The sequence below is a fragment of the Anopheles ziemanni genome, chromosome X, assembly GCF_943734765.1.
Source record: "Anopheles ziemanni chromosome X, idAnoZiCoDA_A2_x.2, whole genome shotgun sequence".
Taxonomy (NCBI): domain Eukaryota; kingdom Metazoa; phylum Arthropoda; class Insecta; order Diptera; family Culicidae; genus Anopheles; species Anopheles ziemanni.
Genome location: NC_080707.1, coordinates 16,505,453 through 16,575,653, shown reverse-complemented (window position 1 = coordinate 16,575,653; position 70,201 = coordinate 16,505,453). Strand labels below are relative to the sequence as shown.

The 70,201-nt window shown below is 45.8% G+C and overlaps 6 protein-coding genes across 7 annotated transcripts; 2 read left to right on the top strand and 4 right to left on the bottom strand.

Annotated features, from left to right (window-relative positions):
- Positions 1-22,572: 22,572 nt before the first annotated feature.
- Positions 22,573-23,424, top strand: LOC131291463 (U6 snRNA phosphodiesterase 1). The gene is made up of 2 exons (XM_058320678.1): positions 22,573-22,804; positions 22,866-23,424. The coding sequence occupies exons 1-2, from the start codon at positions 22,636-22,638 to the stop codon at positions 23,402-23,404; spliced, it is 708 nt and encodes a 235-aa protein (XP_058176661.1). The 5' UTR covers positions 22,573-22,635; the 3' UTR covers positions 23,405-23,424.
- Positions 23,362-25,101, bottom strand: LOC131291461 (protein Notchless). The gene is made up of 3 exons (XM_058320677.1): positions 24,892-25,101; positions 23,527-24,812; positions 23,362-23,446 (listed from the first exon to the last, which is right to left on the bottom strand). Exons 1-3 carry the CDS (start codon positions 25,048-25,050, stop codon positions 23,434-23,436), a joined length of 1,458 nt encoding a protein of 485 aa, XP_058176660.1. The 5' UTR covers positions 25,051-25,101; the 3' UTR covers positions 23,362-23,433.
- Positions 25,102-25,609: 508 nt separating this feature from the next.
- LOC131290651 (uncharacterized) lies at positions 25,610-28,301 on the top strand. Its single transcript, XM_058319814.1, has 5 exons — positions 25,610-26,026; positions 26,093-26,307; positions 26,367-26,810; positions 26,884-27,106; positions 27,195-28,301. The coding sequence occupies exons 1-5, from the start codon at positions 25,871-25,873 to the stop codon at positions 27,345-27,347; spliced, it is 1,191 nt and encodes a 396-aa protein (XP_058175797.1). The 5' UTR covers positions 25,610-25,870; the 3' UTR covers positions 27,348-28,301.
- Positions 28,302-28,993: 692 nt separating this feature from the next.
- On the bottom strand, positions 28,994-32,305 carry LOC131290383 (probable nuclear transport factor 2). Of its 2 annotated transcripts, none has more exons than XM_058319535.1 (4): positions 32,001-32,293; positions 31,725-31,796; positions 31,561-31,659; positions 28,994-29,328 (listed from the first exon to the last, which is right to left on the bottom strand). In XM_058319535.1, the coding sequence occupies exons 1-4, from the start codon at positions 32,106-32,108 to the stop codon at positions 29,215-29,217; spliced, it is 393 nt and encodes a 130-aa protein (XP_058175518.1). In that variant the 5' UTR covers positions 32,109-32,293; the 3' UTR covers positions 28,994-29,214. The 2 variants fall into 2 exon arrangements, with proteins under 2 accessions (XP_058175518.1, XP_058175519.1); XM_058319536.1 differs by lacking the exon at positions 28,994-29,328 and adding an exon at positions 30,744-30,872 and having other exon boundaries at positions 32,001-32,305.
- Positions 32,306-34,129: 1,824 nt separating this feature from the next.
- LOC131291192 (geminin) lies at positions 34,130-34,788 on the bottom strand. The gene is made up of 3 exons (XM_058320382.1): positions 34,732-34,788; positions 34,562-34,668; positions 34,130-34,484 (listed from the first exon to the last, which is right to left on the bottom strand). Exons 1-3 carry the CDS (start codon positions 34,786-34,788, stop codon positions 34,130-34,132), a joined length of 519 nt encoding a protein of 172 aa, XP_058176365.1.
- Positions 34,789-35,870: 1,082 nt separating this feature from the next.
- LOC131291191 (uncharacterized) lies at positions 35,871-68,882 on the bottom strand. The gene is made up of 8 exons (XM_058320381.1): positions 68,730-68,882; positions 55,890-55,938; positions 54,455-54,624; positions 54,077-54,376; positions 45,128-45,424; positions 44,454-45,012; positions 42,923-44,348; positions 35,871-37,133 (listed from the first exon to the last, which is right to left on the bottom strand). The coding sequence occupies exons 1-8, from the start codon at positions 68,880-68,882 to the stop codon at positions 36,002-36,004; spliced, it is 4,086 nt and encodes a 1,361-aa protein (XP_058176364.1). The 3' UTR covers positions 35,871-36,001.
- Positions 68,883-70,201: the final 1,319 nt, after the last annotated feature.

Genomic DNA, 70,201 nt, shown 5'->3' with positions numbered 1-70,201 from the left:
ACTTGGGCTGATTGTCAACGCGCGGGCGCTTTTTTTCTTCGTCGGTCTTTCAATCAAACAAACAAATGTTAAGATGTTGAACCCCCTCCCGTTGGCACGCGAGCGAATTGATTTTTGGTGACGCGGAGAAGTCATCGCAAACGCTCAGTGTAACCCAAATGGCAGCGCCGTCAAACCACAAAAGGGCATCCGGAGATCCTAAAACAAAAACTTAGTTTCATATGAAAACAATAGATGAAGAAGGTGCGGAAAACGAAAGGTTGATCAACGATGTACTATCGTCTTTTACAAGTAAGGTTTGCCATCCCTGCACCCATGGTATGTCCTTTAGGAGCTGTTTCTGAAAAAGGAAACACCATTCTTTCCCCTAATGAACTCAGGTTCATTTTAGCAATCTCCTTCGGTTTCCCAGGAGCCCCTCCAACACAGCAAACACTCTTCCCTACCAGAGCCATCGAAACTATGGCCAACTTTAATGATGCGTTATCTAACGCACAACTCCAACGGCGAGCGCCTCGCAGACGATTCTTTAAAACTGTCCAGAATTCACCCCCAATACAGTTGGCAGTCCGAAGCTGGAATGGCGAACGAGACACGATAGCGAATTTAATTAAAATACCGATCTTACAAATCGCCCATCGTTTGGCGGCCCAACGTCGACTTCATTGCAAGGATCTTGACAGAATGGTTGTGCCGTTTGCAGCCACAGCTCTCTCCACTGTCGTTTTTTCTACCGATCGACCACACTTCATAACCTTCTAACTAACATTCAATACTTACGGGTGTTTTTTGATATTCTAGTCGAAGCTCACAACGCCCTATCAAAACTTTACACATTTTCACAACACAGAACTAAAAAACCATTGATCCCATGGTTTTATAACGGCATCAATTTACTAGATAAACGCGTTAACTTTTCTTTCCTGTGTAGGAACACTATCGCCATGTTTTCAAATGTAAACAAACGCGAATCACATGAAAACTTCGAACCACTGTGCCTGACATTTGCGAAATATTCTACAAACCCTAGTGTTTGTTTCGTTTGTTGATCACTTATCACCTCTGTTAATCACTTATCCTGGTAAAATTTGTAACTTTCCACGCAACTCCATCGCACCGAACATAAACAAACTAATCCCAGTCAGCTACTAAAACCAAAACAAATGCGCAAGCGGTGTGACAGCGTAGCGGATTGAAGCATAACACATCGTGCAATAATTATAAAACCATTCGGTAATTAGTAAACTATCACTATGTTGTAAATTGAAAGTCATAAAATCATGACAAAATGTTGTAAATTGAATTGAAACCTTTATTAGATATAAAATGTTATGTTATGTTCCTTAAAGTTAAAGTTTGATTTAAACATTGTTTTGTTTATAATCAATCAATTCTTACGTTATCATCAAACACCATAAGTTACTGTATCGTACTAGGCAAGGTAAATCGAAGTAGCTCATGATGCCTACCAATAATACAATCGTCCACAACCGGCGATTATCCAGTTGCTATCGATTTCCCTTTCGAAACGCAAAGATACGGTCAAAGTCCGGGACGGCGATCCAAAATCGATCCCAGTTTCGCTGCTTTTCCCATGGGCAAAAGTCCCTTTGCTCAAGTACCACCGATGGGCCTTTCCGCCCCTCCCTGACCAGGTGACTTCGAGCTCCAATTCGACAAAGTTTCAATTGGACGCCACTATCCAAACCCCTCTTTGGCCGGAGTGGCGTGAGTTAGATCTCGGTGCAAAGGTGAAACTTTCACCAAGAGACCACAGTTTACCACCATCGATCGAGCAGCCGCTGCCGGCTGCTTCCGTCGGTTTACACGCTGGCACAATTGTGGCCGGCTGCAGCCCGACTCGCATCCCTCGATGCTCCCGAAGTTTAGCCCGAGCAGGCAGAGGCACCGGGTGAAGGTCCAATAAGATGGGGAACCGGCTTCCGAGCGTTTCGGTGCGGGACAGACAAGCATCGGCGGACTTCAATGCCTACAGGCTTCTGGCGCATTCCAAGCAGTCCCGTACAGTGCCCGGCCTGAGGTTGACCGGTCTAACGGGAATGAAACAATGTACCGAACGACTGTTTGGCAGCATATTAAAATTCGTTTGTCCTAGTCGCCGGGACATTGCATAGCCTATTCCCTCGTGCCCTTTTTGGAACCGGGCGAGAGCGTTAGCGATTGCCGCAAAACCAGCCCAGAACACACCTGCCAAAGATGACCAAACTCACTAGCACTGCTACCATAACACGTTGACTGCCATGTCACCCAAAAGTGGGTGACAGTTCTAAAAAGTTCTAAAAAGTTTTTTATCCATAAACAAATGAAAATGCAACATAAAAATTATAGTAATATTTTTTTCCAATTCTTTGAGCAGCAAAAATTTTGCTTAGTCTTCAAAAATCGTTGGTTTAATAAATATTTTAAGCAAATTTTATTAAAAAAGATTGTTCTAAAAATGTGTGCTAAGTGGGTTTTAAGCACATTTTTTTAGTACAATCTTTTTTAATAAATCTAGTTTATTACATTTTTTAAACCAACGATTTTTGAAGGTTAAGCAATAACGCTTCCAAAAGAATTGATATTAAATATTACTATAATTTTCATGTTGCATTTTCATTTATTTATGGGTCAACAACTTTTTAGAACTGCACTCTGCTGTCACCCACTTTTGGGTGACATGGCAGTCAACGTGTTAAAGGTAAGCAGTCCTTCGCCAACCGATTGAAAATTGTTCTATTCCAGTGTAGACGGAAACGCTCCTAATAACTGTCAGCAAACTTTCTTCTTCACTTGCATATAAAAATGATTGTTTTTAAATATTGATTTAAGGACCCTTGTGACTTGTGGACTTGTACTCATTGAAAAATCCTGAGAATCCGTATCTTGTTTTATTGCAACTGTTTTAAAACGAACCTGGGTGTAAGTAAATTTATTAATTTAATTTAGCTATAAAAATGTCAAGTTGAAACACTACCTACTCGGCTTGAGAAACACTGTATCACCTGCACCTAAGGGATGCCTGCCCTGGGAGCGTGCAGAAATGCAGCTCGCTCGAAGCTGAACTGAATGCATTGACTCTAGGTCAACCGGATGACTCCATTGTTTCGGGTCGGAGGGATTAATGGCAGTTCCCAGGTTTCGCCCGGAAAACCCGGTACGCGCAACCGGAACAAAAGTGAATTTCATTTCGTTTAGTTGACCATGTACGTTCCGTTGTACACCCCGCACGTCCGCCTCCAGCCCTATTCTGCGCGTCCCTGCGCCCCACGACTTCAGGGAACTAATTGTTAACTGACTTTGCTTTTACGCCTTCCTATTGCAAATCCAAACCCGCGCTATTTCTGAGAAGTACATCCGACGGTGTTTATTGGTTTCATCCAACCCGTTGTCAGCGCACAGTTTCCACGCAAGGTAAGATTTGCACGACGGGCACGTAAACGCTTCAAACGCTTGCTCCCTCGGTGACAGTCCGCCAGCATTTCATTGGAAAAAGGTCGGGGAAAATCGTTCATCTCGTTCACCACCAGGCAACGAAAAGTGATGCAACTGCTGTTTGCTTTTGTTTCACCCCATCTGTTCTCTGTTTTGTTCTTCTGTTTCAATTTGTCTATTTGTCATGTTTGTAACTCAAGTACTAGATTTTTAATTCCATTAAATAAGCAACAATCGAGCATCTAATATGTAGTTTCTAATGCCTTCTTCAGCAATAGAAAGGCTATTTTTGAATATTCAAGCTCTTCTCTTTCATTGGTACTCCAAATGTTTTCCATTTGATAATAAATTAGGAAAAGCAAAAAGGGGGACCACTACCAACGCCTTTCTTTTGATTTTGACAGCTTTTTAATTACTGGTTTCCCAATGAGGCGTCATCAATTCTGACAATTTCCACATCATTAGGTAGAAAAGGGTTTACGTTGAATGATGTTCAATGAAACTGAAGGGATAATTGTGTCTTGTATGATGTAAATACTGTCGGGTAGTGAAAATTCCTGAACAAATACAATGAAATTCTTTAATTTGCAACCGATTTCCTATGGCGTGTTATTTAAAACTGTTTGCCGACAGCATCAACCAAAACCAACAGCCCCAAATCAAGCAACAATAAGATGCAATAACCTGTGTGTGCCACAATCTGTGCTCAAAATATGAAAAATCCATTAAGCGGCTACCAACCTGCACGCCGCCGAAACCGTAGAACCGTGCATGAACCGCACGCAATCCCGCGGACGCACGAATAGGAAAATTGGAAAACAGAAAAAAAAATTAATCGAACACATACGCACACAAGCACGCGGGGGCGCTTCAAAGCCTGGACCCGTGAAAACCAAACTGCTGCCCAACACAATATGCAATGATGGTAGGTGCGTCATGGGACCCCATTTTCAATCCCCCCCCACCCTATTTAAGCCCAACGTCCGGTGCAATGTATTCACGCTGGCAAGTTTGACGACAGTTCTCTCGTGAAACGGGAAACCCCACGGGAAACGCGAGGAAGGGAAGAGCGGTGGAGTAGTGGTAGGCTTTGGGAAGTCAACTCCTCCACCATGCGCGCGGCCGGTCAAGCGGAAGAAGGGCGCACTTTTGGGCACGGAGAGACGAGCAGCTTGCGACGCAAAAATAATAAACGTAATCTGATTGATGATGGGCGGGTGGAAAGGGGTGCTGGAGGTGGCAATGAGAGGTCGCGGCACACGGCGCAACCATTTGTTGCTGTGCGGTGGCGTGTAAAAGTGAATATTTATGCAATTCAATCGAAAACAATGGCGATACAATTTGCTGCACCATGGCGCAACACACATCGACATACTCGGGGATGTCCGTTTTAGTGTTTGCACCCTAGGAACCGGCGACGGGAGGGACGGGAGGGCAGGCCGGAGTTGGGCAAAAAAGATAAAAGGATAAATGGCAGGCTGCACCTAACCGACCGAACAGTAGTGGTTCGTTAGTACCGGGAATATGTAGGTATCATAACCTCACAAAAAAAAAAAATACGGAGCAGCTCAACATATTGCACCCAAAAATTGGCAACCGAAATGGCGCTTAGTTCCCAACCGAGCCTATTGTTGTCGGACGGGCCTCGTAGGAATGCTGGCAAATGCGCGGCGATAAGCTCCAATGGGAATGGTGGCCTCGTCTCTAGTGAAAGCTTCTTGCACGGCTTCAGTGAGAAGCCTGTAAACATCAACATCATAAAACGCTAAACTAAATCCCCGACCTAGCCTGAGGGCATATCACATACTGCGTTGTGCCTAATCCAGCAGTCTAACGATACCTTTGAACGAGATTTGCCCAATCAATGTACATCGCGACAAATTTTCCAAATGATTAAATTATTAACAAAAGGAAATGGCACCAAAAGTCTGAGGTAAACCAATTCCAACTCTGGTCCGTATTTTTCTAAAATTTGTTGACATCTATGACATTGTATAGACTCTAAAAAAACTTCCAAGTGAGTTGTAGCCAAATCACCAGCTACATATAGCCTGCTTTTGTCTTCTTCCAAAAATATAAGTAGATTCCAAAAAAACAGAAATGAAGGAAAGGTCACGGATTAGTTCTATAGCGAGCTCTGAGGGAATTAGATCTAAGCGTTCCAGACTATGTTTCCTAAATCCAATGTATCCTTAGATGTGCGATTTAAACATACATCGCCTTATTGTTGGTCACAAAGTTTTTTACATCAATGCTCAAAAGCTAATGCCTGGTGTTTCATCAGGGATCTGATGACATCTATGACTTTAAGAGGGTTTCAACTTGTCTATGCCATTAATATCGTAGAGAAAAACAAGGGATTTAGCTGTATTTAATACTAAGCGAGTTCCAGTCAAGTCACCAGTCACATATAGACAGCCTCCAAAAATATGAATGTTCTAATACAACATCGCTTAATCCCAGTAGAATTCGTATACCAACGATTAAAAATTTACAATCAGACATGGATTATAAAGTAAATTCTATAGTCAGGTCTAAGGGATTTCCTGAATAGAAAGTGATCTAAACACTGTGGTGTAGGCTTTCTAATTACTAAGTTTTTCGGGACCCGACGCATCATCATCATCATCATGGGTTATCGACTAGGTAACCCCCTTTGATCACGTGGGCGAAAGTGTGCTTCAAATGGATTATCCCTGAAACTCGACTCTTCCCTGCAACCGGGATTCGGTTGCGTGAAAGTCAGTCATGCTCCAGGTAGGAGGGTACAGGACGGGGAGATAGTTTGACCAGTATTACGGGGTGAGAGGAAGGATGGTGATTTTCCGGGTGGGAGCAGCGGCTAGCAGTAATCAATTAGCAAACAACGACGCCGAATACCTGACCAACTCCGGTGATTGGGGATTGGGGAGAGGGAGATACAATGCGCACCCACACACACACACATACGTACACGTACCCAGAAACAATTCGCAAGCAAGGCAATGTAGTCAACTGCGCGCACTGTTTTGGGCGGGGGAGGGGGGGGAGAATGCGGTAAGGGTCGAAATCGAAAATCGAAAACCTCGGAGTTCTCGCGCGGACTCGCTATAGGCGAACGTCAATATTAGCCACGGTGTCCAGTGGCGAGTGGCGGAGGCGGGAGAAATGTAGCGGATGGAGGAGGAGAGTGAGTCCCTGGGTAGCAGTGTTGGAGCGCTTGAAAGCCGAACCGCGACCACGCATCAATCCCGAGTGACTAAAACCCGAGAATTGCGGTACGGAAGCCCATTAATGGCGGTACAAACAAACATTCGCCTCAGCTTGAACCATCCCTAATTCAAACATAAATAAATATATCGGTGCTATCATTCTTCCGTTTGCAACCGCACCCCCGTCTATAGGAAGGATGCGGGGGGGGGGGGGGAGGTTCGAATGCGTGACGGATCGGAGTAAGGGCGCCGAAATGTGAAAACGGTAGAAATGAAATCGACAATATATACGATACACACATGCGGTGAGAAGGGGGAAAAGGGGATAGAGATCAGCCCACCATTCGGTACACACACACACAGACACACACACACACACACACACACACACACACACACATACACATGGGCAGAAATCCACCTGGTACACTAGTTTGTGGATTATGGGGCAAATGCTGTTGCTCCACGGTTGCTACCTCTTCCTGCAGGTACCTCCCAGCAGAGCATATGACACGCCACAGCTGAGGTCCCAACGTTGCAGCTGTTAGGTAAGGCTACAGACTGGAGACCCCAAACAACAGCAATGCCAAGGGGTAACCGGGGTGGGCGACGCCAGGAAATACCAGCGTTCCGCCTCGAACGACGCTGGTTATTGATGAACCCCTTTTCTGCCAGGGTGCCAGCGTATTTATGACGTCGGGCAATGATTTATGTGGCCAATTTTTTCTACTTCTTGTTCATCGAGCATTTTCCAATCAACCTCCAAAGAGAGGAACATCACCAGCTACTCTCCAGTAGGTAGTAGGAGTGAGGGGAACAAGTACAACCTCGTGAGGACACAGCCTTCCAGGAGACAATCGAGCTGCGTTCTTTTTTCACCAGGAAATCACCAACACTCCGAGCGAATGTAAACTGATTCAACCGGAATTATTGATGGTTAAGAATTGAACGCCTTAAGGAGAATGACTTCCTGGGTTGCCAATACCGTCATCAGCAAGAAATACTTGGAAACAGCATTACTTCTGCAGCCTGTTTCGAAGCGCCACAACAAAAACTTTGCGAAAAGATGCAAAACAAAACGAACAGAATAAAGCCAGTTTTCTGTCGGTATCCATCGGTGTACCAGCAGAGGTGAAGTCTAGGCCCACGCAAGCTCAAGGAAAATTCTTGAACCGTATCCTACCTCCACGTACTGAAGCGCTTCGACTCCAACATGAGCTACCGGAGAGCTTAATGTCAGGAATAAAGAGCGGGGAAAGCAGGTCGTGGTGTAACGGACAACTTTTTTCGCTGTATCACCACGTGCCGAGTCCATGCAGGGATGTTCAACAGCGGCTCCAAAGAAGTCGACAAAAGCTCGTTCCGCGCGATAGTCGGGATGTGATGGTCGGGGTCGAGGTCCTAGGGGTGGGGCGATTGTTGCACGCACACTCTACCAGCACCCGCCTCCCTGGTGAGATATTGGAGAGACCTCCCCAAGCGTCCGGACCTTCATCTCCCAACCCGCTGTTCCCTCCAATGCACCGACGTTTCTTCTGGAGGTTGCCATTTTGGACCCTTATGTTCCACGCCGCAGCCATTACGGTTATTGTTTTCCGTCCCGTTTTTGCGTCTCCTTTTGTTTCCTTGCATTGGATTGGAAGTGCATCCTTCCGAGGGTTGAACGGGACGCGTTCGCAAGCCTATATTTCGTGCAGCCTCGCGGTTGTCTCGGGTGTCGTAGAGCGCGTTGACTATTTTGTCCGACCGTCGTGAACCACACACGCGAAAGCCTTGAAGTCAGCTGTAGCAGCAAGACGGTCAGTGTACAGCATGTCAATCGTGTGCTGGCATCCATTTCGGATGTCCTGGAATGAACGAAGAGATCACATCACACACGTACGCCTCCCGGACTTGGAGCTGCTCCATTCCTGGTGTGGTTTGCGAACCAAAAACTATGCGACACACACCGACACATTCACAAACCAATTAATGCTATAAGCCGTTGGTACGTTCGAGACCGGCACCTGATGCAGCCGAGAAGATTTATATCACTAAGCGTCCTCTGGCGCTTTTTTGGGGAGACGACCGTGAGGTCAGCAGGAGTTTGCCTAAATCCGTCGCCGGCTCTAGATCGCGATCTGGCCATTTTCCCGACATCCCCCCCGAGGTGTACGGCGCAACATGGGATAGAGCGCTGCCCGAAATTGTCTGCGGAGTTTGACAAATCGGTACTCATATTTCAACGACTCCCAACGGTGTACGGTCTCCGGCGAGCAAGCGCAGCTCACACGCTGTTCGAACGCTCCCCGGCTCAAGGGTGCTAACATGTTGAACGTTTTAGTCCGTGTGCGATCTTAGCAGCGGATGGGGGAATCCAAAATCTTTTGGACTGACGCCACGCAGCATTCGCCCACTGTGCCGCGAAATACTGAGGCTGGGACTAGGCAGCTTCCGAGCGACTTTGGAACCACCACCGGTGCGAGCCCAACCACGGATTTGCCGGCACAGAGTGTTGCTTCCAGCACTCCCGGCGCGTATGTTTGTGTGTGTGTGTGTATGTGTTTGCCACAGTCCCTTTTGCATTCCCGCATCCGGGTCTTCCGAGGGTAAGCGTCGACGTCCCTAGGCAAACGAATCTCGTCCCCGACTCCCCCGCCTTCAAACCGGGCCCCGGGACTTGCAGGAGATAATAAAGTGCCGACAGTATATTACTACACCGCACTTCAACGTCGATGGCTCTCCGGGAAAACCCCTTTGGAGCTCACCGCTCCGGGGTACTTGGCGGGCATCGAGCGCGTCGCCTCGCCGTGGCACATGTGCCGGAAAACCTTTGGCGAGGGTATTACACCTCCAACCCAATAACCGAACCTTCACCTCCGCCACCATCTGACAGACCAAGCGGGGATCGCACGTATGCAATAGGAGCTCGAACCGCCTGCCCACCTCCCTCTGGTGCTTCCTTGGAATAAAGAAGCGTACGTTCAAATTTAATATGTGTATTTTCACTAAATAGAAAATTAACACGAAATTCATTAGTTAAGCCTGAAGCACCCAACACCCAAGCATGTTGGAGTGGTACAGCGGTATAGGGGAGCTCAACTGAAGCACACCTTACAGCCGCGACGGGAGCACCAGCCGGGCGTGACCGAGCCGGGATCATTTGCAATCGAAACTTTAGCCGGTAGCAGATACCACCCTGCTGGAGCCACAGATTGTTGCAGTTTATCGAGCAGGTGAAGGAGCAGGTTCGCTCGAGATTGAGTTACATAATTTTTCTCGCCATCCAATTTGTAAGGTATGCTTCGGAGGGTGTTCTCTCACGCACCCGGTTCTAACAATTGCTTGTACTTGTTGTTTTATTTCTTTAAAATTGCCACCCTCCTTAACCCTAGAACTAGTCTTATAGTTTTAAATGCTTTTTACAACATGTTACCAGTACAGTTATTATCTCAGAGTACTTAGAGTTCTAAAACGACTTTTTTATGCAATTTAAGTTCATTCTGTCGCGAAAATGTACAAGTATACTATAAGAGGTCAACGCCTAGTTGTATTACGTTGGATGAGCCCGCAAGAATGCAATTGTCCATCGTTAACACTTTGACTAAAAATAGCACAAAGTAAAGTAGCAAATCACTTTGCACAAAGTAAGGTAACAACTAATGTTACTGTTGTAATGTAATTTATAAAATTTCATTCAAAATTAAACCAAGCACAGCATTAAAGTTTAGATGTTACTACAATTTACCTCAATGTTGTTTCATATACATGTTTTTATTTCGTTTTTTATTTATTTCGAATCCATTATATCATTTTCTATGAAGAATGTTTACAAGTAATCATTTTTTTACCTTTAATAAAACAATGTTTCTGTCGTTTCAAAACTGAAAAAGCATTGTTTTACAAAATGTTTGGAATAAGTTAAAACAATTTGAATCATTATTTCTACGTTTTGAAATGTGCTGGACATAACTTTTGCTTATCAATTTATGTCCACTATACTCAAACTATTATGAGAATTTTCCACTTGTTTATGAAATCTTTAAACTGATCACTAACATATACGTTAGTGTGCGATTCTCACCTTTTCATATTATATTTTTTACTTTCATTCAGAAGTAAATCCACAAACTCGCCACGTTTGTGATGAGATAATCAGCTATTTGGCACAATAGTTCTAACATTAAAATTTGAAGAAAAAAATTGGCCAAAAATATTGTTTACCTTATGATCCGCTTCAGTGTACAGTTACTAAAAATGAAACTCTTAAATCACTCAGACATTTTAGTATTTTATCATACATTATTTTTCCTCTTCCTTTGTCAGAAAACATGATTTTATTTTATTTACCTTAAATTGTGAGAGTTAACAATTGTAGATTTCGGAGATGAGAATCATAACCAGGTTGTAGTGTTCAGTGTCTGTACGACGTATATTCCTCGACTGGTGTCATGATAGACAAGTCGCAGAAAACTAATCATTGGTCGTTTCATATCGAAGTGGATGTATTTTAAACATTCCATTTACCTTCGTTTTTCCTAATAGTGAAAAAAGGAAACCATTAAATATAGGTAAGAAAAATGACGCTATCGTCCCGGGACGGGTCTGCTACTACTACTCGCTTGATCCCAAGGCGCCCACCTGCAAATCGATGCAAATAGTAATAAAAATAAACCGAACCACACATGAAGGTTTGGCCGGCTACCGAACGCTACCTTTCGCTTGCGAAAAACCCTTCAATATCCATTAATGGACCGCATTAAGCGATGGTACACCGAAACTGAAAGGAACAGGCCCAAGGTGAACCATACCTTTTCGGGGGAGGGGGAGATTTTCCGACCGCTGCAACCTCCCACGGAAGCGCGCAGCAACCGTCTCCTGGCCCGATTCTTTTGGTGGTGAAAAGAGGCGGCCGGATGGGAAGGGGAAAGTTTAAAATCCTCATTTTCTAGAAAGGATTCGTAGATTAGAAAGGACCTCTTTGCATCTTTTTAATTAGGAAGATTGATCTCGTCCCGCCCACCGTTGCCGGGTCCGGGATTTTCCCCTAACGACGCTCTGTTCACACGACCACACGTGTTGTGTGTGAGTGTGTGTTGCCGCATCCTGGAGCCGGATGCCTCCGGGTGACGAGATGCTATCGATCAAACCCTGCAAGCACTCGGGTTGTTTGGTGTGAAAACTCGGGAAAATTCGTCCAACAGCATTCACAGCAGCTTCGAAAATTTCCATTCAAATGATCGCACCGAAACATGAAGGGTTTAGGTCGGGAAATCAATCAACCCCCAGCACAAAAGGTGCTGCAAACACTGCCCCCGCTGGTCAGCGCCTCAGGAGCGCCAAAACTAATCCCTCGAGTGCACGGGGGTGATGATTTGAGCACAGTTTTACGTCTAGCGTCGGACGTGTAGTCCGGGAAAATTACTGAAGACACCGGCAATCGAACATCCGACCGGGAGTAGGGTCAAAACCCATTGTGCCTGAATGAATCGCTGTGCGTAAAAGCCACCTGTGCTAGTTTTCCACTCAGAACACTCTCCGACGACTATGAGAAACCTCCGGCGAAGATTTTCCTGCACTTTTTTGGCCATGCACTAACTAGAGCAGGGGTCGGCAAACTCCGAGCTGCCAACTAACGTTATCCGGCTCGTAAGAAAGGTGTTTTTATTGTTTAGTAGTTGTAGTATGTTTTCTTCCCAATTTTGGTTTGTTTTCTTCCCAATGCTGAAGATTAACATTATTGATCGAAGTGTTCAATACCAGATGACTTCCTCTTAAACTTTTTGCTAGACATTTTCTATCCTACTTGCATTTTTGATTGTTCTACAATTTCCTAGCCTCGCGAGATTCAACAGAAATCGGGCAAAAATAACTTATTTACTTTGCATGCGCAATAGCTACATTTAAGGAATACAATTTTCATACCACTTACGAAATAATATATGAGAACACACCAGTAAATCCAAAGTACTTGAAAATAATGTGACGATAAGATTAATTTCAAGTACAATTGAAGAAATTAATGAACAGAACAACAAACAAAATTGATGTGTTTGAAAACATCAAAATTAAACGAAAATAAGTATGAAAATGTTTAAAAAAGTTAAACGATACAATTCCAAATATTTTTTTTATGAAATTTCACTATTTAGAAAGTTAATCCTCCATTCAAAATGGACATTAAGTCATCGTTGAAGGTATCCGGCAAACACTTTAATGCCGACCCCTGAGCTAGAGCGTGGGCACCTGAAAACCCGCTAAAAAATGGGTGATGGTGGGTTTAACGGTTTCCCGAACTTTCACGATCATAAGAAGTACCATTCTCATCACATTACGCTGTGTTTTAATCTCCTTACATTTATGAACATCAAATTCATCACCATTCTTTGAAATTTGATGGGTACCCAGTTTGCAAACGTATACTATCATGATGGACATGAAATCTAAACACAAATTGTTTAAGTCTTAAAATAATTTCTTAAATTGAAGAGATTTGATCAGTAACAATGACAATTAGAGAGTCCGACGGTCGTAATGTCAAGAAAAGGAGTAAAATTAGTAACAACCTGGATTTAACTCAAAGGTCAAGCAGTCGTCAAGCCTTGTAGGTAATTTTGCTGTATTCTCTAAAAATTTATGCCAGGAACCAGTCTCTGTAGTCCATAGAACAAGAAATTATGAAAAGATAGTCCCGTATGCAATCAGTATTACAATATCTTTCAAGCTATAAGAAGAATCTATCGAGTAACAGAACAGTCGAGACAAACATACCTCAAATGTAAACAAGGTTTGACTATCCCATCTGTATTTGCGCATCGCGTTTTTGCATAATATGAACTAAACGAATAGAAATAAAGATTTACTATCATAATTATATCTATCAGGGTTTGCCATACTTTTGAAAACAGTTTTCCACGATTTCCACGAAATGATCCACGAACTAGTGTTGTTCGTTTTAAATTGAGTGTCTATATGATTTTTCAAGTATAAAGTAATAAATATTATTCATTTGGTGAACAGGTATTAACAAAGATGAAAATTTTACTTCTCATAAGGTCTTGTACAAGTGTCTTATTGGAAAACGGGGTTTACTCTCTTCTGGTAAAGCTGTCGAAGCTTGTAGGTATTTGTTTTGTCTGACTCTCGTTACTTTTACTTTGAAGCAGACGATGTGGCAGTTGATCAACGTTGTTTTTTAATTGGATCGAGGAAAAATTATTCCGAAAAGCATTTAAAACTTGTACACAAGTGCACAGTGGGACAATCTGCGACCTTTGTGTAACCTCTGGTTATTATAAATAATTTTTAGATAATTAAACATAGAGCATGGATATTCATTCTTGAGTGTTTAGTTTCTTTACATTTTTGCTTTCTTCTTTGCCACATTTCCCAACCATAAATGTTGCGTGATGACAAACCGCGGTGAACTGCCACGAATATCATAATTTCCAATCATCAATTGCAACTCACCGCACTTGGCGGATCGCGCTCCGGGTTTCCGCTCGGACGGCGTGGATATTGGAAAAGTTTTTCCACCGCAGTTCACCTCCCACGGCACGGCGGGGCAGCGGAAGGGAACCGATAAAAGCCAGAGATAAAACAAAGCAACCGCTGGCACGCGGGCCATGCGGCGCGAGATGATGCAAAAAGTTGTTTTCAAGATCGTCATTATCATTTGTCGGTTCCGATTTCGATTTCGAGGAACGGAACGAATGGCAATAACGAGAAAGTGATTGGCAGTTGTGGAGACGTAGTGACGGCTAAGAGGTTTGTAACGGGCCAGGTGTTGGCAACTAACTGTGTTCCGGCCGGAACCGTCGCAAACCGAAAGCCAGCGAACCTCAAGTACGCATTTGTGGCGAGCTTGGGAACCTGAAGAGGTTGAGATGATACTTCCCAAGCCAAGCACTGGACACTGGACGCTCGGGAAAAGGTCTGTCGAACCCTGCGTTGCTGTATTAACGTCGAAAAACGGCAACGTTCTCTACAACCACAGTATGCAACGGGACGTGAGCATTAAGCAAACAAATTGACGAAAGAAAAAACTAATCTTCATCACACCCACGGGCTGGTCTTTGCGTTGACAGTCTCCTCTTAGTCACAGGAGACGTCCGGATCCAGCGCGACGCCATTACAACTTCCGCCCGGTTGCTCAGTGGTCGGAATCAAAGCAATAAAAATTATTGTGTGGAAAATTACGGTGTGTTAGCAGGCGAACCATCTGCTGGCGTAACACGGAGGACACCAAAAGGGACTCCAACGACGTTCCCCACGGGAACGAGGAGAGATGAGAAAATTAGCCCCAATGTACCGTTGACAACGACTTGTTCGGTGAAGTGATACACATCGGGCGTTAGTTTTAATTGGATTTCTGTGCAGCGCACAAGATGTGGATGTCGATGTCGACATGACCGGGAGCTCGAAGGCAGAATTGCAATCCCAGCGGGGTATCGGAAGTAAATGTGTCGATAACCATAATTTTGCTGAAAAGAAATAACTTTCTAGCGTTCATAATGTTCATAATGATTTAGTGACACTTGCATGCAACTTGGTTGGTTCTTTTATCAAACGCTCTCGAAGGTTGCCTTTGTTGTAAGTAAGGCAAAGGTTTCACGTTTTCGAGCCAATTGGCAGATGTAAACAGGTGGCGGTAGCACTATCCTGCCCAACCTGCCGATTCCATAAACAAGCGAAGAAGCAAACAGCACTGTATCTGATATTTAAAAATAATTTATTACTCGCCACACAGCGGTGGCGAAGGGAAGATAATAAAATTTTATTACACCAACCGGCGGGCCGATTTATTTGCCCTCCCCTCCTTCCCTTCACCCCCGCGCAGAACATCACCAAGCCGAGCGTTTTGGTCTCCCCATGTTCCCCTCACGGGCTACCACAAATTTGGCAAACAGCGAAAATGCTTACGTGTGCATCCGCTCCGGTCATTAGTCGTCATCAGAAGCGTTCGCACCTGAGCAGAATCCGGCATCGTCCACGCCTAGCATTGTATGCGTGGGCACTGCAAAAAAAAAAGGCAGACAAAAAACAATGCACACAAATAATGCTGCTCGATTTCGGCCTTTTCGGCCAACCAAGCAAGGAGCAGATGAATGTTTTCTGTTGCGAGGTGGAATAAATTTTAATTACAGCGCAACGAACGTTATTAATTATGGGTAGATGTTGTGTATTTTTTTGCTGTTTGCTACGGGACTTTCGATGAATGTACTGAAAACCAAATGAAAGAGAATATGATTTTTAAGGAAACGTTTTGCTTTGGTGTGCTTGTATTAAACGATTTCAACGTTTAGAAATTCAGGAATTGTCCGTAAGTTCACTTCTTCATTTCCTACAGTTTCATTCAAGACGTTCTTATTAAAATTGAACAGAAAATTAAATGTTTCCCTATATACTGTGTGCATCGATTTTATTATTATTTGGTATATTTCTTCAACTTTTTCGAAACATCTATGCTCCGAAATAACCATAAAAACCCTGTATGGCAAGGGGAAGGCTAGCAGCATACCTTTACAGATTCAGCACGCGTCCGACCACCGCGGATGGTCCAGCCTACCGAAAGTCCCGAAATTCGATGTCCAGTGAGGGAGAAAAGCGGACCCATGGACCGGATGCGCAAGCGAAATGGTTCCGTTTTTCATCATTTTTTTGTCCATCGCCAGCGTTCTCCGCCCGGCAGTCTTAATTCACTTAGCACATACACACATTCGGCACTTAATTACTGTCAGCGAAGGAAATCGTTGCCCCCTCCCTAATGCCGGCAACTTTGCTGCCGAAGCGCATTGACCGGGCGGGGACGGGGGCGGGGAGGGGTGTGGTGAAAACGAGCGAAAGGTTTCGCGAAAACGGCGGATGTTAGCCGTGAGTAACGAGGCCAAATAAAGCATTCCATGATCTCGTCGAACCAACCAGTAGGATAACGTGCACACACACACAAACACATACCCATCAGAAAGTCACGGACGGGAGGGAAAATCGCTGATCGGGCACGCGTGGCATACATTTAATTCACTTTCTTCAGCGGTTTACAGGTTCTTCCATTGGACATTGCAAGAAAGGGGAAAGTAACAAACAATCGAACGATATCGAATCGATTATTTGATGTTGCTTTTTTTCTGGAACAGTTTTATTTTATTTCATAACTATTGTACTTGTTTGATACTTAATTTTCCACACGATGGAGGCGCCCAGTAGTTGACGAAATAATATAAACAAACCGCACACATTGCGAAAAACATTCACAACTACTCTTGGCATGTAACTTAGTTTATTGAAAGCCAAATTCAACTAATATAAAAGTGATATGTAACATTTAATGTGATCTAAAAGAATACAGTCTTTAAGGGTTTTTGTCTTTAAAGCAGCAATTTTTAAATAAAGCGAGCCATTTCTGTCTTGAAAGTATCTCTTTTGCATATACCGCTTACATTTATAACGAACTTATATAAATCAATCTGGGAGATGCCATTACAAAAGTATACTAACACATTTGTTGCAAATAGTTCAATGTAAAAAATTTTGTAGATTTTAATATAAGTGATTTCATGCGAAATAAAGGTTGCCCCAGCCGTTTCAATCATTCAAATACTTTTTTTGTTCCAATCAAACAAAACGGCAGCCAAAGTCGAATCTGTTAAAACATTCAACCATCAGTTATAGTTTAAACCGATTTTCCGACTAGGTTCTTGGCTGCTCAATTCAAAATCATCACAATAGTATATTTTCCTATTTTAGTATTCCCGAGTTTACTTTTATTTTGTTAACAATTGTGCCTTTCTTGCTTTTTTATAGATAATTCAAACATAAATCTTAATGTAAACAAACATGTTTAAGATCATGCGAAATAAAAGAGTTTTTTAAAAGGCACAAAAAAGAACTCTGATACTAATATAGACAGCCACAAGGGATAAATTTATGGGGTAAAGACAAATCTGGTTACCTTAGAGACATGATGCTTTACGTCAAAAATGGAAGCTTTAAGGATAGAATTAAAGGTGTTTTTTCAATAATGGGGCAAAAATTAGCTCTATATCTGCGCGAAAGACAAGAAAAGCATTGTTCAAGGTTAAGCTCGGGTTCTAAGAGTAACGTTTTACCATCAAAATAATAAATAATCTGCTATCGTGCGAAAATAGCGAACAACATGCACGCGAAGCTATGAATGTTAAGTGAAACTTTCCAAACACTCCAACCTCAGTCAACTTCCTTGTGAAACCGGTTGACAACATCTACCCGTTCCACGAGGAAAAAAAGGCAAAAAACAACTTGTCTAATTATCGCTTTAAAACTCACACACACGCGCGCCTCGGAAGGTCAAATAATTTCCGCCCCCGGTGGGCGGTTGGGGGGAGGTAAAAGAATCACTTCACCAGCGTTATATAGCGTACGGTGCGCTGCCGTTGGTTTTCCGGCTAGATGAAAAACAAACACGTGCTCGGGGAGACATAAAGGCATTGGAAAACAGCCACCGAGATTTGGCCAAGGGAGGAAAATGAGGTCGAGCTTCCTTTCCCCCTCCCCGGCACGAGCGTTAAATTGTGTTTCACACCTAGCCAAGCCCAACTGATTGCGTGCGCTTCCCGTCCCCTCAGCAGAGAGAGGCCCTCAGACAGAAAGGAAAAAAATACAACCAACCCAGCCGAAACGCTCAAGACAGCAAGGAGAACGCTACGCTGGATTGCGGAGACCAATTCGGACCGGTAAACACGTCAACAGGGCTCTTATCGAGCCCTTGTTCAGGAGATTATGTGCTCGAGATTAAATTAAGCTTATCGTTCATGCCGTCGCCGGGAGGAAAAAGAAAAACACGCACGTCCCTTTCGCTATCCTGCTAAAGCAGAACAAAACGCACAAATATCCACCCAACACCGGGCCAAAGGGAGGTCGGGAGGTATGGGAAACGCACCGACATCGGGAAACGTGCGAAGGAATTTTATAGCCACGTTGAAAGGGACAAGCGTACGGATGCAGAAACGTGCGAAACACGTTTTGTCTAACTTTGCCCGACATATAGCGGTTTTGTACGAAGCCCACATTGTACAACTACATGCTGGCCATGGGAGAAAACCTACTAGTGGCCAAGAAAATATGACGTTTATTTTAGTTATTGAAAGAATTGAAACCCCAAAGTTCAAAAGGAAAACAAAGTGAACAAGGAGCACACACATAAATTAAAACACTTCTAACTTGTTTAACACGTTCACTGCCAAAGACCCTCATGGTGGATGACAGGCAATTCCGAACTCATCACGTAAGTCATATATTATTACACTATTGTAATGGTAGGCTACGGTAAATGTACATATTTATGCTCAAGAATGCTTGGTCTATTTGTTATTTGCTGAAAAACAAGTCTCATTATTTGTTTTATAACCAAATTTCATCAAAAATGATTGTACAAATATTCTAAAAATGCTCGGCAGTGAACGTGTCAACACCCACATAGTGAGTGACAGGCAATTCTGATCTTAACACGAAACCAATATAGTATTGCAAAAATGTAGGCTTATCGAAGCTAAGTCTATTTGTTGTTTGTTAAAAACCAAGTCCCGCAATTTATTTTTTATCAACAAATTTAACAAGCTGACAGCCAATGACCTATATAGTGAGCTACAGGCAATCCGGTACATGCCACGAATATAGTATCGCACTAATATAGTTGTAGGCTGTAGATGTTGAAAAAACTTCCCTTTGTGTAGCTTATTAGTATATAAGCTACATGTTCTTGATTTAAAAACAAGTTTAGATATTTAGTTTATAATCAAATTTCATCAAAAATGACTGTACTAAAAATATGTTCAAATAACGCTTGGCAATCAAATGTTGAAATCTGAAGAGCTCTTTTCCCATTTTCAGAAAATCCTTTTGAGTTAGAAAACAATCACATCCAAGATGATAAACAATTCATTGTGAAAAAAAAACAAGATGACAAATAAATACTAGCGTTTTAAATTTGATTACTTTAAATAAAAGATTCATATTGACTTCAATGCATATTGACAATTTTCATGAACCACTTCGAGTTATAAAACTGTACTATCCAAAGAAGGTAATCAATTTATTTTAGTTATTAAATGGAGGAGAAATATTAAAGCGAGTAAATTTGGCGCATGCAGTTTTCATTTGTTTTGTTTGAAATCATCTTCTTTGTCGTTGCGAAAGTTACGAGCGATTTGGGGAGTTTAGACAAAGTTTACCAAGAATTAATCCACTCCATTCACAAGTTCTTGGTCTATCTGGGAGCCTAAAATCGACAAAGCTAAGCTCAGTTCGTGGTCGACCACGTTCCTGGACATGATTTGTTTCAATGTTTGTCAGCGAGAGGATTGGGTGTTTATTGGCGAGCAGTCAACAGCAGACAGCATGCAGCTGGCAGGAGATAAGAATCGAAACTTAGTCCATCGTCGTCGGTCCTACCTCCGAAATGGTACACACAAGGGCGTCGTCCGTAGGAGTCGTTCGCATCTGAAAGGAACCGGAAACATCGTCGTCAAGAGGTCAGCAGTGTCCAGTGTGCTCTCGGCGCATAGGAAGATAAGCGATCGGAGCTGTATATCTCATCGCATCGTGCGGTACTTGCATTGCTCTTTCCAGCAACGACCTCCAATTGGAAAGGCAAACACAACCCGTGCGGCGCTGGGACTCACATTGTCATGCAAAATTACCTCCCCAAGTGCACTTAATGACGCCACACGGACACGGGGATGGCGCTTCTTGCGCTCGGAGAAAGTTGGACAGTATTCACCAACCGTTACGATGGACAACTGTCACCGGCAGAGGCGGGTTTATGTTCCACTCCTCCGAAGCCCGCGAGCGTCTCGCTGTGAGTTTCGGCGAAGTAGGCCATCCGAGATGTCTACAGGGGTTGGGAGTCATCAACATCATCATTCGTTTATCCACTCGGTAAGGGTTTTCGGGTCCACAAGTCAGTCAGCGTACATCTATCAGGCATATGAATTATCCAACCTACTACAGTTCTAGCACGAAAACCATGTCTATCGTTGTTCTAAAATTAAAGTCCTAGCTATAAAACTTTCGGACTATGTACACTTGAGTTCGCGAAAAGAACTTTAACGGTTTTGAGAAGAAACCATTAGGAGCTTCTCGGTTTTGTGTTTAGTCTTCAAACAGCTTTGTCCGCGTGGAGGAGTCGCCCTTAACAGTTCACCAACAGCCGGGAATCGATGGAATCAAAAAGCAGATGCAACATGGCATTACATGGCACGGTAGGCAAAAGTTAAGCGACGGTGGCCGACTCGATGGAAGCGCACAAGTAAATCAAATCAAGTAATCACATTTTGACCACTTCCCGCACCCCAAAGTCTTCTGGGGAGTTCCAGAGCGGAACTGCTAACTGAACGGCGGCAGCGGCAACTTCTTCTAAACCATGGCAGGAGAAGGGGGGAGGGAAGAGACTGAACACAAAGTTCCTCCTGAGATGGAACATAGATCTTCATCCTCACTTCGGGGCCAGCGAAGCCGGCGGATGAAAGGCAAACCGTAACGTAAGTTAGTTGTACGTCCGGATTGTCACTTTCTTATAGTTGGGGGGTGGTAATTGAAGCAATCTCCCCTCCCCCCAGGACGCATCCCGCTGGACGCTGGCCGGCGCCGGAAGCTCCAGCCCAGTCCCAAGTTATTGTGCATCGTAATTGAATTGAATTATGAAAGCAAACTGGCTGCAACGTGGCAGGGAAAGGCACGCTGGAATGTGCCCACACGAGCTATCGGATGCCCGGGCAATTGTGTACAAATCTGATCAACGTTTTCTGCTCCATAAGTACCATTAGGGAGACCAGTTTACTCCGCCCCCTCATACCCTTCTAAGCGGTGTACTAAATGCGACCACTTTGACTCGCACGGCGAGTTGGGGAGCGGGAGTAGCGTTTAATTGATTCACTCAATTAAACGGCGATCCATCATTTCACGGTAGGTTCTGTTTTAAATTATGTTAAAGCGCCCCCAATCGTATGATTTATCTGCTTTACTTGAGCGCTGCATACTTTGACACACCAAGACACCTTTTAGTTTTCCTTAAAATTTTGCAAACAAATTTTTCCGTCTATTTCGAGATTCCGTCTAACTCTAGAACTGTTGAAGCTGCGATTCTTAACACTAAAATACAAATAGGTGTGATTTTGACCCCAACGCAATTTTCAACTTTAATCTCGAAAACGGCTCTTTCTTAAAATCCAAAGCTACATCTAAAACGGTGTTCTACCAATTCTGAAAAGCAACTTGACTATCCCTAGAATGCTTTTCAGAAGTCATTTTGACACCTATACTTTAAAATGCTATAACTTCACTATTTTTGACGATTTTTCAAATCCGTAAACTGTTACTTTTCAGTATATTTGTTGACTATCTTTTAACGGTTTTGTTCTTTCGATGCATTTCTTCATCTGCTTCATTCATTTTGAAAATAGGGTTCAAAATGACCCCTAAAAAGCATTCTGGCAAAATTCCAAAGCAATGTATTCTAGTGTTAAATAATGCGAAGAAATGAAAGTACAGTAGTACAAGCATAATCATTGGAACATAGTTATGGAAACAGAAGCAATAAAAAATTACCACGGTGAGTCTAAACGTCGATGTCATAACTCGCATTATAAAACTTTTTTAGCACGTGGCTTTGCCAACTGTCAACAAAATGCAAAAACAAGACATGTTGTGAATGAGTAAAAATCGAGTAGAGGAGAGTAAAAGTTTGTGAAGTAATGTAATATGTTACTGTAATGTGTGCTGTGTTTCTCAAACCTCAAAGAAAAATGGATTGCAACGGTCTTTTCGGGTTTCGCGTTTCGTCGGATTGAGCCCTAAGGTTGACAGTTGACTTGGTCGGCGAGTCTACCTCAATTGTTGACTCCGTCTACGCATGCCATAGCAAACGTAAACAAAACACAGCCGGCAAAATCGGAACGGTTTCGTGCAAATACCAACGGTTTCAGAAGCTGGGAGAACGGCGTACATTACCATCTTCTGCTTTTCATCGGAATAGTGGTGTGAAAACGGAGCAAAAATGAATTCAACACCAAAACCTGGCTGTACCGCAAAACTGCCTTCGCCTGCCTTGACGGTGGTAAGCAATACGGACGAAAGCGAGCTGAACGATAGTACAAAGCATGACGGTCGAAAACGGTCGTTCCCGCACGAGCGCGGTATATGGGCAAGCTATGTTTTCGTTGATTGTAAGTACAACATATGCGGAAGCCGCAAATGCAATTGAATTAAAATGTTTTTCAATTTTAGGTAGTCATATTGATGGCCTACGCGGCATACAGCAGGAGTGCAAAACCTTCCTAGATACGGGTACAACTATCGACTTCCGGCTTGTGGACCACCTGCACCTGAGCCTTACCAAAACCTTCACCATCCACCACCATAATATCGCATCGCTGGTCGACAACTTACAGGAGCTGCTGACCGTGCAGAAAAATTTCCGCCTAGAATATGATGGTCTAGAAGTGTACGTGAACGAAGAGCGAACCCGCACGTTCCTTGGCGTGCGCGTTGCCCCTTCCTGCTGTGATACGCTGGAGACACTCGTCACCAGCTTGGACGAGTGCATGGAGCAGTATAAATTGCCTAAATTCTACACGCAACGTTCTTTCCACGTGAGCATTTTGTGGTGCTTGGACGACAGAGAGGAGGAAATTCGTGCACATTTGCCGGCACTGACGGATGTATTCGAACAGGTGTACGAAGAGGAGTACGGTGAAATGAATAAGCCAGTAGGAAAACTTAGTTTCAAGTGTGGCAATAAAACGTTTTATTTCCAGCTTGCTTGAAAAGGAAAGAATGTGTTCGATTGGAGAATTTAATATGCCCAGCTGAAAGAAAGGAAACGAAAATAAGGTTAGACAGTTAGATCACAATAAATCATCAGCGTCATCTGAACGGAATTACTTACAGTTTCAATACTTTATCCTTTCCGCCGGAGGCAACTCGTGATCCATCTGGCGCCCAGTCGACACCGTAAACTTCATCTCCATGACCCGGCAGTTCCTGTGCCAGTTTTCGCTCCTTGACGCTCCACACCTTCAGCGTGGAATCCCTGCTACCGCTGAGCACCAGTCGCGAGTCGGCCGACCAAGCCACGGTGTACACGGCCTGAACGTGCCCACGAAGCGCACATATAAACCGTCCATCTGACGCATTCCACAACCGTATTGACTTGTCGAACGAGGCGGACGCAATCAGCTTCACGTCCGGCGAATATTTCACATCATTCACCACGTTCTGGTGGCCGGTCATGCGTGTGATGAAATTTTTCTGGTCCGCTTTCCACAGGTACAGCGTAAAATCATCCGAGCACGATACCAACGACTCGACGCCATCCGGACACACCTTTTCGTACCGCGCCAGGGCCATCTGTTGGAGTGCGGCTTTGTCTGCGGTGTCAATTCCACCGTACATTTGGCTCTTGTCCATCACCGGATGAAACGGGCCAGTCCGCAGCACGTAGTCGGTGTTGAGCGCCAGATTGTTCACCCAGTGCGCGTGACCGGTGAAGGTTTTACACAGCACACCGTCTTCAGCGCGCCACATTTTGATAGTTCGATCCCGCGACGAGGTGTACAGCAGACCGGCACCACCCCAGCGGACGGCCGTCACTGCAGCGGTATGTCCCGCGATCACCTTCACGCACTGTCCTAGAACCACATCCCAGATGCGTGCATCATTATCGTTGCCGGCGCTGGCCAGAAAGCGGCACTCGGCGTTCCGATGATACGGTTCCCAGGACAGCGAACTGATCCATTTCTTGTGACCCACCAGCGGGCGGCCCAGCTGCTTGCCAGTGTCCGGGCTCCAGATGCGAATTTCGCCCGCTTTGCACGCGGACGCAATCTTCAGTGAATCGGGCGACCAGGCGACACACATCACCCATTGCCGGTGTCCGGTGCAGGTGTAGTGTGGAGTTTCGGTATTCAAATCCCAAAGCCGCAGCGTTTTGTCACCCGAGCCGCTGGCAAGGTGCATACTGTTCGGGCTGAAGGCAAGCGAGATGACGGCCTCTGCGTGGCCCGGCATAGTGCTTGTGCAGCGTGTAACGGGACGTACCCGGAACACAGCTTGCGGTTGGTAGACGATATCGAGCACATCTTCGATGTTTAGCTTCTTCAAATCGATAGTCTTTTCGATGGATTCCTTAATCTCTTTTTCCTCAACGAAAAACAAGTACGGCGTGGGTTCCTCCTGCGATTGTGTGTAGCAAACAACGTGGTAAGTTGAAAAAATTCCTTTTACAAAGCAGAGTTTAAACACCAGTACTTACATTTTTGAACAATGCATTGCAAATCTGTTCCAGCTGGTCCTTCTCCAATTCGATCGGCAATGTTACCGGTGGGCCAGCCTCTTCTCCCGCATCGGACACAAACCGGGCCTGTACGGTTCGCGTAACCGAATTTATTTCGTCTTCCTCCATCGTTTCCATTTTGGCTTCGTTTATTTTAACGCAAAACAACGATCCAATCGCACGTGCTTCGTATTGACAGCGTTGTCTCGCGTTTCATGTAAACATCATACAATATCGAAGGTATAAGAATGTGACAGTTCCTTAAAAATTGTGCTACACACCGAGTTGATCACTTGGAATCAAAAAGATGCTTTTAAGTATTTAATTGATTTTACTTTACACTAGTGTAAATTTATTATAATAATTTATTGCTAAACAAAAAACTGTTCTAAATAGTTTGCAAACATGTTCCGAAATCATGTTTAACCGGAACTGCGATGGGATCGGTATATGGTTCCGAATCAGGGTTTCAGTACATTGCCTCGGATTGTTCTATTGTTCTATCCATGTCGTAAAAAGCGTCCTGACTACACTAGTTTTGATAATTTCTTTTGTTTTCCTTAAATCACACAAAAGTGTAGATTTCATCGGAGAAAAAATAATGCAAAAAATGCATTGAAAGTACGAACAACAAGACTGCCCACCTCTAGTGCGCTGTTATGTGTCAAAATGTCTGACAAATCGTCAAAACAAAAAAAATAGGGAAGAAGACTTCCAGCAAAATTTTCACACAGTTTGATTTACCCACGCAGATCCAAGAAAACATTAGCGATGTGGATTGCTTATCTTGGGTAATATTGTGCCCAGTGTTTGCGTTTCAAAACAATTGTGCGTGATAATAGGAGACCTGCCTGCCTGCCTGCCATGATAAGCTGTCCGACGCAGCGACGTTGTTAAGCATTGCGAAGAATCGGGTTGAAAAACAATATTCAGTGATATACAGCAGAAAGAATCCGTCATGACCGAGAGCAAGGCGAGTGTGTGCTTCAGCTTGCTGTACATTCTATGTATTCAAGTGTTATCCACAAACTCGCGTACCTCCACTCTGTGGAAGCTGAATCCGGACGAGGGCAAAATCGTCAGTGTTGCGTCCGATAGCGACTGTAACCTTCAGGTATCACCTTTCACGGGCAACACGATTTTCGTCGTAGATTTTAAGCTGATTGTCTGATATTTGCAGGGCACAGACTCCCGCGTGGCTAGCAACCGAGTCGCAACCGATGACAACGACTACAGCACAGGCGAGCACAATGGCGAAGAGTACGTGCACCAGTACGTCGATGCGGAAGATGACGGTTCAACATTCTACATAATCACCTCGACGGCAGCTAACTACCGGGAGAACACTTGGAGGCGGCAATCGCGGGACAATGTTATAGTGAACTTACCAAAAGAGTAAGTTTTGTGCGTTGCAGTCTCAAAAAAAACGAACCAAATGCATTCCCATTTTCCAGCTCATCCAGTAGTGGCCCCAATGCCAGCGGACCCAAGAGTGGCACGGAAGCGGAAACGGACGTTCTCGATTGTGGTAAACCGGTCAACTTCACCTACTACGATGATTTGATTGGTGTCGCGCAGCGGTACAGCCATCCAATCGTGCCGGAGCCGGAGGTGGCATATCTGTTTCTGAAAAAGAAAGGTCCCAAGTCGCTGAAAAACTTCGACATCGATGCGCTGGAGCGACGCCTTCGTAAGGCAAAAAGCGAAAAGCCACGCTCGTTGCAGCTCTACAACCAGATTGGCAACTTTTGGCGAATAAAGGGCGATGCGCGCCATTCGATTGAGTGCTTCCGCAAGGCGCTGGCGATTGCTCCCACGAACGCCGAAGTGCTGCTGAACCTGGCGCGGGTTTTGTTCAACCTGCAATACCTAGACGATGCCATTCATCTTACGCGACGGTACGTACGGAGACGGAAGAGGAGGGCTGGGAACTCTACCGTGGCTGATGTTGAACATTTTCTTCTCCGCCAGGTCGCTGGAGGTGCAACCGAGAGATCGTAGTGCCTGGCGGCAGTACTTCACGCTGGGGGAAATCTTTAAGGCGTATGGCCATTTCCAAGAGTCGGTCAATCACTTACGCCAGGCACTGGAGCTCTACCCCCAGTACGAGCCCATCAAGAAGGCCATCGCCGATGTGGAGAACATTTCGGCCTCGTCGCTGCACATCTTCACAATTATCATCATTATATTCTTGGTACGGCGTGCGTGGGGTTAGGTTGTCGTGTTTGCGATTTCTCCCAGCTAACCGGAACCGCATTCGATTGGTCTCTTTTTTTTTGCAGGTTATGTGCGTCCTGTACGTGATTCTCTCTTCCAACGAAGGAAGCCAGAACAACCAAGAAGTCGAGCACAAGGCCACGCGCCACTTCAACCGGGCCATGGCCATGCGGTCGCTGAAAGGCTTTACGCAGCGATCGTTCAAAAACCGCAAGTAAACGCGCCCATCGTCGCAGCATCATCGTGGAAAAGGCACCGTGCGCTTCGGTCGTCGAATGGTGTAGAGTATAAGATGAGATTTGTGAAAATCTTCCGATATGCCACGCGCCCCCCAGGTGTAAGCTAATGCAAAAAAGCAAGTAACAGTAAAACACGCTAGTGGTATCTTAGAAATCGCGCGAACGGCAAACTTTAAAATGCCTTTGTGCACGACGTAACACTTCAGAGGTTTAACTTTAAAACAGAACAGGCAAGACAAACAAAAGCATGACTACTTTAGAAAGGCACTGCTAATATAACTATGAACTATGCTACCATTCTTCGAATTTCGAATCGCCATACTAGTACTCAAGACGTTACTTGTTTTCCCCAAGACGCACTCGTTTTATTTTCCTTTTTTTGCGTTTCTTGCTTAATTTGCGATCTATGTGGTGCAGAGAGACACTTCATTTCGCTAGGCAATTGAAGACAAAATGCCCTCTAACGGTGCACCTCCGAGTTGTGAAGGTTGTGAGGAAAACATATATATATATATATATATTGCAAAACAAACAAACACCGGAAGTTCAATGGTTTACCTTTTCGTTCAAGCGGAATTAAAAAAAATAAGAGCTCGAAAGTAACATGAATTGTTTCCACTCGTTTCGAATTTCAAAACGGATCCAGCTAACTAAATAAGGTAGTCCCGGTAGTCCCAAAATCCTCTGTAAATTGATTGTGATATTGAACTTTTTTTTACAATACGTTTTAGTGCTATTGATGCCTGATATAAAATAAGCTCGACTTTTAATGCCAAGAGTAACTTCTAGTATTAGGTACATTAGTATAGAATTTATTTCTGATGAGTTTGGAGAGCCAGAGTTTTTCGTTTTTGTGCGTAGTTGTATCAGCAGCTACTTATTTTTGTTTGTGAACGCGGTAAATCGCAGTGGTTTGAATTAACATTATTTGTTGCTCGGAAAAAGAACCATTGGCGCTCGGGTTTGCATGCGCTAACATACACACCGATGCCACTTCGTCCTGGGCTGACATACGCACGCTGCTGCGAATGGTTCGTTTTTTTTTTATTCTGATTTTAAATCGAATGTTCGTTCGCATGAACGGCCTGTGTTCCTTTTGATTAAAACCATCGAATTACGGCTACTGGGGGTCGCCGAAAACTGCTGCCAGAATGGCACCGATCACCGACAGCTGTTCTACACTATATAAACAAGCATATAGCAAACAGAATAAATGAACAGTTACTGAAATACGCTGAACCAACCAACCATCCCCTCGAGCTACATGGTAGCGAGATTCGAAAGCCACACACAACACAGCGTACTTAAGCAAGTGAAATCGATTTGGTTTTTCTTTTCAATTTACCGCTCGGTGGATAAATATATTGCCCTGCAAACATTTCTACCCCGGGGAGAGTTCAAGGAAGCTTATTTCTCGACGCGCATGTCGTCGTGCAGCCATGTTTCGAATCTGATCAAAGATTAATCTGATAATCTAACAATGACTTGTTTACCCGTACATAAATAAAGAATAATTTAGTGTAAAACCATACCATGGATCCGGATAGCTTTTCGATACCAGGCTTGTCAGCAAATATCCGAAAGCAAACACGCGCGGATGCGCGACGAATCAGAGTCGTTGAATGCTGGATTATTAATAAAGCATTGTTTATTGTAAAATCATAAGAGCTCCTCACTGCATCGTGGTGTCGTAACCGTCTTCGGCATTCCCTGATATTTATGGGTCCTACTAGACATTTCAATTTCAATTCAATTCATATTAACGTAAATGGGCTTAAAGTTGCAAAATTTTAATTTCCAAACTAATTTAATGATGTGGCAGCTTTAAATCTTCCCCGCCGTTCGTTTATGCCGTGTTGTGAATGTTAAGGCGGAAAATATCGTGCGCACAGAAGAACGAAGTTCCGAGTGGTTTCAACACAAACGTCTGAGAGTACGCGTGTGGCGGATCGTCGTCGCACTGGAAAAGGAAAAACAAACGGGTAAGTTAGTTCACTTCAACCGGTCGTGAGCGCATGGGACAGAGCAGAGTTATATAAACGTTTCCATGCCAAACATAGCATCGCTTGTAATACCAAACGTACGAAACGAATACACGGAAATCTTTATTTTTATAAATCTCAGTTTCAAAGTCCCGTGATGAGATGAGGCAATAAACCCTACATTTTTACAGTGCACGTGAAGCATGCCTTTTTACAATCTGACTCTAAGTGGAAACGGGACTCGAACACGGGTTTACCAAGAGCGAAGCCGTAGTCTTGCCGAGGAACCATAGCACAAGTTAGAAACAGTGAGGAAATAGCGCTACTTGAATGGCAAACGTAGATTTTGAAGAAAATTTTTATTTCGTACTATAAAAGATTTTTCCATTCGGGATTCGAACACCAAACCTCTGAGACAAGGCTCGAGCACCACTACCAGTACACCAGATGTACGAGGGTATAGCGTAGGGAAAATACAGGTATATATGGCTATGTGAATAAATTGAACCACCAAGCTGTTAATTTAATAATGGTTATGATAATTTGAAATCTATGTATCAAAATAGGATCGGATTTGAAAAAGTACATTACATATCTAAAAAAAACCATGAAAAAAAATTTTACAAACGTCAACAAAAAAGTTTTTCCTAGCCTAGATTCAAACTCCGATCCTCCGGAACAACACCCATGCACTTAGCCCCCTAGACTATTGATGAAAGAAAATTTCCGCGCGATATTACAGCTACTAATATGTCTGTAGGCAATCTGAATGTAGCATAGAAAATGAACCAATAATAAAAACTTTAGTCACATTTTTCCTCCCCGAGCTTCGCCGGGGCTTCGAGCTAGTAATTAGTATACATGTTAAGTGACGGAAGCAAATCGGCAAAAAGGAATATTGTAGTCCGTTAACACGACGCAAAGGCAAGCAAAACATGTACGCAACTGTTTGTATCGAAAACGGCAATCGCTGCATGTTTGTCGCATTAGGGTTTAGGATAGAAAATACTGAAGGCAGGGCAGTGTAAATGCAGTCGGTACCAACCTTGAATACTTAAATTGAGTCTCAAATGCATCTACCGTCAACGGAAACTGGTGCCTGCTATCGAATCATTACGAAAAAACTGTGCCGTTCTTGTTAAATATTGTGCGAGACTTGATGCATTAAAATCGCTAGAGTGTTGCAATAAAATTGCTGAAACGTATATGGTCAACCGTCTCTTTATTACTTTAACAACAAAATGTAAAATTTATTTTGATTTCCATATGATCGTTGTGCGACGAACAACACTCTGCGTTGCAGTATTTAAAGTTGCAACATCAATTTGTTGTAGATATTGACATCAAATTAAAACTAGAAACACAAAAGTTCCTCCGAAATAAACTCAAAAGGAAATGAAAGACGTCACTATGCCATATCATGAAGCGCAAGCCGAAAAATATCGTGCTGCACGAAAAAGCTTGTACCGATCGGTTTCAAAACAAAAGTCTGTGTGTAAGCCAGCGGTTGATCTTCATCGGTCTACGATTGTAAGAAAATCAACCCAATCGTCGATGGTTCGGCACAATTTCCATTTGACGGCGTGATGCAAAATGTAGGCAGGATATGCGGTTCACCGAACGCACCCGGCACAACAATGAAAAGAGAAGTTGTGAAGACAAATACAAAAGAAAATAATTAGACATGAAAATCTATAAGAAAATTCATCGCCCTTTTTTATGAATATTGTGTTAGGCCCGTGTAGCAAGGATACGATGCCTGACATTAATTTTAGCTTCATCCAGGTTATCCAGGAATGTTGCGCCTAATTGAAAGAGTATTTATCCTATTGTTTTGGGAAACCGTTTCTATCCGTAAAGGCTGGAATAGCTTTCAAATGGATTCACTTTCCTTTGAGATGAGAATGTCCAATCAATCCAACCACCCACTTAACGAATATTGAGAGCATATTCAATGTCATACATTGTGATAGGAATGGTATGGATTATAAGAACTAACGTTCAGTTCATTATTTGATATGTGTTTGATCGAAGAAATAAGTTGAAAGTAATATTCTATTCGAGTGAGGGGCACCCTGCGGATGAAAAGGTTGCGGCATCAGGGAGATGAGATGCATGTGTGGTGCGTCTTGGCAGACCGGGGGAGACAAGCGTGTATGTGCATCTTGACTATTCTAAAACCATCAGATATCGTTATTTTGCATACTTACTTGCAATCTTCCTAGGACATTGATTAAGATTCCTCCGTCAAACATGGGTTGCGAGTCCACTGCGGTCAGTACACGGCTGATATTTTGGAAGGTAAGGCTCTGTATGGAATAAGAATATTGCAGCGTTGAAGCAGGGATATACGAAAGAAGCGTAGGTTGCTTACCTGAAGTTTTTCCAAAATTTTAGCTGCACCTTGTATTTGTTGCCCTTCGAATGTCATAAAGGAGAGCTCGGCCTACGAGTGGAAGATTGATTGAGAATGAAGTTATCGGAAGCAACTGTTTTAAGCCGAAATAGGAAACACACGCCACTTTGCAACACCGAACTATATGAGGTTATGTACGGGCTGCAATCGTACAACATTCGGCTGAGCATCGATGGCCCCTTGCGAGCCAGACTACAGCAGAAGGATGGACGATACCGATTTTTGAAAACTTACGTTGTATAAATTAACCAATTGCGGTCGACTAGCTGAGTCATCAAATAAGGCATAGTATTGGGTGACGAACCCTTTACCGATTTCTTCGTATTGTGGATTTAAAGCCATGTTTTAAACTCAACAACAACAAACGCTACCCGAAAAACTGTCTTTTTCTACAGACGGATCGACATCAACTGAAATGCACAGCTATTTAGCGATTGGAATCTCTCGCTACTGCCCACTGATGCCGGAAGATGTATGTTTTAGCAGGGAGCTGAAAAATTTGACCATTAAATGTCAGTCAAGCCAAGCTACCTAGCAGTCCGCAGCAAGGTTCAACTATGGCTGAGAAGAAGTCAAGTCAAGATCACTGGAACGAAGTTATATTCCCTTCAAAGTTTTACTTTGCTCTGGGACCCTTGGGCAAAAAGCAGTTTTTCGAATAATTTTTGCACAGTCATTTCATGAAGAAGTATTTAATTGTTCTTGCTTTTTGTAAACGTGAAGGATTTTCTTATGTAAGCGATACCAAAGCCACCAATTCAATATCCTTGCCAAGAAGAGGCTGTGATTCCACCATCTATTTTTATATTCATCTTGAGTTTCCGGCAGTATATATAGTACACAACTGTTTGCTGAATATATCCCCATACAAGTCGGGGTAGGCACATTTGACAATGAAACTATTTAACTAGTTAGAAATGCTTTGTAAAATGGAAAATATTTTTGCTTTTTGTAATCGCTGATAATGAATGAACACTTTGATATGCATGCACTGCCGTCTGGGAAATGTGCACATCGCACATCATGTTTCAAACATGTCCCCGTAAACGACATTGACAGCTGCACTAATAAATGTATTTTTTTTCGAGGCATTTGTTTTCACAAACTTCGAAACGGAGAGAAACAGTAGGCTTTCGATTATGTTAAACAAGCGTAACACAAATATGGTGAAAAGGTAGAGTGATGTGATGAGTTGTTTGATTCTCCATGTCTTACGTGTATGTATTTACGTGCTCCTCTTTCCAGGCAGAGACCAGCAAGATGAATAATGATCAAATTCACAACTTCAATCCATCATCTAAGCAGACCGAGGCCACCGAGCATGATGCAGTGAATAATCGCTTCATCGCGAAGAAAGTACCGGAAATTGCATATTGTTTGTCATGTCGTTCGCAATTCGGCAATTCGCTCCCGAACGATATTATCCAGCATTACATGAATCAACGGCACGAACCTTGCTGCCGTTGTCTCTATTGCAACGGCCCCATGTACCGCTACAAAGATAGTAAAGATGAAGTGCAATATTACCATGATTGCCATCGTTCCAAGCGGTTTCTAGACAATTCTTAACATAACCTATACCATTCATCAGGCTGATGTATCTCTCAATGACAAACACTTATTTATTCCATCAAATAAAGAAATATAGGATCAATTATATCAATAATCCTTGGTATTTAAACATAGAACGCTTTAATACAACTAGTTCGCTTAGAGCCGCGTTGTTCAAAGAACGCTTGATAGAAGTAATGAATTCGTATCCACCCATTTGTTTTCACTCTCATTCATTGGGAGAATAAGAAGGCACTTCCGATCAATTTCACAACTACAACACATCAACAAAGCAGTCCGAGGCCACTCACTGATCGAAAGTGATGTATTGACTAATTCTTTCATAGCGAAGAAAGGTACCGGAAATTGCAAATTACATGTTGCCAGGCTTCCGTACGATACTATCCAGCATCACATGAATAAGTCTCATGCACCATGTAACGCTACAAAGATAATGAACATGAAGTGCATTTTCATGATTGCTATCGTTTCTATCGCTTTATACATAGTACCTAACATAAACAATATCTTCACCAGGCTGATGTATATTTGAAAAACAATCAATTATTTATTATATCAAATCAAGAAATATAGAATGTAGCAATAGAAGTAATGCTCATTTCAATTTGCAAACTTTGCAAAGCAAAGAGCATCAAATATGATTGTTGATGGGAGTTCAAATCCAGACCGCTTTGATATAACTAGTTCGCTAGGAAACGCGCTAACAGCAAAGTTCTTTTGTTTGAATGAAACTGAATATCGTAAGATGATGATGGTAACAAAGTAATTGAGAATGGAAAAATATTAATAAGCTAATGCTCGAAGCATGAATCATTGCCTTGGACAACACCACTATCATCCACTGGATCCGATTCACCTCGTTTAACTTCATCGTCCGTTAGCAACTCCGTGAGCGTGTCAATAGCCTCTTGCAGCTCTCTGTTAAGGGTGTTGGTTTTTTCTAGAACACTTTGCAATCTAGATACAGTGATGTGAAGATCTGCGTTTTCAGCCAACGCTTCTCCTAGTGCTATTCGTCGCTGCTCCGCTACAGACATCCAGTAATTCTCGCTGGGGTTTTCGGCTGTGATGTCCATCTCGGCTTGACTGGCAGTTTGTGTCGATTTGGAGGCCACCATTTTCGACCGTTTAGGTTCTGAAGGTCCCCTGCAATAAAATGGAGTTGTATAGGACACGTTAACGCTACATCACGACAAGACCATGATAAATCTAGAAATACATACTTTAAGATGGACCTTGCGTTAGCAGGAAAACTTCCGTGTTGCATGTTTTCCTTCAGTGTGTTAAAGTCTCGTTCTTTTAGCATCATACGAGATGATTTCTTGATTTCCTAGAAAGAGTGTTAGCATACAGTTAAGAGAGCTGTTTCCTAGCGTTCTTTTAGATTGCCTACCTCTTGTTCCGCCGACGAATCCTCGGGTATTATGATGGCTGTCGATGAAGCACTCATTTTGGTAAATTGTACCGCACAGGACAAGACAAGAACTGCTTGATTTTCCCTCCAAATGTCTCTTCACAATAAACTGACGGCGTCCAATACGGTTGACAACTGATGCACGACTGACAGGCCTGCTGTCTTCCTGCGTAAGATAATTATATCTAAGGTGCTCGTTGACAGATTGTTCGCCATGATGAAAATTAGATTTAATTTCTGTTAAATAAAGCCTGTTATCTTTAGACATCAGCCCGAAAGAATTGAAATAATGTTCAAAGGACTCACAAACAAAGCCTGATGTATTTCGATTTCTTCTAATCTTCTTGCTGGTCTCGAACCAAGGTATGTTTTTGCCTACTAGCTGATTTCATTAAATAAATCTTGGTTCTCCCGACTGTGAACGCACAATGGTGTTATTAATATATATATTAAACTATAGTTTAATGATTTAAAGAGATCCTTACGAGATAAGGATTTTGTCATAAAACAGTATTCAGGTAAGAGATCAGGTCTGAACACTCGCTTTTTGTTCTCACAAAAAGTTACAATATTGTGTAACTACAAAACTTACAGCTTCATGTTCGTATGATGCTCCTGCGGCTTGCTTTATCCTTTTATGTTTGAAAAACTGTGCAATATTTGATTTAAAAGCATACTTCTATTTACTTTTTAACTAATTTTTATTTACAATTTCATGTTTACATTGTTTGCATTTGTAACTTTTTCGGTCACGGAGGAGTCCGATGGAAAGGGCAAGCCAATGCGAAATGCTGCACAAAGATGTTTTAACAAATGTCCTTCTTACCTTATTTGGATATCGTTAAGTAACAGTTCAGTTTGATAGACATTTCATAAACTTATCTTGCACTTCGTAAAGCGTATGTTCGAACGTGGTTAGGTCTGATCTTGTTATTTGTAATATCAGAAGAAAAATAGTTTGTTGGAAGAACAACCATCGGTTGCAAACCTTTTGTCATCAGATTGAGATATGAATAGAGAAACAAATGCGAAGATTATCAGTACTTTAGAGTTGTTATTTTGAGGAAAACGCGTTAAAAGTAATCGATTAAAATTAAAAAAACGTATCGCTTGCGTGGGCAGACCCATACGAATCAATGCAGAGGTGTTAAGAGGGTGTTGAACGGGCATCATCCGCTGTTTGTGGCACAAGGTTTTGCAGAAGAACCGCGATTAGTTGGTTTTTATTCTGAGCGCCAGCATTCCAGACTTAGGAGTTACTGCGCAGCTCGATGACCACGCCGTCGACGGTACCGTTGCCACTGATGTTTGGTCCACAGTGCACATCCTGGTACTTCAGGCCCGAATCTCCTCGGTAGCGACTAGTCGTGGTGGTGTGTACCTCACCCGTCTCGACCACCGGCAGGCCGCGGCCGGGTTTCCGATAGAAGTGTTTCTTTGTGCCGGTAGAAGCGCCGGCAGGCGAAGCACCGTACCCGTCCGGGTAGTCCTCGGTGCTGGAGCTGCCACGGCGCGCGATGCTCGCGGTGTCCTTGTTGAGTGTGGCCGGCGAGCGCGATCCGAGCAGATGCTCCTGTTCGCGTGTGATGTACGTCCCGAGGTACTCCTTCGACGGCGAGGAAGAGCCGTTGCCGGCCTCGACACCGTGCAGCGTTCGGTAGAGCTCCGGGGCACGGTTCTGCAGGTTACGCAGGAATACGTTCTTCTTGTCCAGCGTGTTGCCGGACGGTGATTCCGCGGCGCCACCCGGATAGTATTCGAGCACCCGGTTGCCCGCTAGCCCGTCCTCGTACTGCCCAGCCTGCGTCAGGTCGCGCGTACTCCGGCTGATCAGGTTCACGATGGAGGGGCTCTTTAGCTGCACCGACGCGTCCCTAGGGGCCGGCTGTCCCCCCGAGCCCGGCTCGTGCGGGAAGGAGGGGCGATAAAGCCCGCCCCCACCACCGCCGGAGGTGGGCTGCCCGCGGCCCAGCTTCTCCAGGTAGATCGGACTAGGATCGTTTGTGCCGTTCAGGCCGTGCACGTTAAACGACTTGCTTCGGTTGAGGGCCTTGTAGGTGCGCGCCGGTTTCACCGGGCCGGTGTTCGCCAACGGCGTCGACTTCTGTGCCGGACCCTGGCTGACAGTGTTGACTATCGACACGTTGATCGTGGACGAGTGCAGCGGTCGGGAGCGCTGAAGTCGATGGTGGTCGTTGCGCGGCAGAGTCTGGGAGGTGACGGCGTAGACGTTCGCCGGTTGTCGCTCGCTCGCGTACGACGCTGAACCCGGCTCTTGCTCGTACTGCCCTCCTCCACCTGACGTCGTTGGCAGGCGGTTGGTACTCTTGCTGAACCGGCCCAGCGTGTGGTGGACGTTCTGTGGCGGCTGGCTGAAGGACCTGCAGGCAAAGGAAACCCGATTTTAATAGAGCAGTGTCTCATGAATATTTCGGGGAGATTCAATCGTTAATCCAAGGCAACAATCGATCCTTTTAGATTTGCTCTCTTAAGCCCTAAACGGCGGACCTTCAGGGCCGAATACTTCCGGTAGGTTTCCGTACGATACTATCCAGCATCACATGAATAAGTCTCATGCACCATGTAACGCTACAAAGATAATGAACATGAAGTGCATTTTCATGATTGCTATCGTTTTAAGCGGTTTATCGATAGTTCCTAACATAAACAATGTCTTCACCAGGCTGATGTATCTTTGACTCTTTGTATAACAAACGCTTATTTATTATATAAAAAAAAGAAATATAGCATGTATTGTAGTAATGCTCATTTCAACGTGCATACTTTGCATAGAATAGACAATCATGTATGATTGTTGGTGGGAGTTCAAATCCAGAGCGTTTTGACATAACTAGTTCGATAGGAAACGCGCTGTTATAAATTCTTTTGTTTGAATGAAACTGAATATCGTAAGATGATGGCACCAAAGTAATTGAGAATAGAGAAATATAAATAAGCTAATACTCCATGCATGAATCATTGCCTTGGACAACACCACTATCATCCACCGGATCCCATTCACCACGTGTAGGGTCCATAATATCGTCCCCTAGCAAATCCATGAGCGTGTCATTAACATTCTGCAGTTCTCTTTTAAGGACATTGTTTTTTTCTACTTGACTTTGCAATTCACATGCAGTGATGTGAAGACCTGCGTTTTCAGCCAACGTTTGTTCTAGTGCTATTCGTCGATGTTCCGCTAAAGACAACCAGTAATCCTGGCAGGGGTCTTCCGCCGTGATGTCCACCTCGGCTTGACTGACAGTTTGTGTCGATTTGGACGAAATTTTCAACCACATAGGTTCTAAAAATCCTCTGCAATAAAATGGATTTGTACAGTTCGCGTTAACGCTACATCACGACAAGACCATGATAAATCTAGAAATGCATACTTTAGCGTTGCCCTTGGGTTTGCAGAAAAACTTCCGTATTGCATGTTTTCCTTGAGTGTGTTGTTACCTCATAGTTTTAGCATCATACGAGATGCTTTCTTGATTTCCTAGAAAAAGTGTTAGCATACAATCAAGAAAGCTGTTGCCTAGCGTTCTGTTGGTTCGCTTACCTCTTGTTTCGCCGACCAATCCTCGGGTATTATGACTGCCGCATTTCCGTACGATACTATCCAGCATCACATGAATAAGTCTCATGCACCATGTAACGCTACAAAGATAATGAACATGAAGTGCATTTTCATGATTGATATCGTTTTAAGCGGTTTATCGATAGTTCCTAACATAAACAATGTCTTCACCAGGCTGATGTATCTTTGACTCTTTGTATAACAAACGCTTATTTATTATATAAAAAAAGAAATATAGCATGTATTGTAGTAATGCTCATTTCAACGTGCATACTTTGCATAGAATAGACAATCATGTATGATTGTTGGTGGGAGTTCAAATCCAGAGCGTTTTGACATAACTAGTTCGATAGGAAACGCGCTGTTATAAATTCTTTTGTTTGAATGAAACTGAATATCGTAAGATGATGGCACCAAAGTAATTGGGTATAGAGAAATATAAATAAGCTAATACTCCATGCATGAATCATTGCCTTGGACAACACCACTATCATCCACGGGATCCCATTCACCACGTGTAGGGTCCATAATATCGTCCCCTAGCAAATCCATGAGCGTGTCATTAACATTCTGCAGTTCTCTTTTAAGGACATTGCTTTTGTCTACTTGACTTTGCAATTCACATGCAGTGATGTGAAGACCTGCGTTTTCAGCCAACGTTTCTTCTAGTACCATTCGTCGATGTTCCGCTAAAGACATCCAGTAATCCTGTAAGGGGCCTTCCGCTGTGATGTCCTCCTCGTCTTGACTTTCAGTTTGTGTCGATTTGGACGAAACTTTCTTCCACACAGGTTCGTAAAATCCCCTGCAATAAAATGGAGTTGTATAAGTCGCGTTAACGCTACATCGCGACAAGACCATGATAAATCTAGAAATACATACTTTAGCAATTCCCTTGTGTTTGCAGGAAAACTTCCGTGTTGCATGTTTTCTTTCAGTGTGCTGTTACCTCGTTCTTTAAGATTGCCTTTCTCTTGTTCCGCCGACGAATCCTCGGGTATTATGCTGGTTGTCGATGAAGCACTCATTTTGGTAAATTGTACCGCACAGGACAATACAAGAACTGCGTGCTTTTCCCTCCAAATGTTTCTTCACAATAAACTGTAGGCGTAATAAATGATTGACAACTGATGCTGGATGCTGACAGGAATGCTGCCTTCCTGCGTAAGATAATTATATCTAAGGTGATCGTTGACAGATTGTTCCCCATGATGAAAATTAATTTAAAATTAGATTTAATTTTTGTCAAGTGAAGCCTGTTATCTTTAGACATCCACCCGAGAGAATTGAAATAATGTTCAAAGGACTCACAAACAAAGCCTGATGTATTTCGATTTCTTCTAATCTTCTTGCTGGTCTCGAACCAAGGTTGATGTATTTGCCTACTAGCTGATTTCATTAAATAAATCTTGGTTCTCCCGACTGTGAACGCACAATGGTGTTATTAATATAGCTTAATGATTTAAAGAGATCCTTACGAGATAAGGATTTTGTCATAAAACAGTATTCAGGTAAGAGATCAGGTCTGAACACTCGCTTTTTGTTCTCACAAAAAGTTACAATATTGTGTAACTACAAAACTGGCAGTTTCATGTTCGTATGATGCTCCTGCAGCTTGCTTTATCCTTTTATGTTTGAAAACCTGTGCAGTATTTAATTTAATAGCCTACTTCTCTTTACTTTCTAACTATGTTTTATTTACAATTTCATGTTTACATCGTTTGCATTCGTAACTTTTTCGGTCACGGAGGAGACCGATGGAAAGGGCAAGCCAATGCGAAATGCTGCACAAAGATGTTTTAACAAATGTCCTTCTTACCTTATTTGGATATCGTTAAGTAACAGTTCAGTTTGATAGACATTTCATAAACTTATCTTGCACTTCGTAAAGCGTATGTTCGAACGTGGTTAGGTCTGATCTTGTTATTTGTAATATCAGAAGAAAAATAGTTTGTTGGAAGAACAACCATCGGTTGCAAACCTTTTGTCATCAGATTGAGATATGAATAGAGAAACAAATGCGAAGATTATCAGTACTTTAGAGTTGTTATTTTGAGGAAAACGCGTTAAAAGTAATCGATTAAAATTAAAAAAACGTATCGCTTGCGTGGGCAGACCCATACGAATCAATGCAGAGGTGTTAAGAGGGTGTTGAACGGGCATCATCCGCTGTTTGTGGCACAAGGTTTTGCAGAAGAACCGCGATTAGTTGGTTTTTATTCTGAGCGCCAGCATTCCAGACTTAGGAGTTACTGCGCAGCTCGATGACCACGCCGTCGACGGTACCGTTGCCACTGATGTTTGGTCCACAGTGCACATCCTGGTACTTCAGGCCCGAATCTCCTCGGTAGCGACTAGTCGTGGTGGTGTGTACCTCACCCGTCTCGACCACCGGCAGGCCGCGGCCGGGTTTCCGATAGAAGTGTTTCTTTGTGCCGGTAGAAGCGCCGGCAGGCGAAGCACCGTACCCGTCCGGGTAGTCCTCGGTGCTGGAGCTGCCACGGCGCGCGATGCTCGCGGTGTCCTTGTTGAGTGTGGCCGGCGAGCGCGATCCGAGCAGATGCTCCTGTTCGCGTGTGATGTACGTCCCGAGGTACTCCTTCGACGGCGAGGAAGAGCCGTTGCCGGCCTCGACACCGTGCAGCGTTCGGTAGAGCTCCGGGGCACGGTTCTGCAGGTTACGCAGGAATACGTTCTTCTTGTCCAGCGTGTTGCCGGACGGTGATTCCGCGGCGCCACCCGGATAGTATTCGAGCACCCGGTTGCCCGCTAGCCCGTCCTCGTACTGCCCAGCCTGCGTCAGGTCGCGCGTACTCCGGCTGATCAGGTTCACGATGGAGGGGCTCTTTAGCTGCACCGACGCGTCCCTAGGGGCCGGCTGTCCCCCCGAGCCCGGCTCGTGCGGGAAGGAGGGGCGATAAAGCCCGCCCCCACCACCGCCGGAGGTGGGCTGCCCGCGGCCCAGCTTCTCCAGGTAGATCGGACTAGGATCGTTTGTGCCGTTCAGGCCGTGCACGTTAAACGACTTGCTTCGGTTGAGGGCCTTGTAGGTGCGCGCCGGTTTCACCGGGCCGGTGTTCACCAACGGCGTCGACTTCTGTGCCGGACCCTGGCTGACAGTGTTGACTATCGACACGTTGATCGTGGACGAGTGCAGCGGTCGGGAGCGCTGAAGTCGATGGTGGTCGTTGCGCGGCAGAGTCTGGGAGGTGACGGCGTAGACGTTCGCCGGTTGTCGCTCGCTCGCGTACGACGCCAAACCCGGCTCTTGCTCGTACTGCCCTCCTCCACCCGACGTCGTTGGCAGGCGGTTGGTACTCTTGCTGAACCGGCCCAGCGTGTGGTGGACGATCTGTGGCGGCTGGCTGAAGGACCTGCAGGCAAAGGAAACCCGATTTTAATAGAGCAGTGTCTCATGAATATTTCGGGGAGATTCAATCATTAATCCAAGGCAACAATCGATCCTTTTAGATTTGTTCTCTTAAGTCCTAAACGGTGGACCTTTAGGGCCGAATACTTTAACTTTTTTTTTCATGGCCGAAAACTCCATCAAAATTTCAAGTGCTCAAATATCTCTATTCGCTACCAACTCCTAGCTCTGCGACAAAGTTGATATCCGCAATGTACAATAAGCACACAATCGAGGTACTAACATTCCGTGGCTGTTGAAGACAAGAACTTTTACACCTTTTCGCTAACTTAAATCAGACAAAGTTTGGGAGCGATTTTTTTTTTGAAGATCTAATCTCCTCCAGCGCCTCCCCCTCCACCTTGCCGCTTATGTACCAACAATTTCGCCAATGCGTTGCTGTTGTTTGTTTGCTCCAAAATAAAAATGACTGAATACTTGAAATTAATAAAAACCAAACATCCCACTATTCGCAGCGACAAATCTTACGAAAAACAAAACCCTGTTTTTTTTCTATTTCCTAAAACAGGTGATGTAGATCGGTAGCTGTAAGGCATCCGCGAATGAGTGGGCTGAGTCCGCCTCCGCAAGCCAGAGTGGTGGAAATGAAATATCGACCAGCCGTCCGAGACGCAAATGCGATATCGGAATCTGATGGCGGTGGATTGGGAATTTTTAATGGCTCTGCTACTCCTACAACGATTCAATTGGAGTGGCTATCGACGATTCTAACATTTTCCAGTTTCCAGTACAGTTTACACACAAACTCCAGCCAAATTTGTGAAGTAAATCCGGCGATTTTGCAACATTGTACATTGGAAATACATCTAATACATACGGCGGAACCAAATCTGAACCGGGTACAGAACCACGGTGCGCCACGCAGAGTCTTTCTATTGCTGAAACCTAATTTGGCCATCGACTCGGCTTATCGGTGTTGATCGGGTGACCTTCCAAACCATTGCAAGTGCATATGCAGCTCGCAGTTCGGCCTGACGAGGATCTGATGCTCGGACTCCTTTAATCGGATGAATTCCGGAGAAGCCATGAACTCAGTTTGATAGCCTGGATCCGTTACCACAACGTTGCGTTTGCACAACAAATGTGTTGGGTTCGCGCACGTCTGCCCAAAGAAGGCGAAGACCTGTGCGGAACCCGTCCTGTTAGCACCAGCAACTTACCTTGTATGGGACGCGGAATAGTTGCGCTCGTCACGGCGTTCACGCCCTGCCGCCGCCGCCGCCGCCGCTGCAGCCGCCGCCGCCGCTGCCGCCGCCGGGTTGTATTTATTCTCCTTGCCAAAGATGCTGCCGCCGTACGGGTTTTCGCCGAGATAGTACTTCTGACGGGGCGTGGGCCCACCACCGCTGCCGGTCGTCATGTCGGAGACGATGTCCGAAGAACCGCGTCGCTCGCGGGGCCGTTCGCTGTCGCGTCTGGTGCCGACGCCGTTCGGCTTGTGACTGTTGACAGCCGGTGGACCGGCGACTACCGAGCGCTGCTCGTCGCTGCCAGCTGCGTACTGCTGTAGGTGTTGCGCGTGGTGACGTTGGCCGAACAGCGGCGACTCGTTGCTGCTGATGTGACCGTCGATGACGTTGTACTGCTGGTAGGTGGCCGAGTGGCGCTTGTGCTGCCCGGGCGTGGCGTGTTGTGCTGCCAGCAGCGTCGACGACGCCGGGGAGTGGGACCTCTGCTGCTGTTGGTACTGCTGCTGCTGCTGCTGCTGCTGCTGCTTGGAGCTACTCTTGGTGGATTTGTGCTTGCGCTCGGCGCTGGCCGACCGTATCTTGCCCATCAGCTTGCGGATCGAGTTGCCGATGGCGGAGCCGACGCGGTTCGCCTTGGGCGGCGTACTCTGCGCCCGGCTGGTGGCACGCTGTTGCTGCTGCTGTTGATGCTGCTGCTGGTGCTGATGCTGGCCGAGGGACTGCTGGCTGCCGGCGTGCCGGCTCAGATCCTGGATGCTGCTGAAGCGGGTCTTCTGGTACGGCTTGCGCAGGGTGCTGGCGACGGGCGGTATCTGGATCGGGGAGATGGAACGGCTGCGCGGAGTTCCCGGGTAGCCGTGGTGGACGACCGGGTGTGGCATCGCTTTTCCGACGTGGTACTGCGCACTCGCCCCGTACTGCTGCTGTTGCGTGGGTGACACCTGCTGCTGCTGCTGCTGCTGTTGACGTCGCTCGAGCACCTTACGACGTTGCGGAACAAGCGGTCGGCCACCGTCGGGGTGGCCGGTCAGGGAGTGACGGTCGGGTGACACGGACCTGCCGCCGTACCGTGCGGCGAAGTGGCGTTCACCGGACACCGGATTTTTCGCCGTTTGCGGTCGTGGAGCCGTCATGTAGGCCGAACCCTGCATATAGCCATGCGTTCCGTGGCGTTCGTGATGGAACTCGTCGCCCACATCCTCCCGGTAGTCGCGGCCATCGCTCGAACGCTCGCTCAGCCCGTTCATCGCCCGTCCTGGATGCTTCGCGGTCCCGTGGCCTCCCTCCAAAAGGAGCAGATCCTCCCGTGAACCACCCGTCCCCCGGCTGTACGGTTGACTGCGGCTTCCACCGGCCGACCACTCCGAGATGCCCTGGTAGTACGCCTTCGATCCAGCTGCCATCTCGCGGCCCCCTTCTCGAGCCCTCGGTGGCCCTGGAGGACGACGTTGTTGCTGCTGCTGGTGCTGCTGCTGGACGGAGCTGTAGAGGTCGCGTTCGCGAGTCGCCATCCCTCCCGACAGGTCGGCCCCGGTTCCAGCCGGTGGGCCGCCCGTCTCCCCCGACTTGATCGTCACATTGAAGTACGTCTTCTTGGTCGGCTCGACCAGCTCGTCCAGGTCCTCGCGCGAGTCCCGCGACGACCTCGACTCGCTACCGAAGTGGCTCTCGAGCCACTTGCTCGTCTCCTGCTTGCGCGTCTCCTCCTCCTTGTCGAAGTCGAGCGGCTTCTTGGTGAGCGCGTCGAGCCGGTCGTTCAGCGTGGCCGGTACGGCCCCGACCGGTGGGATGGCACCCGGCACCACCGCGCCACCACCCGCCAGTAGGGCCGTCTCCTTCGCCGTGTGGCGGTTCAGGCGGCGCGCCTTCCGCAGCCGATCGGACAGGCTGTCCCAGTCCGAGAGGAGGCCCGCGTCGCCCGGTCCGCCCCGTCCCCCGTCCTTCTCCATCTGCGTCTGCTCCGCGGCGTAGCGCATCTCGTGGCCAATCACTTCCCCGTTGGCCGCCACCAGATCCACATGCTGCTCGTCCCGCTGCTTGTAGTAGCGCTGCGCCGACGACTGCATGCGGATCAAACAGATCGTACAGGGTAAACGGACATGCAATTAGGGGACAGGGACTCCCACTAATACCTGCACAATCTGTGCCTCTTGGAATCGTTCAGTGTTTGCTTACCTTTTGGTCTATCAGCCGCTCGCCGCTGTCGACGTGGTCGTAACCGTCGGTCGGCTCCGGCAGCTCGTCGTCATACAGCTCCTCGTGCTGGCGCGTCTGCTGCTTCTCCGTCACGAGCGTCCCGTCCGGGCGGGCCAGGTGCCGGATGTCGGTATCCTCGCTGTCGACAACCTTCCGCGAGCTGATGGACTGCTGCACCAGCTGCGGCCCGGTCGGCGATAGCTCCGTGCGCGCCTTCTCCGACAGCAGCAGCTCCCGGATGTCGTCTACGCCGCTGTTGATCGCCCTCAGGTACGCCTAGAAGGAATCATCGAATCAAAACTCCACGCGAAGTGAGCAAGCCGTGCGGGATCGCACAGCCACATTCCTCTCACACACTCTTCAGACTAGTTTCACTAGTGTCTCAGTCCGGAGTCTCCGAATCCTCCTACGGTAACGTCGGTAACGTCGGACCGTGGGTGACCACCTCGCATACCGATGGGAATGCGTTGTTCAGCCGCATAATGGAGACCCTTCTCCACCCCCCCGGGGGGTTAGTGTCACCTCCCCGAGTGCCCTCCATGGCATGGGCGTTGTGTTTGGTTTTGGTTCGCTTCGGTTGTTGTTCCTACTCAAGTGCCTCTCGTCGGCCATACCTCGCCTATCCGATCCGAGGAGTGTCTGCTGTTTTGCAATTAGTTCAACGTCTTCCGACGTATGTGCAGCTCGCTGGTTTCCAAAACTGGTCTTCAGCGAAGTAGCGGGTCAACTAGGCGTCAGTGTTGATTCGAAATAAGTTGTTGTGCGAGATTGCGGAAACTCACGACAAAGAGATCTTGCATTGCATCAGAACACCAGGGTCTTCGAATAGCTGTAGCATAACCAGAAGGTTCGTTATACTAGTTTTGGACTTCAGTAGAAAACCAAGCGGACTCTTATGATAGCAAATATGTTTCCAATCCCTGAAGACCCGACCACTTGACTGACATTTTTGAGTTCTTTCAAGACCTAACCACCGTAAACGGGCTTACATTTTGCACAACCTGTCGATGGCGGAGGAAGCCCACCCCCGGAAGGCTTCATCTGTTTCGTGTATTTTGGGCGCCATTTTTGTGCGCTCGTTCTTTGGAACCTGCCATTTCGCCGGCACGAACTGTTCCAGCTTCTTCAGCGCTTCGCTTACGTAAGCGGACCCTCTCCCTCCCTCTCCCTCTCTCCCCGATTCCTATCGTGTCACGATCACCGAGACCTTCTCCGACGCTCGGATTGCATCATCGAAGCAGCAGCATCCTCACTCGTCGCGGCATCATCCAAAACCCGAACTCCACCGTGGGGACGAAGCGAACGGACACTGGGTCGTTCTTTCGAGCCCGTGAGAACACGTACCAACACGTCGTGCAAAGTGCGCGGAAGAGAAACCAGCCGATGCAGGTCGATAAAGTTCCCAAGAAAAAGGTTCCTACAAGACGAGGATTGTTACACCAGCAGGGTTTGTCAAACCCTTGGGACTGTGACTGGGGGATACTAAAACATTCTACATCAATTTGGCGTAAAACAGGTTTAAGTAGGTTGTAGTTTTGCATGTTGAAAAACGAATTCTTAACCCTCAAATAGGCGTCATTTAGACCACAACGCAATTTTCAAATTTAAAATTGAAAAACTGACTGTATACTTTTCCATCAAAAGCCTTTCTTCAAACTGGAAGCTACATTTAAAATAGAAATTTCAGATTTGTCTGTTCAACCACTTCTGGATTGCTTCTAAGCTGTCATTTTGACCACTCTTTTTTAAAACACTATAACTTATTTTCCAAGATTTTGCAAACCTGTAAAGGGCCGCTTTTTAGAATGTTTTTTGACGCCCATTTGGCGTTTATGGTTTTTTGTTGCACTTTTCCATCATTCTGCTAGCTGGTTGCAAAGGACCAAAGAGCGATTTGAGTTCTTTCCACCTTTTATATTTACAAAATACAAATGTATAATATAAATCCGAATAGAATCAAATACATTAAACAATATTTAAGTACATTCAACAACATCAAACACATTTAACAACACATCAACAAATAAAAAACTCAAAACTCCTTCTAAAAAATATGCTAAAAGTCAATCATTTACAGATAAATCTTTAAAAGTAGAGAAGTTATATCGTCTTAAAAGGAAAAAAAGCATTATCGCAAGATACCAAAGCAATGTGTTCATGCGTTCGATAAATATCCAAACGAATATCCGAACAAAATTTATGATGTAGGAGATAGCGTAGGAATTCGAGAACTTTATTACCTCTTTGGTAAAGAATGAACGAGATCCCGAGTGGCGAAACATCGGCAAAATTGGGGCCGGTTTTATGCTATCGTCTTCGGGGGGGGCGAAATATATGCACGATGCCGCGGAATCGTCGATGAACCCGTCTCGCCGAAGTTGCAGAAAACCTGTTCTGACCATCGAAGCACCCCCCCCCCCCCCCCCTCTCCTCCTCACCCCTCGGGTGCCCTTCGCACCACAGTCCGAGTCAACTCCCTTTGCTCCCACTTGCTCGGCCTATCGCCCAAGACTCCCGGGCTAGGAGGGACATCCTGCACATGCAGATTTCTTCTTCTAAACCCTTTGTACGCTCCCTGGTTCCGCTCGCTGGTGCTCCCTTAACCCCGGCCATACCCCTGAGGGTGACATTTGGTCCACCCCTTCAGCTGCCGTTTGACACGGCGTTGGTTGACTTCCCCCTTTGCCTGCAACACGCCTGCACGCTTTCTATGATTTGCAACTCTCATTCTCTCGTCTCTCGGCATTTTCGAGCTCGAAGCTCTTCTCTCTCTCTCTCTCTCTCGCTCTCTTTCTCTTCTCAGTGTACGGCTCCCCTAGGACGTTTGTCCTGCGCCCAACACGCACGGCCCCTGTTCGGGTCCCTACAGTAATTCAACCCACAAGAATCCGCCCTAACCTCGACCCGTAGCGACGTGAAGGGAAACTGTGGCGTGGCTTTCAGTAGTTAAGTTTATTAACTATTTTAACCCCCCCCCCCCACCCCCCACAAGCAAAAGTTTCGCACGTAAACACACACAGGGCGACCCGTCCTTGAGTGCACCAACTACGCTTGCGTTCGGTTCGGCTGGTACAACTTTCTTCGCCAATAGTTCTGCCCTGCCCTGCCAGTCACTTTTAGAGGCCACCGTCAAAACTACCGTAACGAAGCGGGGGGGAGGGCCAGGGACTCGGACGGTGGAGGATAGGTCCCGTTTTGCTCGCTCGCTTCGGAACGGAACGAAGGAAGCTGGGAAAACTATCCTCACTGCCAGCAAAACGATTAACTTCTCCAGCTGCAACGGAGGGAAGCAAACCCGTTTCATTCTACTTCCTCCACCTGATTGCGGACCAAACGCTGCCCCGTAACGGGCTCGGACTCGGGTCTGGCGATGAGGTGAGATAAAGCTAATCATAATCATAAATGTTCCCTGGTCGATGAATTCCCTTGCGTAAATACTGAAGCAACACCAATTATGTTCGATACCGTTCCGATATCTAGAACGGCACCGACTTCAACACCAAAGTTTAGATCGCAAGGAGCTTACTTTAGAGGGGAAGGGAAAAGGAGAAGGAACCTCAGAGAACGGAGGATCGTTGTAATTATTTCAGACCTTCACTGACCTCTGCTTACCTTCCCTTCGCCACGGCCAGGATCGTGGTGTGTTTTGCTGTGACAGTCACTTTTCGATCGGATCAACACATTTTGCGAACGAAAACGAACCGGAAAGGAAATCAAAGCAGTTCAATTAATCCAACCAACCGTTGCTTTAAGAAGTCGTGTACACACAAAAAAAAACAGTAACATAAAAACGATTAAGAAGAGGAATGTGCAGAACGGCGGTAGCCGACAATTAGACAAGAGACTTCTACTTCACCTTGCCAGGCGGTAGGCGACGAACCCGGAAATTTGGTTCGGTTCGGAAAAATAGAGAGCCACGCATTTGTGAAGCATTGCGCACCAACAGGTGGTACAAACTTGATGGTGGGGGTGTTGAAGGTGGTAAATCGCGCGAGAGCGGCATTGTTAGGGGCGCAAACCAAACAAAACAAACGGCTTTGTGTTGTGCGTGCCGATCTCGACGCGATCGGCGGTTTCTAATCGATCAGGGTAGTTTATTTTCAAGAACGTAAATGGATGCTCTAAAACACATCGCGTGAACTTCACCACACGGTTTACATCCTGAGCTTTATTTGAAATAACCTTTCTTTGACTGCCATGGCTTTTGATAGCCAGCTGTCATAAGTTCTAATAATATTTATAATATTTATAATAATATTTTATATCAATTCTTTGGGAAGTTAAGTGTTTGCTTAGCCTTCAAAAATCGGTGGCTTAATAAATGTTATAAACCAATTTTATTAAAAAAGGTTGTACTAAAAACGCTTGGCTAAAAACGGTTTGGCAGTCGACGTGTTAACAGCCATTCCGAAATTCAAAACAATTTCTGATCCCGGAATGGGAGATAACAAGTAATGTCCATGCCTGTTCATGTATTCTAGAATGGTGCATAGTACGCCCACTGCCTAGATCAGACATGGTCTAGTGGTTACGCCGGTTAGGAAATCGGTAATCCCTCCCGGCGGCTTGGGTTCAAATCCCAACCAGGTGTTCGGATCTGCGAACGTAAGTAATCTGGTGGGGGAATTAATCTGGTAGAGTACTTCATAGCTCCAGGCAGCCGTTACGCCGTAAGAGGAGAACAGTACGCTTCTTTTGTTGTTCACAGGTTGAACATCTCTTGTTGATGGACCGGGTAAAACAAATAAAATGTCTCCCCCATTATGGTCTTATTAAACCCCGGGATACTACTCGTATGAGTACTCAACGAAGAGCCTATATACACACACGTTACCCATTGCGTTACCGTGCGTTACCGACCCGTTGCGTTCCTGCTTTCTTTACCGGAGTCGTGCGTTCTCGGGGAACACAAGTCCTGCCTGGTTTTTGGTCACTCGCAACAGTTTGCTCGGCATCTTATGCGTTCCCCCTCCTCCAACTCCTACTCCACACATCATCCCAGTCCATCTATCGACTTGCGGTTGGTTGATCGGTATTCGTACCCGTTTTGCGCGTTGAGGAGTTTTTCGGGGGAGCCGTTACGCCAATTGCTGGGGCCCCGATCGCACTCGAGTTGATTGTTGATTCCGTTAGCTTTGTGCTTGCAAGATGGAGATGGTCGGGAACCCTGAGACACTGGGGTTGTTTTTTGTTTAAAACGCTGACAGGAGAAAACAAACGATCACATTAAACGAACCGGGACACTTTTCACGCACGAGGACCTCGAGGGTAGGACGTTTCTGTTTCTGTTTCGTTTTAGTCGAAGCCCACAACTAGAGAGCCACCGTTGGGCCGCACGGAGGTGAACTACACTACTTCGCAAATGCACCTACTTCTCGGTTCGGTTCTGCTAGCCTGATTTTGTTGTTGTTGTTTTGCTGTTCGCTCTCTCTCTCTTTTCCTCTCCCTCTCTCTCACCGTGTCGAGGGTGGCTCTGGCTAGCTGGCTGCAGACCAGCGGATTTTTCAGGCAGCGCAAACGAGCCCACTCTGCATACCGGTCGGAGCACTAGGCAAGCACTGGTCCGGCTGCACGGAACAAAGCCCACCGAGGCTGCGTGCGCGTTGCTCGTCTCGGGAGCGGGCTCGCGCTCGGGCTCCAGCGCCTCAGGAGCCCGTCGAGCAGGTTGTTGAACGCGCTCGCGCCACGGTGTGCTCGCGGAATGCGCAGATCATGCCGTCACCAGCCTTTGCGGAGCGATCGGAGCTTGCACAGTGGTCCAGCTGCCAACCAGCTTAGTCGTAGCAGAGAGCAGAGACTTTAATGAATCTTGCAGCAGAGCCGGGAAACATCGGCTAACGATTGTCCAAATACATCTCACGGAAGGTAACAGTGAGATTGATACCGTGAAAAGAATTACAAAGTTCAATACTGACGGTCACTCTTGCAAGCCTTTTGCCCAAGCTACAATTAAAGTAACAAATAAAGTTACGTTTGTTTACTGTGACCTACTTCTAGACGAACGCAGATGGCTACGAGATAAACAGAGGTGCATTAGAGATCTAAGTTAATAAGCTATTACTAAACCAGATCCCTAAGAGGTATTATGGACTTTCCCTTAAAGAAAAAGTTTATTGGCAACGATGTTTACATTTCGCAGAGATTCGCAGAGATGAAGTAAGGCAAAACAGAGATAAAGTTAAAATCTAACCTCTATCTATCGTTCCTCTGAAACCTGACTTGTTTCTGCTATGACCTGGAAATGTTATCTCAAAGTGGGGGTTTTGTTTACTTTTGGTTCTGTTTGGATTGAAACAGGTTTTGTTCGTTCCTTTACGTTGAGCAATACGCTAAATTGAAAAATGAAAATTTTGTAATAACTGCCAATAACGATGAATGAGCGCATCAGTATTAACAAAACAAGGTAACAGTTTAAATAAAGTATAAGGAGAAGGTGCCATCAATCAATTTAAAATGGTCGATAATACTTGGTTCAATTTGAACCAATTTGAATTTCAGATAAAGATCGCCACCCTTTGTATTGGTAATCCCACACGAGGCCAGAAGGTTCAAAAGAAAGATACTTGTTGAAAATAATGGGAAAAGTACGGCAAATGGATATATCTTTCCTATAGATTCCCTGATAGGCATATGTTGCACAATTTCAAATATGCTGGAAGTTAAAATTGATTTGTTTTTTTACTGTGAACCTAATTCCGACGCCTCGTAGCCTACTGTGCGAAGCCTCCTAGCGCTGCTGTTTGTCTTTGTCTTCAGCGGACGAGGGCTCCTGCCGGGGCTCCATTGCTCTCCCATTCTCTTCACAGTAGTCTCTCTCGCTCTCTATCTTAAGTTCCCTTAAAGAAATCTTCGTTCTGTTCAGCGACGGCCCCGGATGGTGCTGATGGTAATGATGGCCCGAAACGAACGAGACCGTGATATAACCGTCCCCCGCAACCGCATTCAATTTCCCGGTCCGAACGTGCAGGGATTTATGTACATGGAGTGTTTCGAGAACCGAATTATAAAACCGTTCGGCTCGTCAGCTCGAGCCGAGCGAAGAATCGATGCGGCTACATAACAACCGCCGCCAGATAGAGTCGAGAGACCTTTCACGCGCTTTGTTGTGCACGAAACAGGGGCAACGTGGGCAACGAGGGTGAGGGGGAAGAGGTACCGAATTTCTATGGCAAGAAGAGACTGCCCCCCCCCCCCCCTCCCCCCACCTTCCCTGTCGAGGGCAAGAAACATTGTACGTGAAGTGTTGACGCTTTTCTTGCACACGCATTAGAAGTGAAGGCAGAGAGACCGTGAGCAAGCAATAGAACGAAAGAAAGAGATCGACTGAAGGTATGTGTGTGAAGGAGAGAGAGGGATAGAGCACGAGAACATGTTATAATGCCATTGGAATGGGTTTCTTGCTTCATGTTAGGAAGAAGAAATGAACGAGCAGCACAAGTCGTAAGCGACGAACCTGCTTGATCGGGGCAAAGATTTATGTTCGCGCCAATGATGGACTGCTGTGCAAAGCGTATCGATCGTACTCTGGAATTGGTTTAGTACATGCTGTTCCTCACAATCTGAACAGTGGCAAACCGATGGCCAAACGCCCGGATCAAGGAAATTCAATTTGGGTCATCGTTTTATGCTCAAATCAACTCATTGGCTTCCTTTGCGTAATGGCGACAAAATAAGACGCATGCAGTTAGAGCCTTAGCCCTAAGGTACCCTGAGAGATGATAAGACAAAGACCCTGAAAAGGTTGCGAGTAAAAGAAAACATGGAGATGTGTGTTTCTTTTATCCCTTCTTCCCCATTTTAAATCGTCTTCAGAGAGAATGAGAGAGAAAAAGAAAGAAGAGTAAGCCTCATCGGAGGCCACAACAGGCGACAGGAATCAACACGATTGCAGGGTAAAACCAAAACAAAAAACCATCCCGGGTTCGTCGCTTGCCGTCCGAGCGTCTTCGTCGGGGCGTTGCGGGCGGCATAGAAGTCTTTCGTTCAGCGCCTGAGTCGCCAGAGAGTAAGAGCGATTGCGCTGGCAGTGCTCGCGGGACCTGGTGCTAACAAGACCCGCGAAACAGGTCTTCCTCGTTGCAAATGCTGCTTTTCCAGCTGAACCGTAAACGCGGGAGAAATATGTCACACGCTCACATTTTCCGTCGTCGGAAAATATATGGTGTACAGAAGACGATGTGTCCCACTTTTACTAGTTTAAGATATTTGGTTTTAAATACCCCCTTTCGAATTTTAATCGTTGTCATCAAGGATTAACTTGTTGACGAATTTAACGATTTCACGAGATTCTGAGGGTGATGTTGTTTTAAAAGAAAAATGAATTATCCATCGTTTGCATAACTTTTCCGAGCGGTTTAATGCCATTCAGGTGTTGTCGTTTTTACCTCTTTGCACACCGTCCCCGGAGAGACAAAGGAACAAGAATCCGCCGGGAGAAAGCGTTCGCTTCGAAGAAGTGAAGGAATTCGCGGGGCAGGCGACGAACCTGCACATGACGCAACGTGTCGAAGAACTATTGCTTGTGAATAGTGTTGGGGTGTTTTTTTTCTTTTTCTCTTTTGGTTAAAAGCAATGCGAATGCCTACCGCGTCGCGTACTTTCGGCTGTGGACCGAAATTGGTTTTTGGTCAAGGTCTTCGCCCGCAAGAGCGCTTCAGAGGGTACGATACGGAGCGCGCATGCTAATCCGCATAATGGCGAACGAAGGGGGTTTATTTTTGGTGCGGTTGTTTGTTGCCTGGCATTCCCGCTTATGCGGGAACGACGGTCCTCTCGCAAACGGGCAGCTGCCGTGCGTAACTTCCGGCACGGTTGGACGGTGCCCATTTTCGGAAGGAAGTGGCCACCGGGGAGTACGTGCCGGGAGTTGATGTGGTTGAAATGGGCTGCCGCTTCCGGGATGGAAGGCGGTGGGAAATTCGTACTTACGTCGTCGGTAAAGTCGCCGAAGTGCTTCTGCTCGGTCACCTCGGTGCGCTCCTTGGTTTCCTCGCGCGACACCACCACCTCCTCCTTGATGTTGCGCAGCAGCCCGTCGGCGCGGGCCACGGCGATGCCGATTGTCTTTGGTGCGGTGCTGCTTAGACTAGCGCCCGGCTCCTCCGCCCTGCTGGCGACGGCCCCCACCTGCTCCTGCTGCTGCTGCTGAGCGTCCGCCCCCGTGCCGGCCAGCAGCATGCCGGACTCACCCTCCACCGCCCCCGCCACCGGATCGCCCAGGGTACGGTGCTGCGGAAAAGCCGAAGATCGTAACAACAGTCTCACAGTCATTGCCTTAAATCACCACTTCAATCTTCCTAAACATACCTCGGTTTGTACCGTTTCCTGCTTGTCGGTGTCCTCGGTCGTGTTGGTCGACACGATCGGGCCGGAATCCTCCACCACCTTCCCGTCCTCGAACAGCAGCTGGCGCTTGACGCGCGTCTCGATCTGGCGCGTCGTCGTCAGCTCCGTCTTGCGCTTCTTCACGATTTCCTCTGCACCGGAGAGGGGAGGGTAAGAAGAAAAGAAGGAAAAACCGATTCTTAAAACCTCGAACGGATCGAAAATAGCCTCACGCGGCGCCTAAATGTAGTCTAACTGGCTGCTGCAGCTCGAATAGAACGTTAACCGGAACGCGAACTGAACAAAACTAGCATTATATCGTCAAACTTAATTATTCTGGGAGGAAATTTGTTCCTCACATAGTTAAACTCCACGACAAATATTCTTACAACATGAATATACTTAAAAATCACAATTATCTGCGATAAAGAGTAAACAATGTTCCAAAGATCAAAACATGCAAAAGAAAAGCATTATAAAAAACACCGAAATGAAAATACACACTATTCATTTTGTGTATAATAACAGCAAGTGGGACTGTAAAATGTTAATAATAAAAGCATACGGTCTTCAAGAAGTGTGTTACTGAAAGAAATGACAAATATTGACTTTTACGAGAGACTTTGACTGCTAATCATCCAAAAAGTAGGTAACAGGAAATTCTGATTCTGCCAAGAAACTTGCACTTATAAAGTAGTAGGCTAGAACAAGCAACTAGAACTTGTTTTTTAAAAGCAAAAACATACTAAACTTTGATTAGCTTTTAACTATCCTTTTCAAATGTGTCAAACTACAATTGAAGAATCTTTTCAAACAAAAAGGAGTCTTTTCTGTAGAATCTACAATTGTCTCCAAATATTTGTTTTTACATTTTTCTGACACACTAGTGCTGGGTATTTTAAAAGACTTTGCTAATCTATAAACGGTTGCTGATTTTGTTGCAGCACAGTTGTTAACTATCTTTTGGTCCTTTTTGTTTTTGGATGCATCCTTTCGCTCTGCCAATTCGGTGCATAGAAAAACTAATCGAATTTTTAATTATTTTCCAAATTATCTATTTAAAAAATTGTACGTTGGACATTAGAGACGAAAACACTCGTTTAAAATACAAGTTCGTTATTTGTCTACGAAAAATTTTGAATCGAATGTTGCAAAATTGGAAAGTAACACACATTTCCAAAATAACGTAGAACTCAGAACAAACAAAGCATAAAAAGAACAAAAACCTATGGAAAATCAAGAAAAGCAACAATAAAACCAAACCCGTTTATAGATTGGAGCAAACGTTGATAAAGGAAGGTCAACTCGGTGCGAATATTTGAGAAAATAGTTGAATCAAACTTTACAATTGATTTCTCAGGACCACACCCAATCGTGTTTAGTTTCTAATCGTGTAGAGTTTCGGTTGACCACTTACCTTCCCGATTGACCGCCTCGACCTCGGCATCGTCCGCCTGCACCTCCACCTGCGAAAAGTCGTCGGAAATGATTACTCGCGAAAGGTAGCGCAGACCGGGCCCGGGTGCGCCATCTTGCTCCCGCCGGTGTCCATCCGGTGCGGCCGGATCGTTGTTGTTCGCATCGACGCCGTCCGGGCGAGGCCTTCCGCCCGGCCCGCGCGCCCGCCCCCGACCCTGCCCCGCCGCCCTCGACGCTGGCTTCCGGCGCAGGGAAGAACCGAGACCGCCGGGGCGCCTCGCCGCCGACCGTCGCTCGCCCACGCCGGCAGATGGCGCCGGAGGGTCCGGTTGACGTGCCCGTCTGTATCCCGTGCTGGAATCTTGCTGCTGCTGCTGCTGCTGCTGGTGGTGGTGGTGGTGGTGGGAGGCTGCTCCTGCCGCCCGACCTCGGAAGTGGACCTGATAGTGGAAGTCATTGTCGTGCGATGGTGGCTGCGGCGCTTGGGGATGTGAATGCTGATGGCACGCTCCTGGCAGGACGATCAGTATCACCACCATTCGCGCTGCTCTCGTACTCTCACTGACTCACTCGCACTCACAGTGTGCCCGTAGCACACTCGACGCCTGGCTTACTATCTAGTTTCCTATCTAATCTACAACGGGAGACGAACCAAAGATGTAACTCGGTGTCATTCGAACTCAACTTTGTCACATTCGATTTCAACTTTCCAATCAAGCATGTTAACTGTAAGACATTTTGCAGCAGGAAAACACGACTAAGCAGAGGCGGGTTGAGGGCTGTAGGAGTCTCAAGCAACTCTTAATTTGTTCCCTTTAACATACACTACATTTTTCCAAAAACTCAAATTGATAGCTAGTTTAATATCTCAAAAACAATTAAATATTTTCGCAAAAACAAAACCAAGGCTTTTCTCAAAATCCAAAGCCACATTAAAAACAAAACTTTCAGATTTTTGTGTTAGACCAGTTCTGAGAAACAAGTTATTGCTTTTTAGGGATCATTTTGACCACTCTTTTTTAAGACGCTATAACTTTTATATGTTTTAATATTCTCCAAATCTGTAAGTCGTTGCTTTTTAGAATATTTGTTGACTATCTTTTGGCGTTTATAGTTTTTTGTTGCACCTCTCCGTTATTCCACTACCTCGTTGTAAAGCTTGTGTTAAAGTCGATTGACGGCGCCATTTGTAATCGCCAAAATGTGAAATTACTTTTCAAAGGTTGTATAATACTAAATAAATAATGTTTTTAATTGTAACGTTTTGGAGGAAATAAAATGGAAACTTTTTGGACGAATGATGGAGATGGTGCATCGAAAATCAAAAGGCAGTCATCAAATATACTAAAAAGTAGATGTTTATGGATTTGAAAATCTAAAACAAAAAACGAAGCTATAACATTTGTAAAAGCATTCGGGCAAGATTCCAAAGCAATGTATTGTAGTGTTAAACAGCGAGTTTAAATTAATCAGCTGTAGTTGGATTAAACTAAAACTTTCCTCAATTTTATTCCATCAAATTTTGTTTCACAAGTCTGTCTATGATCAGCAATTGTCCAAGAGTTTGTTTTCATTTTCAATGTAATAAACAGCAATTTAAAAGTTATTACTCTTTTCCAACCCTTTAATTACTATTCGCTTGTTTCAAACAGTTTCTCTAACAGGTTGCTTATACATTATAAGTTGCTTACTTGCAAACTCGTAACGTGTTCCTCGCAATCTCGAGTATTTTCCTCCTGTTTCTTTTCTTATCCTGATCTCTTGTATATACGTCAGTGCATTAATCTTTTTACCTTCTCTCACAAATGCACGAAATGATTCAAGGTTTGATCAGTAGACTTGATTAAAAAATCAATTAACTTCAAAACATTCACAAATTTGGAAAAGAAGCATCCCAAGTAACATTTTAAGTTTTATCATAGTTCTAACGATGTTGTTCATGCTCATCATTAAGTCTCATCTTAAGAGTAAAATATCTTAAAGGCTGTGATAAAACCTTCATAAACCCGTTTTAAGTGTAAGAGGGCCCACTCTACAGAACGTTGTCAAAACCATCCCTTAAAACCTTTTCTAGACCAAAAATCACTGATTGGTTTTAAGAGAAGGTTTTAAGAAGGACTTAACAGCGTATTTACAGACTCTTCAAGTCTGCTAAGATTTTAGACTTAATGAGCGATTTTATAGCTATCCTCAAAAGGTTTTAAGGATGTCAAAATTATTAAAACTATTTTGCCTGCTGAGAAACCTCTATAAAACCAATTGGACTTGGTACACCCATGTTAAAACATTGATAAAACTTGTTAAAGTCTAATAGGTCTTGGAAATGTTACTTGGGATGTTTTCGGGATCCAGGTAAAGCTCGCGCAGTTGCTTACCCTCTCCGCTTCTGCTTAAAATAGGACGGTAAGATTGTAAAGAAGATTTTAAAACATCAAGGGCAATTTTGTTTGCAAGTTTAAATCAAATGTAACAAAGTTGAGTTGGAGTGAAACGAAAATTTGGCATCGCGACCGAGGTTTGCAGCTTTAGTTTATTTGAAAGATTTTCCACTTTTCCCATCCTTCCAACATGCAACCAAACGAACCAATCATGCTGGAAACTCCACTCATCCCCCCCTCCCCCTTGCCCCCCAACCTTCCGAAAGCCTGATAATCACCTCCGCACGGCGATTCTCTCACGCCGCGGATGGAAGAAGAATTCCGTGCGCACGGATGTCCGCGAGGCCGCCCACTACCCCCCTCTTCATTTGCCCCCCTCGAAGTAATGGAGATCGTAAAATGTCACATTGCTTGCAGCGTACACGACTTCGGCCACGCACACCATTACCTCCCCAGCCGAGCTGAGTGCGCCATTAGAGCCACAAGGTTGCGATGGGTGAGAATAGGTTTTTAATGGGCTGGCTAACGGGGTGGCCCCGAGCCGCGGTCTCTGGAACCGGCGAGATAGTGGCGAGCAAATTGCCACCGCAAGGCTTTTTCCAGCTTCGCTTTTTTAGCCTCTGTGTGTGTGTGTGTGTGTGTGCCTCAAAACGGTTCCACTTTGGTCCCGATATCGCACCCCGGTACCGTTTGCATTTGCGGCCAGCGGTTTGGGGTTTTTTTTTTTCGAGCTCAACTCAACGCAGTGGCCTTGAGGTTGTGAAGAGCCAAACCGTTCCATTCGGCAGAGGAAGAACGTGCACGTGAAACTTTCATTTCAAACACATTCCACGGCGGGGAACGAAACTCCTTTTTAATTATTATCAATTGGAAACCGATAAGCAACCGCCTTGAGCAGACTGTTTAGCATCTTTTGTGAAGATTAAACAATCTCTTAAGAGCTTTCCGTTCTTTTAACACTCGTAAACCACGTCCTGATTATACAATTAAATTTTGACATTCCTCCATCAAAAGATTCTCTGTGAGAAAAAATAATATTTAAATCTCACTGCTGTGAGTAAATTCATGTGAGTGAATCTTATCGCAAGCTTCTTGTTGAGGGCTCTTTTACCAATCTTCTTTTCGATTACTAACTAAATTCTATGGGAAACGATTGAAAAGTACGTTTCTATTTAGCTCCCACAGAAATAAACTAGAGTTGAGATACAAGAAGGTCGAAAATTTCACGAATAAATTATGTTTTGAAATTCGAACTGTTAAAGATTATTAAATCAATCATGGAGGAAAGGTTCATGTGAATGACTCGCGTAAATTATTTTTTCGTAAGAACATAAATCTAGAGTAAACATTATCATTAGCTAATGTTTTTTGAAAGAAATATAAAGTTCATCGGTCGTGTTGTCTTTCTCAAACAGCTTGTTCGAGTTTTCCCCAAGTGGACTGGAAGCTCGGCATTGGGCATCTTCTCGCGCATGCCCTCCACCGGCGAATCACGGTGCCCCAAGGGGATGAGGGGGGGGGGGGGGGGGGGGGGAGGAGGTACACTTAACACATTCCGAGGACACCCTGCTGTCAATCGGTGGTGTTTGTTTGCGGTTTTGACGCCGGGTGACGCTCGTACGCAATCGCAACCCTTTCGTCGCCCCCCAAAAAAAAGGGGTTACACGAAGATGTCGCAATGACGGCGACGCACCCCAAAATGAAGGGCTTATGAGTGGGTGGGTGTGTGTGTGCGTGTGGATATGGTGAGTGTCTGGTGTGGCGAAATCGGAACCGGACTGTGGGCCACCCTCTTTTCGAGGAGCACGTTGACAACACGCACCCGCCCGAAACATCTAGGAAGGACAGTAAACAAATAAATAAACAGAAACAAACACATCTTGACTGTGAGCTGACAGCCCTTTTTTTCTGTTGTGTCCACCCGCGTCCATTTGCTGCACGAAACGCGAAACCCTTCAGCTCGACGCAAAGTGGGACACCGTGCGGACGATACGACGGTACAAACGCAATGTGTTCCCATAAGGTATGGTGGGGCAATATGTATCGCATAAGCGAAAAACATTTATTTTCGGATAACAAACCGAAATTTTTACAGATAAATTCTCCAACATCTAAGCTACTACTAAAACCTTACAAAAACCACCTTTAAAACCGTTATTTTTTACTTAAAACCACATTTTCAACATTTTTAACGGAATAGTGGGGCACAATGACCCAAAATGTGGTCCGTAAAATACCACAAAACGAGATTTAGATTAGATATTTTCAAAGTATCTTTGATTAATAATGATGAGAACCTGAATAACCTTTACCCCCAACACTTCCCCAATGTTACGATAAAATTATCATCGTATGATTCACTAAATGAATTCGAAAATAAATCATTTATAAACAACACATTGAGTCAACCACATATTGACAACATATTGAGTTAACCAACTCATTTCAACACTTGTTCAGCTGCTAGAAGACGAACGTAATCTTCCTCTGAAATGAAAAAAAAATTTAACACTTCTATCGAAAGTGACAGTCAACAAACGTCCTACTTTTTTGTATGAGGATGAAACAAATGTAGGACGTTTTTCGAGCAGTCGTCCTAGTTCGTCCTACTTACCATACAAAACTGCTCGATGTTTGTTCGCGCGTAGGACGTTTTTTAGGACAATTTGCTCGAAATCGTCAAGCGGGATTGCAGTGAAATATTGTTTTCTAACAGCTTTACAGATTGAATCGCGGTTGAGAAATGTAGCATGATTTTGGACCCAATTTCATTTATTTATTTTTGCACACGTCAATTAATTCATTTCATTACTTCATATTTTAGTTCCATATTCCGATCTTGCCCCACTTTCCCCTACTCTAGTGATGGTTTTGGCAGTCAAATCGATAGGGTTCGGACCGATAAGGTACGAGACCGTTTGCAAGCTCTCCAGGGAGCGTACCACTTGCCGTGCCTCCACCAGGCACCCCGCACCATTGTGCAACGAATGTTTGACAAACATTTGACAACATCGATGGACGCCGATTTGTGTGGCCACAAAACCAAAAATAAAACACACGCGCACGGAACGGTTCGGATGCGGGTGACATGGGCCGTTGCGACATCAAGCATAATAATGGTGAAGATAAATAGCCGACACGACATTTGGGCGCTGTGTTGCCGGTACTTGGGTGCAATGGTGCGATGGTGGAAAAGGGCCGGTTGCTGCTGGTTGCGCAAAAAACCCGCCCCGGAGATGCCCTGCCGAGCGGATTCTTTCCGTGCACTGCTCCCCACCCCACGTCCCCCGTCCCCGGCCACTGCCTTTCCCATAGTGCTCACCGGTTCGCCAACCGGTACATGCTGACCGTACGGTAGGATCTCCCTCGGCTAAGGGCAGGCCACGCTTTTCACGAGGGAGTGGCCCCGCACAGGACGGCACATTCTTCACCACAAGCACGAAACACACACACACACATACACACGCGCGAGCAGAAATACTCTAGCCTCGGAACAGCTGCATATGTTTGTTGTTTGTTTTTTTTTTTGTTCTGTTGGGCAAAAGGGTTTTCGGACTCGGCTTGCGGGCTTAAGATTCGCTGGGAGATTCACGCCCGCGTTCTGGCCACGCTCTTCGCAAACGCTCGCGTCTGGCCCGAGCGGTGGAAAGCTACTAATTGACGTTTACGGCTGCCTCCTCGTTTGGTATTGACGTTCTCCGACTTTGGTTTGGCTTCCGGTTTCCGGCCGGACCTTGCGGAAAGGCGTAGGTGAAGCAAGAGGAGCGGAGGAGCGAGGGAATGGCAACCACCTCACCCGTCCAGCACAATAATCAACCACCCACACACACACACACATACACACACACCCACCTTTCGGATGCGCCAATGTCGAGCGAGAAAATCGCCATCCGGCCGAACGAAGGCTTCTGGTGCCGCTCACTTTGCCGTTTTCCCCCCCCGCGAAACCTTTCGCGTCGTTTCCCCTTCACCTCTTGGTTTTTGTTTTTTTTTTTGAGATCTTGGCCACCATTTTCCACCGTGCGACTCGCCTTTTGAGCGTTGATCGAAGAAAGAGCGAGCCGAGTGTCCTTGGGAGTGTTGTTGGGTGAAGAAAAACCCCCGAAACACCTTGGAGTGTTTGTTTTCGTTCGCTCGTTGGTTGATTGGTTGGTTGGTAGGTAGTGTACGGTTTTGATTGTTTTACCACCATGGGGTGGGGAACAAGTTTTTCCGACTCCAAACAAAGGGAAATGAACGTCCTTTCGCTTATTTTTAGTTTATTGTTTTGTGCTTAAGTAATATTATCATTTCGATTGTGATGTAATTAGAACACACAAAAACACGCTTTTGATAAATGATTCGATATGAAATGAACAAACACACACTCACACACACACACACACTTCTATGCGAGGGGCTTTCCCGGAGGAATTTGTTTTACTGTTTTATAACAAAAATTTGGCGCTAAAACACGAGCCAATCCGCGGGGTGGAAAGCGGTGGCACACTACATCCGACCACACTGGTCACACAAGCATGGCCAACACACACACACACACACACACACGCAGGCGCCACCCTCCGGTGGCCAAGAATGGACGATCGCAACTGACGTCGGATCCGCTGGCCGTGCCGTACCGAACCGCCACCTCGGTGGGTGGGTGGTGGGTGGTTGTTTTGTTTTCCTGCACACCCCCCCGCGTGCCCTATAGCGTCCCCTTCCCCCCAACCCCTTCACCCGTGTGCCCTCGCTGGCATTTCACACGCACGATCTGTGCAAGCCAAAGCCGAGCGCTTGAATGAAAAATTCTCGCTCGATCGTTCGCGCTCTCTCTCTCTCTCTCTCTCTCTCTCTTATTTTCTCTCCCTCTCATTCAATTACCCCCACCCCCCGCCTCGTGCGCTTTTCTAATGCTATCTGCAGTTCTATGCTGTTTTGTTTTCCCTCACTCCCGAGCACCGATGCCTTTTCCTAGCTTGGCACAATTAAAAGACGATGCCTTCGATCTTCCCCCACCCTCGTTCACGAATCTCCACCCCTTCTCCCTCCCCCTCCCCAACCCCCTGAAGAATCTTCTACGGGTGGGCCCACAAAAACCATTTGTTTGCGTTTGCGCTCGCGGTTTTGTTTCTGGTGTCTGGTTTTTTGTGTTTTCTTCTCCCGTTCACACCGTTTTCGCTTTGCATCTCGGGTGTTTCGGAGGGGGGTGGGAAGGAGTGCACTTGTGCCGTTATACCACCCGCCAACATTTCGTGACCGAACCCCTGCCACCCCTCCCCGACCCGAGTGATCGAGAGCGAGAGCTTCGCGGGGCGCAGTTTCACTTTCGTTCGGGTCGGACGGTCGGTTGGTTAATGGGCATGCCAGACCCTAAGGTCTCCCCCTTCACTCCCCCCCCCCCCCCCCTGCCCCCTGCCCCTTCGGACACTCCAAGAAACTGGAGCAGCTAGGGGTTGGACATGTGTTTCGCCGCCACTGAGCGACACTCCCGGGTTTTTGCTTCTCACTCTCGCTCTCTCTTTCTCTCGCCGCGACTTCTTGCGCCACGACCTTTGACCCGTTGCTGGGTGAGGAAGGGAGAGAGGAGGGGAAGCTTCCCGTGGAGGTCCGGTTGTGCAAACCACCAACACCCGATCCGCGGGCCCGGACTGTCCAAATCGGTAACATTCCACTGACAGCTCTTTGTTTTTGTCTGCTAATCAAAACAAAATAAAACGGATTTTGACACCCTTCAACACGAAACGACAGATTGCCCGGCAACAAACTCTTTCCGAAAGTGTCTTTCGGTGTTGCGGAACACTTCTTGGCAACCTGCCACACCGGGAGCGGCTCAACATCTCCGCCCGGTTCGGTTTTCACTTTTCCGCTTTTCATTAGCATAAAATTCTTCCTGCTTTTGAGGTTGGCGTTGATCGGGCGATTGATGCAACATCGCCACGGTGGTGGCGGGGGGAAGGGGAGCAGCGTGCACTTGCTCTCACCTGAACCCCTCAGAAGCTCACCTGTTGCAATCCCTGTTGCGATGAGCTGAGGCTGGCCATTACCATTTGTTTGTTTCTCAGCCGTGTATGGAAAAGGGGGTGATAGACCGACACTGGTTACACTCTTTCTTCCTAAAGGGTAGTTGACTATGTGTAGAGGAGTTACATGGACTACCAATGTCTGCCACCGTTACGTCGAGGTAAAACCCAAGCATACTGATTTAGGCTCGAGTTAAAGCTTCATTCGTTGGAGTGGTTGATAAGTAATTTGGAACACCCTCAGCAGGCCTCTAGTTTGTTTCCACTTCCAAAAACAACAACAGATGTAAGTACAATCAAAGTAGTTCAGAAATAACGTCTATTGGAACTCGCAAGAACAAACTATTGGATATGAAAACACCTTGAATGTCGGCTCTGGTTCTAAGCTGACTAAAGTGCTGGAGATACCGAAGATAACAGGTTGTCTGCGGAAAAGGTGGAACCAGGGACTTTAGCATGCGCAACAAAATGTTGCAGGGACTTAAAGTCAACCTTCGTTCCCAGATGTAGCCAGAAGTTACAACGCCAACTGTCAAACGTTACGAAATATCTTTGCCAGGGAATGTAACCAGTCGTTCAAAATTAGTACACATCCGAACTGGCGTAAGAATCAGAACTCCAGGCTTGCCTCGAAATCCATCTGTCGATATTTCTGGTGATCGCGAAAAAGTACTTTGTCAACACTGACTCCAGACATTCTATTTCACTAGAGAATGTGAACTGGTGAAGTCTCTAAGCACCCCAGGAAGGGAAGGTATCAGTAGCCGCTAAAAGTTTGATCGTAACAACCGTTTTTCGCACAGACATTTCCACTTCCGACGAACTTCTAATAAACTTCCTCAATTTGTTCGCCGCCATGCCCACGGCTCAGATAACACGTTCTGGTCTATTTAAGGTGGCGCGTTTAAGACACATCACTTGAAGGGGCGTTGAGGTGCACAGAACGGAGGGAGACACAAGGCGCTTGGGTTAGTAAAGGTAAACAGGAGGATGCACGATACACGATCTAGTTGCGAGGTTAGGTGCGAGTACCCGACCGTGGCACCTGTTTCAACAAACCCCCTTTGGTGGAGTGGGCACGTCCGGGTGTTTGCGGAGACTCGGTGACTCCAAGTTGGTTGATTGGAGGCAGTTGAAGATTTTGAAACAGGACAAGAACAAACGAACTACCGGAACCGGTGTAGGGCTCGCGGGCTGTTCTGGCCTATGACCTGCCGGATCGTCTACCCTGACCGGATGAACGATCCCAGTCGTGGCGCAAAACACGGGACTTCCCTCCGGAAGTCACACTCGCGAAGTGACACTCTACGACACTCTCTATCCCTCCCTCTCTCTCTCCCTCTCTCGATGGTTGCCCTGCTCTGCGGTCGTCACACGTCGTCGCGCGCGCGTGCACATGCGTACGAGGTTCTCAACGAGCCCCGACGCATCGAACGAGCTCGATGGGGGAGTAAGAAGCGACTAAGTGCGCCCCGATGCGCACGGACCGATTTTAGTAGACGCATGCTCTCCTTTGGCCGTGCGTCTCTGTCGCTCCCCCCCTTCCCGGTTGGTGCTCGGTCTCTGTCGTCGCGGGCATTGGAGCCCAGCGACCCGCATAGTGTCTAAGCCGCAACAGGTACCTGTGCTAGCGCGCTCTTCGGTACGTACACAAACGCACCGTTGCGCGGTGTCTTGCTTGGACTTGGCGCACCTCCAGCGCGTAGGGCTCTGGCAGGAGGAGGAGGAGATGAGGAAAAACCAATAGGGCTCAATGGCGACCGCGAACTCCCTATGTCTGGGTGTTCGCAAGCATTTCACGCTTCGATGTGTGTTCTGGTACACGTGCCTCGCCGTGATGGTGGGAACTTGAGCCCAGTGAAATGTGCTAAAAACACACACACAATCGCAGGAGGGGTGCAGGCAGGGAGTGCATGACCTACACGCGCTTCAGATTCCTCAACTCACGGGTGACTCAGCGAACTCCAGAAGACTATGCCGTTGCCTATCTCTATCTTGGGGTGTAGACGGTGCTAAGCCGGTTACGGCGGCAGCCCTCTGGGCCTCTAAGGACACACGTACGACATCACTGTGGCAGGCGGTCATGACACACACCCGTGCGCTCCAGTAATTCGCGCTTCGTGAGCTCGTTAGTTCGTGATCGTACGCTCCTGGGGTTCTGATCGCGGGTGATACGAGGCGTGTGTTGTGACACACCACTGTTGTGGCTGTTTGGGGTGTTTTTGGCAAAACGCACGCTCCTTCTCCTCCTGATCTCGGGATCTCTCGCGCGGACCGCGTCTCCCGAATGGCTCGCCGCATCGTGAACCTCTGAGGAGCAGACGGCACGGTGTTCGTGACCACGGTTCGCCTCGGGACTGGACCGGTCTGCAAATGCGGGCCCAGTATCCTCAACCCAGTGTTCTTCAGCGCCGATCTCACGGTTTCGTTTCGCGCAACTAGGTCTCTCTGCCGCGTGCGGACGGATGGCAGCGGCTACGTGCGGGGTTATGCAACCTTTCCCGGCAACCGAACCGCGATTGCTACACACATCGTCCATCCGTGGGACCCGTGCGCGAGTGCGTGCAGCCCTTGGACGGAGGGAGGAGGGCGTCTAAAACAGCCGTTTGTTTTTAACTATGCCGAGACGGGAGACGGACCGTGAAGCGAAGAACTTGATCCGCATGGCGACGTGTGTATGTGTGTGTGTGTGCGGGGAGTTCTCCGTCTCAGGTTCCGCTGCCGGATAGGAGCACCGAGCAAGACTTTGTTCTTTCCATCTTGGTCAGGTCAGTGTTGGTGGCTCCATTCACACCCGGAGGCTATCAGTGTTGAAGAACCACTTCACTTTCGTTCTTAAAAGTGGGAAACCCGGGCACCTTTTGGCATGAACTATTCGTAATCAGTCTCCCCATTACTCAGGCTCAGGCAGGTGTGAACTATTTCCTGTCACCTCGACTCTGATTTCCTATCTTGCCCCAGCCTGTTTTATGGCGAACCTAGTGGTTGTTTATGTGTTTTCTTATCGTTTCCCATCATTCATTTCTCGCATTCTTCTATTTTTAAGTTCATACCCTTTCTTCAAACTTTTGTCATACCTTTACTCAGAGGCGGATCAGGCGTTCTAGGGACCCCAAGCAGCTAATTGTTGGAGACCCTAAAAACATACACACTACATTCACCATACTTCTTTTATTTTAAAACTTATAAAACTTCGTAAAAAGCAATCAAAAGATTTTACTGCAAGATTTTATCTCAATGTTTCACTCGAATGTGTTCTTATTTGGCTTAGTTCATTCGAAATCATCAATAACTTTCCAAGAGAATCCGCAATATAATTGTCTATGATGAGTAACTTATTTTTTACTTTTTAATCATTAAGTCACCCGTTAGTAGAGTGTTTGTCTCTTCCGATGAAATCAATTTGGACTGTAGTTCTCAAAACATGTTCAAAAAGACGGTTTGTGGCTTTACAGGTCCAAGGATTCTCCCGATATCAATAGAACATTCCATGCGGTTCTAAAGTACCGCAAACAAGATGTCCTCTTTGATCAAGGGGTAAGAACCAATGCACATTATTATGAAGTGGAGTTTCTTTTAGTAGAGCAAAGCTTGTTAGTAAGCTCATGGCGAGGAAACTAGCGAGCTTCAACAAGATGGAATCTCTGCCGTAAAGTTAATTTAGTCCGTAACTGACAACGGGTAAATTTTACCGAAGTTTTAGACTCGCAGTTCACGACATCTAAACCAAAGAGGTGTCTTCAATTATAAACACTTTGGCCCAGTTCTGGAGAAAATGCTCATGAAAATCATGAAAAACGTTTAAAGCTGCCGGTTTCACTTCAAAACGAATACCAAATTACCTTTCAAGCCAAAGCTGACAAAGAAAAACTAGCTTAATCCAATGAAAGTGTGAAGTAGTTTGATATAAAAAGTAATATACTTTAAATACGGTTTAATTTCTTTGTGACTGGCGTTGTTTGCCTTTTTCGAACGTAGAATTTCTTATTTCTAAATCATAAAATTTTAATAACTAAAATGCCTTCTTAAATGATATTGCTATTGATTTCTCCCACGGTTAATCTACATTGTACTAAAATCGTTCTTACTCTAATCTATCTGTGACCATAAGAAAAACAGGTTTTATCCTCACTCTAGTCATGGGTTCTTGACAGAATTGTTATGCGTACAGTTAAAGCTGGAATTGAGTTGGCTTTTAAGTAGCTTGTAATTTGAAGGTAGCGGTAATAACTTAATTAATCGTGCATCGCCGCTTCGTGATCGGTATCTGTGTCAAGTTCGCTGCCTGCGGCGTGCAAAGCAAACCGTTTCGGTACGCGGGCGCCTAAATGTAGGCAGCACGCTTCCCACTTACCCTTTTTTGAACGGCTCGAATGCGAAACAACAACACCAACCGGGCACCTGTTTGGACAGAGAGCTATATGGTTTCGGGGGGAGGAAAGGGATGCTTATGCTTACCAAATTCTGACTCGGTGTCGGCTGCCCTTCGAGGGCGAGTCCGGCGAACCGTTGCTCGCCCGCGATCACACCCTCGACGCCGGACGCTTCCGCGCCCTCGACGGAGCGCTTCGCTCCCGGCATTTGCTGCTCGTCCGAATCCTTCAGAATCATCTCGCGTCCGCTCGGGTGGAACCCTGCCGTGGGTGGGGGGAGGCGAGCGGGGCTGTGGAGGAGAACGAAATAACTAGCCGGTAAGTAAACAGCGATCATAATTCGGGCGGTGTCGCCAGCACGCGAAACCGCGCCGGCGATCGTGAAGCCAGTGAAGCGTCCAAGGACACACCGGCAATCGGGATCGAGTCGTATTAGGGTCGTAAACGGTGCGGCACTCAATTGCTGCCAATCGGAAATCACATAAACATCTCCGCACGGTTAACACCTTCCACAGCGCGATGGTGTAGAGGGGTCCGGACCGGTTGGTAGAAGGGTCGTAAAAGCTAAATCACCATCGCCATCACCCGGTGGCAAACGCTCGTAAAGTGAGCCGAACCAAAACGGACCAAGCGCCAACCGGTATAAAGACACCTTATATCGTCGCCGATGGACGGCTCAGCCATTGATCTGCACACAAGTCGCAGCGAGCTTTTCGCCTTCCTTCTAGGCGGGAAACCGGACTCCCCTTTGCGAGGGGTAAGCGAGGTTGAACCACCCACGATTTACATCTCATTCGATCACGATCGGAAAGAAACTAATCTAGTGTTGTGCTTTATCAATCTTTAGGCGAGATTCATTCATATTAATCTTTTAGCTAAAATCAATTCAGATTGATTCATAATTTTCTTTTGAATTCCTATCTTAAAGCGTCGATGACTCTTTGGAAACATTAATAAATCTTTCATGAATCTTTCTCGAATCTTCATGATTATTTCATTGACGTAGATCTAGCGACTCTAAAAAATAAAAGAGGATTCTCTTTCTATGTTTGAGTTTTACTTTTCTGTTCTTTTCTTCTTCTTCTTGGCGTAACGACCTTGTTTGTTGTTGGTCATGCCTGCCCTGTAAAGGACTTACGAGACTTTTTACCCTATGTGTACGTGGATAGTCAGTCCTCTCGTACAGGGGGGGGGGAGTCCGGTCTCGGTTGGGATACGAACCCACGCGTTCTGTTCTTTTAACATGCATGAATCTTTGGGATTCTCTCGACAACAGTTTGCTGAATCTCAAAAACGAAGCAGAGAGATTAATGAATCTGAATCGGAATTACTATTCTAATTTCTATTATTCCAATGACATTTGAAAGGTGCTTTTGTTCAGCGCTTATTCTTCATTATTTACTTTGTGTTCATCAAAAACAAAGATCCCTGCAACCCGATCTTATTTAAAAAATATATATATATAATGTTGTAAATAATGATAAAATGTTTAGAGTTATAAAATAGTCTAACTAGACCTTTATCTTCACTTAGTAAAAAGTTACTAACAGCCAAAAA

Coding starts and splice junctions, on each gene's coding strand:
- LOC131290651 (XM_058319814.1), top strand. CDS start 25,871: ATGACCGAGAGCAAGGCGAGTGTGTGCTTCAGCTTGCTGTACATTCTA. Junction 26,027..26,092: donor ATAGCGACTGTAACCTTCAG/GTATCACCTTTC, acceptor TGATATTTGCAG/GGCACAGACTCCCGCGTGGC. Junction 27,107..27,194: donor TTATCATCATTATATTCTTG/GTACGGCGTGCG, acceptor TTTTTTTTGCAG/GTTATGTGCGTCCTGTACGT.
- LOC131291191 (XM_058320381.1), bottom strand. CDS start 68,882: ATGATTCTGAAGGATTCGGACGAGCAGCAAATGCCGGGAGCGAAGCGC. Junction 54,625..55,889: donor CGAGGCGGTCAATCGGGAAG/GTAAGTGGTCAA, acceptor TCTCCGGTGCAG/AGGAAATCGTGAAGAAGCGC. Junction 45,013..45,127: donor AGCGGCTGATAGACCAAAAG/GTAAGCAAACAC, acceptor ATCCGCATGCAG/TCGTCGGCGCAGCGCTACTA.
- LOC131290383 (XM_058319536.1), bottom strand. CDS start 32,108: ATGGCTTTAAATCCACAATACGAAGAAATCGGTAAAGGGTTCGTCACC. Junction 31,797..32,000: donor AATTGGTTAATTTATACAAC/GTAAGTTTTCAA, acceptor TTCCACTCGTAG/GCCGAGCTCTCCTTTATGAC. Junction 31,660..31,724: donor AAATTTTGGAAAAACTTCAG/GTAAGCAACCTA, acceptor TATTCCATACAG/AGCCTTACCTTCCAAAATAT.
- LOC131291463 (XM_058320678.1), top strand. CDS start 22,636: ATGAATTCAACACCAAAACCTGGCTGTACCGCAAAACTGCCTTCGCCT. Junction 22,805..22,865: donor AAGCTATGTTTTCGTTGATT/GTAAGTACAACA, acceptor TTTCAATTTTAG/GTAGTCATATTGATGGCCTA.
- LOC131291461 (XM_058320677.1), bottom strand. CDS start 25,050: ATGGAAACGATGGAGGAAGACGAAATAAATTCGGTTACGCGAACCGTA. Junction 24,813..24,891: donor GCAATGCATTGTTCAAAAAT/GTAAGTACTGGT, acceptor ACACAATCGCAG/GAGGAACCCACGCCGTACTT.
- LOC131291192 (XM_058320382.1), bottom strand. CDS start 34,788: ATGAGTGCTTCATCGACAGCCATCATAATACCCGAGGATTCGTCGGCG. Junction 34,669..34,731: donor ATTCGTCGGCGGAACAAGAG/GTAGGCAATCTA, acceptor CACTCTTTCTAG/GAAATCAAGAAATCATCTCG. Junction 34,485..34,561: donor AACGCAAGGTCCATCTTAAA/GTATGTATTTCT, acceptor ATTTTATTGCAG/GGGACCTTCAGAACCTAAAC.